The 72,089-nt window shown below is 39.4% G+C and overlaps 2 protein-coding genes across 4 annotated transcripts in view; both read left to right on the top strand.

The window, feature by feature from the left end:
• Positions 1–191, top strand: part of LOC128697837 (broad-complex core protein isoforms 1/2/3/4/5) — a 49,457-nt gene extending 49,266 nt beyond the window's left edge. For all 3 annotated transcript variants that reach the window (XM_070099601.1, XM_070099602.1, XM_070099600.1), the window contains exon 5: positions 1–191. This exon is cut by the window's left edge. The gene's annotated coding sequence lies outside the window, so the exon portion shown is untranslated.
• Positions 192–38,356: 38,165 nt separating this feature from the next.
• On the top strand, positions 38,357–69,989 carry LOC128697917 (mitochondrial ribonuclease P catalytic subunit-like). Its single transcript, XM_070099599.1, has 10 exons — positions 38,357–38,416; positions 40,006–40,572; positions 40,891–41,097; positions 42,728–42,933; positions 44,889–44,961; positions 47,964–48,146; positions 48,814–49,013; positions 64,249–64,317; positions 64,554–64,674; positions 67,823–69,989. Exons 2-10 carry the CDS (start codon positions 40,006–40,008, stop codon positions 68,279–68,281), a joined length of 2,085 nt encoding a protein of 694 aa, XP_069955700.1. The 5' UTR covers positions 38,357–38,416; the 3' UTR covers positions 68,282–69,989.
• Positions 69,990–72,089: the final 2,100 nt, after the last annotated feature.

Raw genomic sequence — 72,089 nt, 5'->3', positions numbered from 1 at the left:
TGTATAAGCCTTAGTAAAGAAATGTACAGTAGTTTGATAATGTGTGTATAATTGAAAAGTATTTTGGAATATTTTTGTATTGTCAGGAAGACAACTAAGGCTAAGAGAATATTTATATTATGATAAATAAAGAACCTACTACTGTTTGTGAGCAAAAATTGCCACAGTACAGTGCAGTTTGCAGCATGAAAGAGGGTTTCATTGCAGAACCTGATGTAAAGGGTAAAGATTTTGTAACCATTTGCAGCGTGCCTTGTGGCTTTGTGTGGATAAAATGTAAAAAATGTAAAGACAAGCTACAATGTGGCTCCCAGGGCTAGAAAATGTGAATTATGGAATTTTTAGAAATTTCTAGAAATATGTCCTTGGCAGGTTGTAGGAAAGGGGGAGACATGATAACTATTGGTCATCTCCTACCAAGGCAGGGTGACCCAAAGAAGAAAACACAATCACAGGATGCCATACAATAGATGAAGATTTTTTAAGCACCATCAATAGGGATAATTAAAGACCCCCAGTTGTTAACTGAGTAAATAGTAAGAGCCATGAGGATGCTAGGAAAATCTTCTTGAAGCAAGTAATAAGAACAGTGGAATTGAATCTAAGAAGAGATAGTTTGCACCCCAGCCACTGGAAAGAAGAAAAATACGATAAATATCAAAGACTATACAAGTACAGTGGACCCCCGGTTAACGAACTTTTTTCATTCCAGTAGTATGTTCAGGTGCCAGTACTGACCGAATTTTTTCCCATAAGGAATATTGTGAAGTAGATTAGTCCATTTCAGACCCCCAAACATACACGTACAAACGCACTTACATAAATACACTTACATAATTGGTCGCATTTGGAGGTGATCGTTAAGCGGGGGTCCACTGTACTTGCTCTTCTATAGCTTCAAAAACACGAACTACTTAATTTTCTAAGCCAAGCTCTTCCATACACATTGACTTTAGAGTTTTTCTACTAATTCCTTCATTGCTTTATTCCTCAAATCATTTCCTAGGTCACTATGTGGTGGTCTTTTTTTTTTTTATTAATAGCGTCGAGAACTTAACTCTTGTATGCCACCGGTTGCATCAGTAATCATTGAGTGGAGACACTTTCCTGTTTCTTCATCCAGCAACACTCCGGTGATTCTTTGCTCTCTTCTAACTTACAATTGTCCTTCTGTATCTGCTCCTTGTAGCATATCAGAAAATTTTATTCATTTTATGAGCACTATATGTATATTTGTTTAAAATACTGGCTGTCTCCCATGGAGATAGGGTGACCCAAAAAAAAAAAAAAATACTTTCACAATCGTTCACACTACTAGTGTCTTGCCAGAGGCACACAAATATGACAGTTTAGATGTCCCTCCAAACTTCAAATATCCCCACTCCTCTTTCAGAGTGCAGGCACTGTACCTCCAGGACTCGAGTCCTAAAATTGAACCAGTTACCTTACACTTTGTTGTATGTACTTCCTTTACTTTTCCACCCCCATTATTTTCTCTGAGTTTTCTGTAACTTATTTTCCTTTCATTTGTTTTTAGAATCTTAATTATTAACATTTAGATTGAAAATTATCTAAGAGATCTGAACTTTTGAAGATCACTCTTGATTATACCTGCAGCCTCAACACTTCCAAATGAATGTTGTTTACATGATCTTCCTCTTCAAGGGGGGCTCCTTGGCGTGGTGAAGAGGCTCTTGGTCTGAGGAATTAGACCTGTCGGTCTACTTCCTCAGACCGAACCTAATTACCCCCCAATCCCCCGTTCCCTATCCCATCCTCCCCTTTTTCCTTTCCTCCTCCTCCTCCCCACCCCTCCCTTTTGCCCTTCCTTTTTGGCCTTTGGTTTTTTTTTTTTTCTTTTCCACAGGCACGCTAGTTCCTAGGTAGGGGAAAGGGTACCGGGGTCCATCCCATTCCGTTGAGGTTCTTGGCAGTGGCGTAGTTTGCCGTGGAATCTGGATTGCCTGGGGATGCCCTGATCCCTCTCTGGTATCCCGGAGGGTGGCTTTGGGTGTCTCTCGGGCGACGGGTGTATCTCTGGAAGCCACCTTTCGGATTCCGGGGGTGGTGGCTGAAGGAGGTATGCTTTGTGGTGGATTTCCGGCCGCCCTCTCTTTTGTCCACCGAGGTAGCTCGGCAGATGTGAGGTTGCTATCCCGGATTGCCGGTGTACTGGCATGATGGGTAGGGTATGGCACGGGTTCCATGCTGCATCTGCGCTACTTGCAGTGCTGAGGTCCTCTTCGGCGCGGAGGGAAATTTCTGGCCCTTTCATTCCTCCTAGGAACTATCCCTCCCCAGTCCCCCCTTTTTTTATTCTTTTTTTTATTTTATTTTCTTTTTTTTTCTTAAAAGCAAAAAGAAAGAAGTAACCTAACCATGGCAGCCCTAGTCCATGAACCTGCTACCCCCGGGCCCCTTCTTGATACTGCACCCCGTTCTGACCCCGCCTCGTCTTTGGACCACTCTTCGGACACTCCTCATGCCTCTGTACCTCTTGCCGGTGCTGTTTCCTCACCCGCTTCAGGTACTGAGGCCTCGACTGACTCCTTCGATTTATCTGACCTTCGCTCTCCTCTGACTATGCTTCCGGCCTCTCCCTCTACGGTGCGGCAATTTTCGAATCGCCGGCCCGTTCCACGTCGGACCAACTCTGGTCCCACGCCTAAACGACAACGACAATTACCTGCTGATGATACTTCTCCACCTTCTCGTTCTTCTCAGAAAAGATCGACACGTCCTTCACTACCTTTCCACGCTCAGTTTCAGACTGCACAATGGACTAAATTCTTCACTTTACGACCGACTTCCTCTACTGCCTATCTTTCTGACCACAGTATTGGCAAGGCACTCCTATGCCATGTTGGTAAAGATATTTCTTTTCATGTTCTTAAGAGCGGTACGCACATCGTCACCGTACAGAATGCTACCCAGGCTCATGAGCTTTCTCGTCTTTCCCATATCGATACTGTTCCTGTAACTATTGAAAAGCATCATTCCCTCAATTCTTGTAGTGGTACCATCATTCTGCCCCATACCATAGTTCAACAAAATTTCCAGACATGTGGCACTGACATTCTTGAACAGCTGGAACTCCAAGATCTTCCAATCCTCAAGGTAGACACTTACGTTCTTCCTGCCCGTGGGCGGAGACGATACCCTAGCAATGTGGCTCGTTTAACTTTTGACAGCCGTGAACTCCCATCCTCAGTTTATGTAGCAGGACATCGGTTACAAGTTCGAAAGGTGAGCCCTACATCGCAACAGTGTAGAAATTGCTGGCGATTTGGCCATCCAGCGAAATGTTGTAGATATATCGCCGAATGCCCAGTCTGTGGTGCTGATGACCATTCTAATACGTCTTGCAATCAACCTCCCTCTTGCCTTAATTGTCATGAGACTCACCCTTTGTACTCTCGCCGTTGTCAAGTCTACTTAAACGAGCGGGAAATCCGTTACCTCAAAGAGGCAGAAGGTCTCCCTTATGCCATGGCAGTTTCTCATCTCCGCCTCCAAGGGAGACTACCTCGTGTTTCTTATTCCCGTGTTTCAAAACGTCCCCCCACTTCTGGTATCCCATCTTCTGCACCCACCTCTGTGGTTACCTCTCCCATAGTCACTCCTGTAGCTAATTCTTTTGCTGTCCTCGGCTCAGACGTCCCTACTTCAACGTCTCAGTCTGATCTTGCTTCTTCGTGTTCTCTCTCACAAGCCTCAGTAGCGACAAGATCTTGTATGACACCTCCTCCCAATCGTCCCTCTACTTCTCAAAAGTCAAAAAAAAGGTCCGTTAACACCTCCTACCTATCTTCCACCTCCTCATTTTCCCTTCCCTGTCTCTGTACCTGGTTCTCCCCCTCTCACTGGCTCTGTTACAAGTGTAGAGGTTCACCCTCCTCCTTGTACTGTACCTTCCTCCCCTGTTCCCTCCCAAGTTTCTTCCTCTTCTGCCACCTCCCAGGTTTCTGCCTCTTCTGTCCCCTTCCACGCTTCTCCAGTTCCCTCCACCCTTCCGTCCCCCCCTACCTTGGTACAGTCCATTACAGTTCCAATCTTTACTCATTCTCCCCCTACCATTTCCAATATTGTCCCCCATACAACGTCTCTGAATTCTGAAACACTTGAAGCAATCTCTGAATATATTGCAGAGACCAAACCATCAATGGACACTGATCCACCCTCCGCTCCTTCTCTCTCCTCTACTCCATCTGCGCAACTCCTTTCTTCACAGCGCACCGTTCCTTCGCTGCTTGAACGTTTTCCACTGCCTCCGCATGTGGACTTTTCTAACCCCTCTAGTCCGTAGGAACCCTTACCTGCGGATTTCAGGTATCTTTATCATTGCCAATCATGGCCTATTTACAGTGGAATATACGCGGCCTCAGGGGTAATCGGGGTGAGCTTCAGATGTTACTCTCCCAGTTTTCCCCTGTTGGTGTTTGCTTACAGGAACCAAAATTACACTCTGCTGTTATCTCTCCCATCTCAGGCTATAATTTATTGTATTCTTCAGATCCTTTTCCTGATGGGACCTTCAATGAAAGTGCCCTTCTTCTACGCACTGATATTCCGTACCATCAGCTATTTGTTCGTACTTCGCTGCATTACACAGCAGCCCGTATCCACTTGCATAGGTGGTATACGCTCTGTTCTTTATATCTCTCTCCTCCTTGGGCATTATCTATTCCGGATATTGCCTTTCTTGTTTCGTCATTACCACCACCGATTCTGTTACTTGGTGATTTTAATGCCCACCATTTCCTCTGGGGGGGGGGGGTCTCACTGTGATTCCCGTGGCATTCAGTTAGAGGCTTTTCTTGCCACCCACCCCCTCCATGTTTTAAATACAGGTACTCACACCCATTTTGATCCTCGGACTCACACTCTCTCTTGCATTGATCTCTCAGTCTGCTCTTCCTCCGCCGCATTAGACTTCACTTGGTCTGTTCTTCCGGACTTACATGACAGTGATCATTTCCCAATCATTCTTACTTCCCCTTCATATTCACCACCTCTTCGCATCCCACGCTGGCAATTTGATCAGGCAAATTGGAACCTTTACTCACACCTAACTGTTTTTAGAGAGGTTCCTTCTTTGTCCTCCATTGATGAGCTTTTACACCTCTTCTCGTCCTCCGTTTTAACCGCAGCTTCTCATTCTATACCCCAAACTTCGGGCAGGCATTCTCAGAAATGCGTGCCTTGGTGGTCTCCTGCTTGTGCTCGTGCAGTACGTTTGAAACGCGCTGCATGGGGCAGGTACCGGTACAATAGAACCACCGAGAGACTTCTTGATTTTAAGCAGAAGCGTGCGATCGCTCGCCGTGTCATCCATGACGCTAAACGCACTTGCTGGCGAGATTATGTCTCCACCATCACCTCTGCTTCCTCTATGAGTGCAGTCTGGAAAAAAGTACGAAAATGAGTGGTAAATATTCTCCTGACCCGGCTCCTGTTCTGCGGGTTGCCGGTGTTGATATAGCAAACCCACTAGATGTTGCCAATGAAATTGGCAATCATCTGGTCTGTATTTCTCAGGGACTTTATCTATGCCCCTCATTTCTTTCCTCAAAGTCTGCCAGAGAGTTAGCACCCTTGGACTTTTCTTCTCTCAGAGAAGAACAGTATAATGTGCCTTTTACACTTCAAGAACTGGAGGCAACACTCTCAGCTTGCCGATCATCGGCAGCTGGGCCCGACGACATTCATATTCGTATGCTACAACATTTACATCAGTCAGCCCTTGCAGTCCTATTACGCCTTTACAATCTTATTTGGTCACAAGGAGTTCTTCCACAGCTGTGGAAATCCGCCATTGTTCTCCCTTTCCGCAAACCAGGCACTACGGGACATGAAACCTCCCACTATCGTCCCATTGCTCTTACCAGTGCAGTTTGCAAAGTGATGGAACGCCTAGTAAATAGACGTTTAGTGTGGTATTTAGAGACACACAACAGTCTCTCCACTCGTCAATGTGGCTTTCGTAAGGGACGTTCTACCATAGACCCCTTACTACGCTTGGATACGTATGTTCGTAATGCCTTTGCGAATAACCACTCAGTTATTGCCATATTTTTTGACCTTGAGAAGGCATATGACACAACTTGGAGGTATAATATTTTAGCCCAAGCCCACTCCTTAGGCCTTCGAGGCAATCTACCATCCTTCCTTAAGAACTTTTTAACTAACAGGCATTTCCGTGTTCGGGTTAATAATGTGCTCTCCCCAGACTTTATCCAAGCTGAAGGTGTCCCCCAGGGATGTGTTCTGAGCACAACACTTTTTCTCCTTGCTATTAATGATTTGGCCTCTAGTCTTCCATCAAATATTTGGTCATCACTCTGTGTTGATGACTTCGCTATTGCCTGTGCAGGCGCTGACTGTCACCTTATTACAGTTTCTCTCCAGCATGCAGTCGACCGTGTTTCCAATTGGGCCACCACACGTGGGTTTAAATTTTCCAGCACTAAAACCCACCAAATTACTTTCACTAGACGCTCTGTCATCTCCGATCATCCTTTGTACCTCTATGGCTCCCGTATCCCTGAACGTGATACAGTCAAGTTTCTGGGCCTACTCTTTGATCGTAGGTTATCCTGGAAACCTCACATTACCTCTCTGAAGGCAACTTGTCACAGCCGGCTGAACCTTTTTAAAACCCTTGCTCATCTTTCATGGGGAGCTGATCGTCGAACCCTCCTTCGCCTACATTCCACCCTTATCTTATCGAAACTTGATTATGGTGACCAGATCTATTCAGCGGCATCTCCTGCTACTCTCTCTATCCTTAACCCCATTCATCACCAAGGATTACATTTATGCCTTGGTGCTTTTCGCTCTTCCCCTGTCGAGAGCCTCTATGCAGAAGCGAACGTTCCATCCTTATCCGATCGCCATGATGCCCATTGCCTTCGCTACTATGTACGCTCTCATGATCTCCGCAATCCTTCCATTTATAGAATGGTCACTGATATTAGTAGACATTCTTTATTTGTTCGTTGCCCCTGTTTACTCCGTCCCTTCTCTCTTCGCCTTCATTCGCTCTTGTCTTCTCTTCAATTACCACCTTTCTATGTACATGTAGCATCTCACTTTTCCCTACCCCCCTGGGAAGTTCCAGCTGTTCGAGTCTGTTCTTTCTCTCTCCCTTGCTCGAAAGCCCAACTGTCTACGGTCGCTTCCCGCTCTCTTTTTCTTGCCCACTTTCACTCTCATTCTCATGCCATTGCTGTGTACACAGATGGCTCTAAGTCTTCTGACGGCGTGGGATTCGCAGCAGTGTTTCCGGACAGCGTCGTACAAGGGCATTTACTATCTTCGGCTAGTATTTTTACTGCTGAATTGTATGCCATCCTTACAGCACTTATCCGTATTGCATCTATGCCTGTGTCATCATTTGTGGTTGTCTCAGACTCCCTTAGTGCTTTACAGGCTATACAGAAATTTGATACACCTCACCCCTTAGTCCTCCGTATCCAACTTTGGCTACGCCGTATCTTTACCAAGCATAAAGATATTGTTTTTTGTTGGGTCCCTGGTCATGTTGACGTACAGGGCAATGAACAGGCAGACACTGCTGCGCGGTCAGCAGTACATGACCTACCAGTTTCATGTAGAGGTATTCCATTTACGGACTATTTTGCTGCAATATCTTCCCAACTTCACACCCGTTGGCAACAACGTTGGTCTACTATGCTCGGCAACAAACTTCAATCTATTAAACCGAGTGTAGGTTACTGGCCGTCTTCTTATCACCAGTGTCGAGGTTGGGAGACTACTCTCTCCCGTCTTCGCATTGGCCATACTCGTCTTACTCATGGATATCTCATGGAGAGGCGCCCTGCTCCTCTCTGTGAGAATTGCCAAGTTCCATCATCAGTCAGCCACATTCTGTTGGACTGCCCACTTTATCAACGAGCACGCAGAATTTACCTCCGTCGTCGTCTTCGCTCTGCTGCTCTCTCTCTACCTTCCCTTCTCGCTGATGGACCCACCTTTCATCCAGACTCTCTCATTGACTTTTTGACAACAACCGACTTACTTCACAAATTCTGATACCTTCAGCCCTTTCTACTTCAATCTCTTGCTACCCTCTACCCCCGTACTATCCCCTGCCCCGCTGTTTTCTGTAACCTACTGATCATCCCTCCTCCCTTCTGCCATCCAATACCCTCGCTTCCTTCTCTACCCTGCAGCGCTGTATAGCCCTTGTGGCTTAGCGCTTCTTTTTGATTATAATAATAATTACATGATCTTTTAAGAGAAGATAATGCGTCTAAGGAAGTTTTTTATTTTTTTAACATTAAAATCGGGAATTTTCTTTGAGTTTTGATAATCAACTGATCAGAATAATAATAATACAAGTGGCTGCATGCACAAATGGTACAATACATAGTATATATGTACTACACATATACCACTAATATGTCTTGAAAGCAACCAGGATAGAATTATTTTCATATGCTTTGGTAGTACAAATTTACATTACTGAGGCAAAATTTCAGCTGTATATATAAAAAATCGCTTGGAATTTTGAAAGGTCTTGCCTGTAAGTATTCTAAAGAGTACTTGGAATTATGAGGATACACAGAATATGTGAATGAAAAGGCTTAATTTAAGTTGTGGTGAAATATCCATACCCTGTATTTAAACACAGCAAAGTATGTAAAGTACACAAGTCACACAATACTAACTATTCGAGAATTACCTACAAAGTGGAAATCACAAATCATATATGGAGAGTTTCCTGCCAGTCCCTTAGGATTCTCATGTCACCAGCCTCTCGCACAACCATTTTGTGCCAACAAAATTCCTCGCTGAAGGGATATCAGACACTGAAAACCAAGAAGCCATACAATTCTTATCAATGAAATGACTATTTTAAAAAAAACACAAACATCTAGGTCCCTCCATAGAGAAAGTAGGTAGGCAGTGGCACCCATCCTTGCTAGAGCAGACTAATATCCATCCCTCAGATGAAAATATTAACAGCTGATGGGCTAAACATTATTTCTTGATTTAAAATATTCTGTATACTGATTCAAGGAAAACCTACCCTAATCTCAGTATGATAAGGATCCTTTAGGATGCTTGTATACAGGTAGCACTAGAAATAAAAAACCTACAGGTTTACAACTTCCCAATGAATAATGATTACAATTGAAATAGAGGAGGAAAGGGTGGTTTATGTGCAAGTGTTTCATGAAAGTAGCATTTTGAACAGGAAGGTCCTTAAGGGTGATCTAGCTCTTTGGATTAATTTAGATCCTACCAGTTAGCAGTATGTTTGGAGAAAACACAAAATAAAGTCTTCCTTGGCATTAATATGCTTGGTATAGAGAGAGAGAGAACTTGAAATATAGTCTCTGCATGTCGGTGCGCTGTAATATAATGGGTCCATGTCGTAAGTGCTTTCTATAAAGAATAATGCTTGAAGGTGATGATAAAGTATGATAATCATGAGGGATAAACAGTAAGATCATTGTAGAGAGAAGTGACATAATCTTGAAGTCATTTCACACAACTTGAATATGGAATCACTAACAAATTATTCCTCATTGTCTCACACACACACACACACACACACACACACGTGCGCACACACACACACACACACACACACACGTGCACACACACACACACACACACATATACACACACACACACACACACACACACACACACACACACACACACACACACACACACACACACACACACACACATACAGTCACACACACACACACACACAGTCACACACACACACACATACACACACACCTACAACAGGCCTAGTGTCTAATTGACATGTGCCTAGGACAAAATGGTAACTAACTGTACCAGGCACTTCTTTCAAAATAACTTTAAGTGAAAATTGCCAAGTAGCTTCAGAAATTGACTTTTGCATCAAATTATCTCAGCTTTCCAGCAGAAAGCTAACAGATTTCCTCAATGTATCTTCTTTTAACTTCTACAATAAATATTTCTTATACATCCTTCAAGTGAGGCACCTTGATGCTGATTAAGGGCTCTTGATCCAAGGAGCTGGACTGATCCTCCCCTTCCTTGGATTGAACCTGAATGCCTCTTATTCTCCAGGTGCTATGTAACTTATACAGGCTTAGTACTTCCCCTTGATTATATTAAAATAGTTACTATGGTCAACTTGTTTTTGTACAAGTTCCTGCTATATTAATTGCATCTTTCCCTGTACAATATATTGCAATATATGATCATCTTCAATATTTTAGTTACATTTTACATCAGTGAAATGAAGAACATAGCTTAATTTACTTTTTTTTAACACAGCCATCTCCCACTGAGGTAGGGTGACCTGAAAAAGAAGAAACTTTCACCATCATTCATGCAGTCATTCTTCCTAGAAACATGCTGGCATTACAGCTCAGATGACCCTCTGAACTGCAGCATTTCCAACCTTTCCTTCAGTGTGTGGTCACTGTGCTTCCAACTCCAGGACTTGAAGTCCAGCTACCCAGTTTTCCCTTAATCTTCTCCATACATGTTACTTTGCGCTTTCTCCAGTAACATGTAAAATCAGTATAGCTTAGCATTTATATTATAAGCAGAACAAGTCATTCTTGACTACAGTACACATCAATAATATTTAGAATGATTTGGTTTCATCTTTTGTATAATAAAATGCAGAATTAAAACCAGTAGTGTGGCAATGAACAACCCAGATCATTTCCTTAATAAATCCCTGTCATTAAAACTGCATTTAATAAAGAATAAAAAGGCACAGTATTGTGCCTAGAACAATATGCAAATTACTGGCAGATTTAATAAATTGTTAAAGTATTGCCCTAACTACTGGGTTATAGCTGCAATTTACTGACGAGAGAACTGTACTTTAATATTCACTGACAATACTGTATTTTAATATCTAAAGCACTAAGATTCACACAGGGTCAGCGTATAGATGTAAATATTATCTAATCTCAAAATTAGGGATTAAACTAAACTTAGTATATATATACTGAGAGATATACACAAGTATACACCTCTGTAAATATGCTTTGATGTCAGTATGTACACATATACTGTGTATCTTAATGTACATTATATACACTATAAGAGATACCTCTTGGTGTATTTATCTTGCAATAAATAATGATTGGAGACTAATATAAGAAAGTTTTAAAGAGGCTATGTTACAAGTGACATATATTTCTTCTTGTGATAGTGTGCTTCATTATATCAAAAGTTATAACAAAAATCTTAATTGGGGCCACTATTACAAAGCATTTCTACAGTTATTTTGAAAGATGAACAGTTTACGAGGTAAAAGGACACACATGCAACTAATGCAGCATTTTATTGTGGCAACGTTTCGTTCTCCAGGAGCTTTGTCAAGCCATTAAAACTATACAGGGACACAGAGGGTATATATAGGTATTAGAGTTAAGTGCAAAGCATAATATAATCATTGCAGTTGGTAGTAGTAGTAGTAATAAAATGTTGCGTTAGTTCACATGTCCTTTTGCCTAACATATTGTCAGTGATTCTACCAACATTATTACAATTTACAATTACTACTACTACATGGGATTCAAGTTAATGAAGGTTCTTGAAGGTGTGGGAAACCTGCCTTACAAATTTTTATTTATTTATTTTGTGTGTTTGCAAACAGTACATTGAGATTTTATATTTACAATAGTGGGTTGCAATGCAAAGAGAGCCTCTATTATGCCTAGGCATTATGGGCCAACTTAATATTATTGGCTTACAGACTACTTAACACTAAGGATTATATCATAGTTGTACAGTAGGATAGTAATTATTTCATAGTTGTACAGTAGATTATTAATTATAAATGAATAAAAATTTGTATAAGACAAAAGATATATTCATATACAGTGGAACCTCAAATATCGAACTTTCTTCGGTCCAGAAGGCTGTTCGAGTGCCTTTACCGAATGAATTTATTCCCATCAGGAATAATGTAAATTAGATTAGTCCATTTCAGACCCTCAAAAATACACTTATCAAATCACTTACAAAAATACACTTACATAATTGGTTGTGTTGGGAGCAGTTCGATTTTTGAGGTTCCACTGTATTCGAAAATGCTTTTTGTGAAAACAATGATTCAATTATATTCCTGTCAACAGTGGATAAAAGGTTCAAAGTGATTGTTGAAGTTATGATGTGGGAGAACATAAGTGAGTATGTGTGTACTGAGTATTTAGCATTTAGTCTAGGGTGATTAAGTGGCTTTTGAGAAGAGTCTTAAATTGATTTTCAGATTGGGTTACTTTAATATCTTCTGGTAATGAATTCCATATTTTGGGGCCCTTTATGTGCATAGAGTTTTTACACAGTGTGATATGGACACGAGGTATATCAAAAAGAGATCTGTGTCTTGTGTTGTGGTCATGTGTCCTGTTTAGGTTGGCGAGGAGAAGTTTGAGTGGAGGGTTTATATTTGCGTGTATTGTTCTGTGTATGTAGTAGGCACATGAATAAGTATGGATGTTCTTAATGGTGAGCAGATTCAGACATGAAAATTGGTGGAGTATGCTGGCAGGAGTGGGAATTTGTTATCATTCTTACTGCTGAATTTTGCTGGGTTATTAGAGGTTTTAGGTGATTGGATGTTGTTGATCCCCATGCACAAATTCCATATGTAAGATAAGTGAATGGTACAGTGCCAGGAGAGCTGATTGTGGAACGTAGTACCTTATCTTTGATAGTATGCCTACAGTCTTGGAGATTTTCTTGATTTGTTGTATGTGTGTCTGGAACTTAAGGCTGCTGTCAAGGTGGATACCTAGGAATTTTCCCTCTGTGAGTCTTGTGACTGATGATCCGTTTAGTGTTATGTTAATTGGATCATTTGCAGCTTTGTTTCCAAACTGAATGAAATAGGTTTTATCAGTGTTCAGGGTAAGTTTGTTAGTCATCATCCAGGCAGATATTTTCTGTAATTTAGCATTGACTATGTTTGGGTGGGAAAAGACATATGTAGTGTCATCTGCAAATAATATGGGTTTGAGTAGCTGTGATGCAGTCGGTAGATCTTTGATGTAGATGAGAAAGAGGAGTGGTCCAAGGACACTTCCTTGTGGGACTCCTACTGTGATTGGTTGGGTGGAAGAGTTTGCATCATTTGCATACACATATTGAGTTCTATTACTAAGGTATGATTTTAGGTAGTTGAGGGAGTGGCCTCTGATACCATAGTGCGTTAATTTGGAGTACAGCAGTTCATGGTCGACTGTATTGAAAGCTTTACGTAAATCAGTGAAAATGCCCAGCGGGATTTCTTTCTTTTCAAGTGCGATATATATTAGTTCTAGCATGTGTATGATAGCATCATTTGTGCTTTTATTATTCCTGAATCCAAACTGACAAGGGTTTAATATGTTGTGTGAGACAAGGTGGGAATAGATCCATCTATGAATTAATTTTTCAAAGATTTTAGAGAGCAGTGGTAAGTTAGATATTGGTCTATAGTTATTCAAGTCAGCTTGGACACCTCCTTTGTGGATCGGAGTGACCCTCGCTATTTTGAGGATTGTTGAGAAGGTAGATGATTCAATGGATTTGTTAAAGAGGGTTGCAATAATTGGTGACAATAGCTTTTTTTTGTACATAAAAGCAGACAAGTTGTTTATGTCTCCTGCCTTGTTTTTAAGGGTGTTTATGATGAGCGTAACTTCTATGGGGTTGGTTGGAGCTAGGAATAGCGTATTTGGGTAGGTACCTATGAGGTAGTCTGATGGATGGGTATTTGCGCTTGGTATTTTGTTCGCTTGATTTTTTCCTATGGTGGAGAAGAAAACATTGAATCTGTTTGCTGTTTCAGTAGGTGTGAGTAGGGGTTCATCTGATTTTGTTAGTTTGAGTGTTTTGTTTTTGGATAACTTTTTAGTTTCAAGAATTTCAGATAGAGTTTTCCAGGTTTTTTTCATATAACCTTTGATGTTATGTAATCTATTTTCATAATACAATTTTTTAGACCTTCTTATCAGGCTGGTAAGTGCTGACAAGTAATGTTTAGACTGTTCTCTAGTTATTTGACCCATTCTATACTGTTTTTCATATTTGTGCTTTGTGTTAATGGATTTGAGGATGCTTGGTGTTAGCCAGGGATTATTCAGTCTCTTTGCTGTGATCTGTTTAGTTTTTTGGGGGCAATGTTTGTTATAGAGGCTCTGGGCTTTTTTTAGAAAATTATTTATACATTCATTCATATCTGTATATGTTTCGAGCTCATTTTGCCAATCGATGTTATTCATAGTTGCTATAAAGTTGTTAACTGCTGCCTCGTTATGTAGTCTGAAGGTTACTTTAGTAATGTCTTGTGGCAGTTTGCCCAGATTAGTTATGAGAAAGGTTGGGTAGTGGTCTGTAGTGTTGTCTGTGATTATGCCTGATTTTAAAGGGGATATGGTGTTTGTCCAGATGTGGTCTATTAAGGAGATGCTTGTCTCGGTGATTCTTGTAGGTTTAGATATTGCTGGTAGCAACAGGCAGTTGCTCATTGTGTTTGTGAATTCGGTTACTTGTGGGTCCTGGTTGTGTAGTATGTTTATGTTGAAATCTCCTGTTAGTAGTAGGTGGTCTTTATTCATGTGTGCATCAGTAATCATGTTTCCTAGTTTTTTCACTAAAGTGGTAAATGTTTGACTGTGGTACTCTGTAGATGTTTATAACTGTGAGGGGTTTTTGCAGGTCTTTTGATTTAAATTTGGCTATGATATATTCTCCATTTGAGGTTTGGGGTTCAAACAAGTGGTGCAGTGGAGTGATACACAACTGCTCTTCTTTGGGTTTATCGAGGATGAAGCCTTGCCATCTTGCACCATACCCTACATATATCTGTTTAGCCAGATGTCTACATCATTACTGAGGCTATACCCCATAGGAAAGCAAGGGGCTTTTGAACTGGAGGTCAGTGTCAGTGACCGTAACATTCATAAGCTGTGACACTGTAATGGCTATACACCACACTGACAGCGTACACAACTGGAAAGACTTGGCACCTCTATAAGGATTGCCAGGTGGCTTTACTAGTTAACACACTGATAGATTTTCCTGTCTATCAGAGAGCATGCTCTGCATACTTGCTATGACATCTTTGCTGAGTGTCCCAGCTTGAACATACTCATTCTTTGTTGTTTCATTATGGAAGCTAATTTATTGCATCAACTTTGACCCCAGTTTTGCACCCCCTACTAACTCACATTTCCACTAACCTGTGCCCTTACAAACTGCTCCTTGCAGAGCTGCATAGCCCATTTGTTTTTAAGGCAAAACAAATGTTACAGATGTGGCATGCTTAGTGTAGCAAAGTTTATTTCAGGTTGAGAGTGGGAGTTTAATTAAAACACTTCTGGAAAGACAGCTAGAAAAGGAGTGAGGATGAATGTTTTTCCTTCTTTGGCTCACACTATCTTTGTGGGAGGTAGCCAGTATGTTTGAATACACAGATGATGATGATGATGATGATGATTAATAATAACAACTCCCAATTACTAATGTCTTATCTGCTGAAGCCTGAAATTTTAAAGATAAAGATAAAACCTAATACCATATACATTCTTAACACCTGTTGACAAAATTATGCTATATGTGCTTATAACACTCCCAAACCAAATTGTTAAAATTTACTGTATATCATCACCAAGAATGAGTGAAGGTGAATGTGTCTCATTTTGTTATCCTGCTCTGGAGGGAAATGATTGATATTGGTCCCCCCTCAAAAAAGTATTTTCTCTTTATTTCTAGTGTTTCTCAGCCTGTTTGGGTCATCCTCAGTTATTAATCCTCCGGGGTTAATAATTCCATAAAAATCTCTCATAATTTCTAATGTACCCAGTTTTCAATTTCAGGACTTGGAAGATGGAGATGAGGAGAACATAACAACAGGCTCTCCCGGCAAGTTTCGTGGAGGGCGGAAAGCTTGTTGCTTTTGTGGCAAGACTTTTTGCGACAATTACACTCTGCGTCGGCACATGGTAACGCATCTGTCCCGAGAACGGCAGTTTGAGTGCCCAATGTGCAGCGCTGCGTACTCTCGAAAAGATCACCTCATGGCTCACATACGAAGAAAGCATCCTATAGCAGACGATGTGGAAAAATTTGATTTCAATACAGGGCAAGCGAGCTAAGTCACTGCATTGTTAAAATCCCTAAAGTTCTTTCATAAATGTGTGAGTAAAGACAAAACTGCTTGAGAATAATGATGGTTATCTCAGTTCTCATTTGTATTCACAAATAATCTACAATTTGGAAATTAAACCAGACGATGTTTCGATCTGTCTTGGACCGTCATCAAGTTGCAACATTATAATTGTAAAGGAGAGACTGAAACATCATCTGAAGTTTTATTTTCAATTTGTGGACTTGTTGTGAATTTTCCACCCATGTTACTGTGACTTTTATTCTCTCATGTTTATGAATTTACTTCCTTTGCCATTCCAAGCTGTTCAGGAGCACACCACTGTGGTAATGCACAGTGGGTCATAGTCATTATATTGCTACACCATTCTTATATGTATATTTGGTGATTTGTTGAAGTATTTTTACTACGATGATTCCAGTTTTGTTGTAATGTTAATTATGAAGTAGTTTACTGTAGACATGGTTTTTTTTAAAAGCCAAATTTTAAGATTAATATATCAACAATGCTGTTATATAGGAGGATTCTGTGTGAATATATTCTTAAAGAATTCTGTCTTTGAGTCCATGCAATGTGATAGTGAATATGAACATTGCAGGCTATGTTTCATCCTAAGGATGATGGCCTCTTATGACCATTGTGAGATGTGTCACACTGTGGTAGCGTAACACATACACTGTATTTTTTTTTTTTTTCATATAAATAATTTGACTTTTTTCAAGCTGGATACCTAATGCAAGATTTGGGTTCTATGTTGACAAGACTGCAACATAGCCCATTGCACAAAATGAATTCCTCATGGGAGGAGTAGTGTTGTAGCAGCTGCTGTGTTGCAAGGTCAAATTGCAGGAAAACCCATTGTGATAGCTTGCTTGGGATGCATAAACCCTGTGCTCCAGATTCCACTTCTTCAACTTGAATGTTTACCATAATCCTGAGCCTGAAGCACAAACTTTAGAAGGTGGTTTGGTCAAGTAAATCCTGTACTTAAAATTGGGGTCTCATCCAGAAATAACTTATTTCTGTCCCATTAATTACTGCAAAAACTCATTTCTGTCCCATTAATCATCACAAAAACTCATATCTGTCACATTAATTACCACAAAATACCCCTGCCTTGTAGGAAATGGGAATTGTGTTTAAAAATGAAATACAAAGAATTACAGTTGAATCCCATTAACCAAATTTAGTTTAAGCTGAAAGTTCAGTAGCGGCTGAACACTAAAATGGTTAAGCTTGATTTTTTCTCTTTAACTTAACACACACAAAATGTTAAAATATTTTTTCTTTAAGACAAATGCGGAGTTCCATATTTTATTAAAACAAGGTATACAAGGATTGGTAAGTACTGAAAATATTTCTCTATGGTGGGTCCCCTTAGATTTGTGCACCACCCTCAGCTGTGAGAAGTTCAAGTTAAAAAGATTCGACTGTAGGAGTAAATCAGTGAGATTAGAAATAGCACTAGCAACATTAAACTTGAAGATTGAGACACTTACACAACATTTGGGAATCTTGCACGAGTGTCTCAGTCTTTGACTTGTCAGTTTTCAAAACTATTTATCGCAATGTTAAACTTACTGTAAAGCATGATATTGCTGTAAATGAACATAAAAACATCACCTTTGCAACTAATGTATTTTACTGTTTTATTAATTTTGAAATTATTGCAAACACCTAAAGTAGCTGGAATGCAAGTAAGATAGATACATGAAAATTTTCACCCAAAAAAATTACTGGAGGGACTGTTTCTAAGTCTACATATTGAAATTACTTTACAAGAGCAGGACGCATAGTAAACAGTGCAAAATGCCCTCATTGAAAAAATATAGGTGCAGTTTATACAATAAAAGATAACCCATATCTTTATAACACCTTTCCTTCATATACGAAGTATAAGGGGAATTACAAACACACACTTAAATATTTTCAAGAGGGAGCTTTACAAATTCCTTCAGGCCATTCCTGATTAGCCAGCCTGTGTTAGGTAAAAGAACACAAGTGTAACTAATGTGACATTTTATTGTGGCAACGTTTCACTCACCAGGAGCTTTGTGAAGCCATACTGGCTTCACAAAGCCATAATAAAATGTTGCAATAGTTACACTTGTGTCCTTTTACCTGACATATTGCCAGTAATTCTGCCAACATTATTACAACCTGTGTTGCGTATATCAACCACATGCAGCTAGCACAAATAAACTGATAGCCTGTGTTGCCTCAGCCACATGCAGCTGTAGCTGCTTGTTTAAAACTAAGAAAACAATAAAAATTCCAGTACTTGTAATTGAATGGTTTTATGTATGTATACAGTGACTTCCCCCCCCCCCCCCCACCAAGGCAGGGTGGCCCAAAAAAGAAAGAATCACTTTCACCATCATTCAACTCTTTCACCATCATTCACATATAATCACTGTCTTTTCAGAGGCATCCAGATATGACAGTTAAGATGTCACTCCAAACAGCCACTATCCCAAACCCCTCCATTATGTTTATATTAAGTAAAATATTGTTTCAGCTATTATCTTTAAATTAAGTGATTTGCTTGTGGAATTTTTGTGGTATTTTGTGGTAAATAGTGTGATTCACTCATTTTGCATGCCAGCATTTTCTCTGGTTAATATATAAAAGTGTAATCTTTATATAAATACCCACTTTAGTAGTTTACTTCTCCATCCATGACCTGAGAAGTCAGATGTTAGGTAAAATAACTAAAAATATTTTTTCACCAGAGTATACATTGACAACACAGACTTGGCGTAAGCACATAAATTATTGTTGTATTACATTTTCAAATTTCCTTCAGCCTTGTTTCATTGTTTGCATTCCTTGTTTTTGTCTTCTTGTCATCCTTTTAGATGACATGCCTGAATTTAGCATTTATTTTTCCTCTCCACCTGTAGATGGTTCTGTGGGCCAGTATCTTCCCAGGCCTCTACATTGACTCATTTACTGTATAAGTTTACATCCAGTACTGCTCCAGACTCACTAGCAGGCATGTGGGTAATTCAGAACAGTGTGTTTACTTGCATTAATCGGTACAGTCAATCTGTAATCGGTACATTTGTTTGTATATTAAATTTGTGGAATATGACCATTGCATCAACACAATAGCTTACAGATTCCCTGGTAGAAAATATTATTGCAATTTTGATCTGGATTGCCTCAGGAAGCTCATGGTGTATATGTACTTGTGCATGCTAGTCAAGGTATATTTCCAGTCATGTTTTCAAATGTCTGTGCCTTTAATGACCTTAGAATTGTGATACATGACCCTTGCATTGCGGTATATACACAGCTTGGCGACACCTGAGCTTCTAATGACAGTTTGCTGACCGTCTTCATTGCCTTGCATAGGCCTAGTGTGCCAAGGGCTTAAGTACCTGGGGGAGGGGCAAATATCTTAAGCCTGATCATAATTCTATTTTTTACTATGAAATTTACATGGACTTAAATTGAACCTTCAAAAAAATAAGATTCCCATTGCACTACAGGCTTTTTTTGTGACAGTGTTTTGCTTTGTGTAAAGCTCTGCACTGAGGGGATTGTTGCCCTAATAAAAATTTGCTGTGCAAAGCATGTCTTGTCTTCACTACTGTTGGCTATATGCCACTGGGATCCTGAACCTTCAAACTTGACTCTTTTTGAAAAGTATTTTTCACTTTTGAAACTTACTGCACTGTTGATGCCATAAAAAGGTGCTTATTTTAAAGTTAATGGGGAGAATTGTAAATTATCTACAGTTAATATATATGTATGAGTGGATGGCTGCACATAGGTTTGATCAGACCGATTCCAGATGTCAAAATCTTTAATGTTGTATGATTTTTCATCACAGTATCTCTCATTTTTTCATTCTTATGGTATGATCTGTTGATACCCTCAGTGGAAATAAAAATTGTCTGGTTTTATTTAACAGTTTGAAGCTTCTAAACTGTACATACAAACTGGGCACTATTAAACAGGTGTTAAACATTGAGATGTGTATGTTAATTTCATCTATATCTTGATTCTTGTTTAATGTTGCTATCATAATTTTGATAACACAAATGTTTATCTTTACTTCTTAAATGCCTACAATTAGAGATGAAAGTAGGTAGCATTTTGGTCCATTGTGGACCATTATTAAAACACACTTGCCTTGACAGTAGTCCAGGACAGACCAAAATGTCATCCACTTTCTTATCTAATTTGTTGATTTCTTATAAGTTGTTTCAGTCATGGACAGTATTGTGTCTTTTATTTTTTCCATTGTTTCTTCTTAATGTTTGAACTGATCATTATTTGTTGTGTCTGCTTGCTTCCTTTTTTAGTGGAAAAATGCTCAAAAACTGTCATTGACTTAAAATTAAACATCAGGTTCAGATGGTGTTCTTGGGGTAATTTGAATAAGCAGTAGAACTTGAGGTAGTGATACACAACTGTTTTGTCAAACACTAAGCTGCCCTAGAGCAGTGTGAGCCAACAGCTATGAGAATCACTTTCTTTATCAATCTTTCTCTGAATTTAGAATGATCTCTCCACTAATAAAATATGAACTCATCTCTTTTTTTTATAACAACCGGAATGAATACCGAGTTTGAACTTCAGTCGCAAAAAGAAGATGGTGAGAGTCAGTGCAGTTGGGCCACACTACCCTCCTAAGCTCAAAAAAATATTTTCCTATGTGATTTGTATACTGATGATAGTTTGCTGTATAAAAAAATAGGGATAGACATCTATCAAAATAATCCAAAGAGCATCTTTGCTTTATTTATGCTTTTTGCTGGTTTGGAAGGGTTGATGCATCTTGTTTGAATGATAATGATGTCCATATAATCACTCATTTAAGAAGACAAAATGCCATAGATCTTATATACACGCTACAGTTTTTACCATAATTATAAAATTCACCTGAGGAAATTCAAAATTATGTTAGAATTTTAGATGGCACAGTGATGCATCAAATATTTCAGTATTGATGCCACTTGGATGGAAGTATTTTCTCATTTTCTAATATATAAAGTAAATCTCCTTGGGTGAACTGTTTTATATAGCATATTTGCACCTTAATGTTTTTGTCTGATGCCAATATCACACTTATTATAAAAACATTGCATGTGTGAATGTGAAAGAGGCAAGTGTTACAATGTGAATAAGGCAGGATTGAAAGAGGAGTGCAAGGTTATATAAGAAAGCAGTATTAAATCCATTTGTTTTACTGCATAACATAAAACATGTCCATAGTCAATGACATGAATGTGTATTAACTTTAATCATTTACTTACATGATTTGTACAAGTTTTTGGTCCAGAATCTGCTGTTGTCTGGAGAGCTCACCAAGGCTTACTTTAAAAAGACATTAAATTTTAGTAAGATATTTAACCTACTAGTGTGTTACACCTTGAAGGCAACATGAAGAGCCACTTTTCAATACAATGCCATTAAAATACCTTCTTAGGTTCCTCTTAGGTAAAGTTGAAGCCATGTGATTTCATTTTGAAGGTTTTTCAGTCTTTACCTTATGTTATCACTTACCAGGCTCTTTGTGTTAGCATTATGGCACTGACACACTCAATATCTCAGACCACCTTAACCCACTTTTCAGTTCACATATAGAATGTCAGTATGTTGTTGCTGTTATTATTATTTTTTTTTTAACAAACTGGCCGTATCCCACTGAAGCAGGGTCACCTGAAAAAAGAAGAACTGAAAAGTCTATTATTGTTCTTATTATTCATGGATAAGCTGCCCTTCCCATTTGCAGATTAAACCTGATTACCATGTCTTCCATTTCCCTGGCATCATATGGCTTACTAATATAGCTCTTTGCCTCCTGAGTACAGTATAATAATTTAAGTGTTGAACTCATGAAGGTCATTGAGCACCTGAGTAATGGGAGGTAATTAGGTTTGATCTACTGAAGGGAGGGTAGTTCCCACCAGCATCAAGGCATCCACTCCCTACCAAGAAGGGGAAAATTTCACATTCTTAATCTTCACTTTCCAGGTTTATAAAGAAGACAACAACTAGAATAATTTCTTGGGTTAGCTGGGACTGTAGATATGCTGTGTGTTGGTGTACAACACTCATATCCAGAAGCAGCCAGTATGGTAGAGTACAATTTAGTTCTGACTTTGTTCAGGAAGCCATATTTGTGACAGATAGGAAGATAACTGCCTCAGGGAGCATTTTGCAACATTTAAGTGTCTTGGGAAACATGTTTCTAAGCAAATTTCTGTATCTGTATCTCTTAGCATACTTTGAAAGCTCTTCATTCTCATGGAATATTTGGAAATCTGAATATTGCATGTCTAGCAGTGCTAAAAATTGTAGGGGTTTGGAAATTTGAGTATGCTGCCTCAGTATTTGCCAGTGTCAGGTGTAGCAGGTGGCTCATCAGCACTATCCTCCTCATCAAAGTGTCTCATACATGGCTCATCAACACACTAACTATCCTCTTCATAAGTCTCATGTTCAGTATAGACCCACTCTATACTCAAACTACCTCTCCAGTCCTCTAACCCCTACTGAAGGCATCTCCACTTTCAGTGCACTGCTTTATGACCCATGAACTATTACGATAAGAACCATAAATTCTCTCCTTTGTCATTTCTCTTCCCAGGCAACTCAACACTTTTCATTCCTTTACTTTTCAGTAATATACACTCCTATTTCCTTTTTTCCCAAAATTTATCTCGTACACTTTCCTACCACATATAATGCACAGTACGTTTTTTATTTTATTTTACCACATTTATAATATTTACTCTTAGTTCTCATCTATTCTCTCCCACAATGACAAGTTATGCTTACCAAAAACTAACAGTTGATTAGTTCATAATTTAAATAATACCCTACTGGTTCAAATAAATTTAAGAGTGATTTCTGTTGATGTCAATAAGGAATGAAGTGTTATGGTAATCTCCCATCATGGCTTGTAATCTCTTATCCTGTCACTTGTTTAGGTTAGACAGAATGGTTGTTAAATTACCTTTTATTTACATGTAATCAAAGTGTATCCAGTGTGAGTGTTAGTGATATTTTTGTTGTGTTATCAGCTCTCTCCATGATAGTTTCTGCTTGTTGCTTTATCATGTATAAATTTAATTGGAATACCCTGCTTTTGTTGGTGACTAAGCAGAATTTGTCTATTGCAATAACAAAATGAAAAATATAGAATCATAAATTTTCTAAAAAGAATTTATAAGTAAAAGAACTTCTATATATGTTTAATTTTAGACAAGTGGGAAATATGTAAATATTTTTGGTCTCAAATATTAGCACTTCTTGTAGATCTTCCGAATACCCCATTTATAAATAAATATATAAATAAATATATATTTTTTTTGACACGCTGGCCGTCTCCCACCGAGGCAGGGTGACCCAAAAAAAGAAACACTTTCACCATCATTCACACATAATCACTGTCTTTGCGGAGGCGCATAGACACGACAGTTCAGATGTCATTCCAAGCAGTTAATATCCTAAACCCTTCCTTTAAAGTGCAAGCATTATACTTCCCACCTCCAGGACTCAAGTCTGGCAAACCAGTTTCCCCAAATCCCTCCACAAAATATTACCTTGCTCACAATCCAACAGCTTAAGCCCCAAAAACCAATGTCTCCACTTATTTCTGTCTAACACGCTCAAACATGCCTGCTGTATGTCCAGGTCCTTTGCACACCAGCCATCTTCCACTGAGGTAGGGTGACCCAAAAATAAAGAAACTCTGTCTCCATCATTCACTCTGTCACTGTCTTACTAGAGGTGTGCCAGTACTACATTTCAGATGACCCTCCAAACTACAACTATCCCCACCCCTCCTTCAGAGTGCAGGCACTGTACCTTCCACCTCCAGGACTCAAGTCCAGCTAACTGGCTTCCCTGAATCCTTTCACTAAATGTCACCTTGCTCACATCCCCAACAATTCATCAAGTCTCAAAAACCATTTACCTCCACTCACTCATATCTAACACACACACACATGCCTGCTGAATGTCCAAGCACCTCCCTTCCTGATAATAAATAACTACATAACTAACCAGTCTTATATACTAATTACTATATAGATCCTGAGAATATTGGGTGACATGCATTGTTATTCCTATATCTTGATGACCCTTTACAGTTATCAATGATAATATACCACTTTTTAGTAATATGAACTATTACAAAAGTTAATTTTAGGTTATCACATAATATTCAGATGTAGTCAGTGGTATGGAATACCTTCTCTGGAACTACTACTATGTCATGAATGCTGCACCCAGAGTCACTGAATCACTTAGTTGTAGTTGAAAATTATTAAAAAATCCATAAATTGTTTTATGAAATATAATAGTTTTATCAGCCCTAAAGTAGTTTAGTGTAAAAATTAAATTTTCTTGATAAATTATTTTGGCCTGTGGCTATTACTAGATTTTTGTCTAATCCTTTTGTGTGATGCAAAATGTCAGGGAATATTAATATTATATGCACATAACATAAATCAAAAGCTTGGTATTCTTAATCAGCACTGAATGACCCTTTTGGGCATAGCACTTTTTTGTGAATATAATATTATTATTAATACATATGGAAGTTCAAATAATATTTTGTATATTGTCTCTAATATTATTAGAATGCATAGTTTGGTATGCAGACATTAAAGCATAAAGGAGAAATTATTGTGGAGAGAGCAAGATGCAAAGTGTTAGCTAAGATCGGGCTGATTCGTGCCTCACAGCCCGACAGTGGTGATGTCTCGGGGCAGATCCACCGGGGGACCAACATCTCTGTGCCTACTAATGCAACCGATATTGTCATTGTCATTTAGTCTCTCTATATGTTTATGGTTACCTATTACCAGATGAATAAGTGACCATTGGAGAATGTGATACTTTGTCTTAAGAGGTGTGGGAGTTTCCCTATCTCCTAATAATATGTTAATTTTTCCACTAAAATCTACCTTGTCCATAATTACTGTCCCATTTACAAGTGCAATAGTAATTATTGACAAGGTAGATTACCATGGAAAAATGAACATATTATTAAAAGACAGGGGATCTTAGGTGCCCCTTAATTCAATGTTGTTCATACAGGATATAAAGTACACACTAATAAATGGAGATTTAGTACTGTAATTTATTTATCATTTTTTGAAATGTTTCAGATGTATTACCAATGTTAGTGATACTATTATGGTCATAACTGCACTACAAGAATATTTTTTTCTTATAAAACCTTTAACCTTGTTTGAGAAAATTTATGGAAATTGTATAACTTTGAGACATATATGTACTAAAGGTAGTCTTATTTTATTTTTCTAATTTGTGTATTAAACCTTGTGTGAAAAACTTATGGAAAGACCCAGTGTTTACTTCACTACTGGCAATGGCTGATTCGGTCTCTGACCTTTTTTTTTTTCCGTGGTCCTCCCTTGGTCATGTACTCAGTGGTGTATATTTCATTTGACATATTTATAAATTGTACAGAAGGTATATTAATGTGTTACCTTGTATTTATGAGTTGTACAGATGTGTATTTCATTCATCCTAAGGAAGGGTGTCTCAAATTACCTATATGTTTTCCTGTTATCAAATACAGTATATGAGTGTGGCCTGTTCCAAATTTCAGTACCACATGTTCTTTTGTACTGTCTAGGCTCCACTCTGTAGTTTAAGCTTTCTATGTAATAAAAGTTTCAGCAGAGGAAGATTAATTTCAAATTGGTTATTATTCTCCTTTTTTAAATAGACCTCTTCGAAGGTTGGTTTGACTCTGATGAATGGCTTGAGCCAAGAAATTTGAACTCTCCTCCTTCAGATCAAACCTGAATGCCCCCTCATCCTTCTGATCCTTATAGGTTTAGCTCTTGCCCATGAATGTAATATTGTAGGTTTAATCATCCCTCTATATGATGACTTATGTCACTGGCCCCATTGTGAGGGCACAACACTTGTTATATTTGGGAAGCGAAAAACAAGTAAGTCGCAGCTTCTTGGGGATGGGATATAATCAAGCTCGATTGTGTGAAGGACTCTTGAAACATAAATTGCAGGGTCAATGACACATGTTCACCACCAAGTGGAAATATTTTAATCACCCCTCAAGGAAGGTTCCTTGATGCTGGTGAGGGGCTCTTGATCTAGGGAATTGGATCTGTTCTCCAGTTCCCCGAATTAAACCTGAATACCATCCACGTCCCCCCTCAGGCGCTGTATAACCTTATGGGTTTAGCGCTTCCCCCTTGATTATTATAATAATTTAATCCCATATATAGGCATTTATGGATTTAGAAAAGGCATATGATAAGAGTGGATAGGGGAGCAATGTGGCAGACGTTGCAAGTATATGGAATAGGTTATAAGTTACTAAGTGCTGTAAAGAGTTTTTATGAGGATAGTGAGGTTCAGGTTAGGGTGTGTAGAAGAGAGGGAGAATACTTCCCAGTAATGGTGGGTCTTAGACAGGAATGTGTAATGTCACCATGGTTGTTTAATATATTTATAGATGGGGTTGTAAAAGAAGTAAATGCTAGGGTGTTGGGGAGAGGGGGTGGGATTAAATTATGGGGAATCAAATACAAAATGGGAATTGACACAGTTTACTTTTTGCTGATGATACTGTGCTTATGGGAGATTCTAAAGAAAAGTTGCAAAGGTTGGTGAACGAGTTTGGGAGTGTGTGTAAAGGTAGAAAGTTGAAAGTGAACATAGAAAAGAGTAAGGTGATGAGGGTATCAAATGATTTAGATAAAGAAAAATTGGATATCAAATTAGAGAGGAGGAGTATGGAAGAAGTGAATGTTTTCAGATATTTGGGAGTTGACATGTCAGCGGATGGATGTATGAAGGATGAGGTTAACCATAGAACTGATGAAGGAAAAAAGGTGAGTGGTGCATTGTGGTATATGTGGAGACAAAAAACATTATCTATGGAGGCAAAGCTGTATAGCCCTTGTGGCTTAGCGCTTCTTTTTTTGATTATAATAATAATAATATGGAGGCAAAGAAGGGAATGTATGAAAGTATAGTGGTACCAAAACTCTTATAGGGGTGTGAAGCTTGGGTTGTAAATGCTGCAGCAAGGAGGCAGTGATGTCCTAAGGGCAATGTGTGGTGTAAATATTATGCAGAAAATTCGGAGTGTGGAAATTAGGAGAAGGTGTGGAGTTAATAAAAGTATTAGTCAGGGGGCTGAAGAGGGGTTGTTGAGGTGGTTTGGTCATTTAGAGAGAATGGATCAAAGTAGAATGACATGGAGAGCATATAAATCTGTAGGGGAAGGAAGGTGAGGTAGGGGTTGTCCTTGAAAAGGTTGGAGGGAGGGGGTAAAGGAGGTTTAGTGGGCGAGGGGCTTGGACTTCCAGTAAGCATGCGTGAGCGTGTTAGATAGGAATAAATAGAGACGAATCGTATTTGTGACCTGACGAGCTTTTGGAGTGTGAGCAGGGTAATATTTAGTGAAGGGATTCAGGGAAACCGGTTATTTTTATATAGCCGGACTTGAGTCCTGGAAATGGGAACCACAATGCCTGCACTTTAAAGGAGGGGTTTCGGATATTGGCAGTTTGGAGGGATGCATTGTGTATCTTTATACATATATGCTTCTAAACTGTTGTGTGCTGGGCACCTCTGCAAAAACAGTGACTATGTATGAGTGAAGTGAAAGTGTTGAATGATGATGAAAGTATTTTCTTTTTGTGGATTTTCTCATTTTGGATCACCCTGCCTCAGTGTGTGATGGCCAACTTTTTAAAAAAATATATGTAGACATACTTGGATTAAGTAAATTAAGTGTGTATAAACTAAGATACATATCCCTCCACATGTACATGCACCTATGCACTGTTCTTCTCAGTGCACATACATCAAGAGAGCTATACTCAGCTGAATATATGGAAACTGGTGGTGGTATTAGCTGCAATTAGGGACTTTGATACATAAGTTTTATGAGAAAGTAAACTGCTCTAGGTATGGTGCTAATTTGCAGTTTGCATTCTACAGTCCCTAAGAAAACAAGACCCCTCAAGGGAGGTTCCCTGATGCCATTGGTGGGCTCTTGTTCTTAAAAATTGAAGCTACCCTATTGCTGTTGACCAAATCTGATTATTATTATCATGGGGAGCACTAAACCTGTAGGGATTATACAGCACCTTTGGGGGGAAGGTGGAAGGCATTCAGGCTTAATTCAGGGAATTGGAGCAAAGATCCAGTTCCCTAGATCAAGAGCCCCCTCACTAGCATCAAGGAACCTTCCTCTAGGGGTGACCAAATCTAATTGTTTCTCATTCCCCGCCATTATATGACCCCAGGTGTACTGCTATGTAACTTATTGTTATAAACAACTTTGGCGATATAAAAAGAGGAAAATAAAAATATTAACATTATAAAGTTTTACTAACAAACATAGACATACAAAAGTGTCATAAACATTGATCAGTGGTAGAGAATAATAGAGATAATACAATACAAGGTAGAAGTAGTGCATGGAAAAATACTTAAGAAAGACTTTACTCAGATTATTAACCCAGAATAACCCAAGAAAGCCAAAGTGTGTGGCTTATTTCCAGTGTGTGTCCCGTAGCCTGGTGGCTAAAGCTCTAGCTTCACATGGCAAGCATCGGTTCGATTCCCAATGTGTAGAAACACTGGGTGTGTTTCTTTACACCGGTTGTCTATGTTCACCCATCAGTAAAATGGATACCTGGGAGTTAGTTGACTGGTCTGGATCGCACCCTGGGACAAAACTGACCTAATTTGCCCGAAATACTCAGCATAACAGGCGGCTTTCTATATAGTGGTATGTCATTGATGCCAGCTATGGTCTGTATACCTTGTACATGTACTTGTAGTAAATAAAGATATTAATGTGGTTCTTGGCTTCTCTTCCATAGGATACCACCCACAAAGGCACTGGACAAGCACCTAAAGTCAGTTCCTGATCAGCCGGGCTGTGGCTCGTACGTTGGTTTGCGTGCAGCCAGCAGCAACAGCCTGGTTGATCAGGCGCTGATCCACCAGGAGGCCTGGTCACAGACCGGGCCGCGGGGGCGTTGACCCCCGAAACTCTCTCCAGGTAAACTCCAGGAACACCCAAATACATGTACCTACTTACTGCTAGGTGAACAGGGGCAACAGGTATAAGGAAACATGCCTAACATTTCCACCCGTGTTGGTTCCAAGACCCTTGTGGGTTGAGTGCTTCAGATGTGAGCTGAAGGTGATATTACTCGAGCAGCAAACACATTCAGGTTGTCTTCAGTCTACTGAAGAGAACCCTGTTACAGATCAAAATATACATTGCTCTTTTAACCTTGTCTTATTGCCTCCATGTGAGTGTTTGTCTCATTAGGACACACTATAGGTTTGTTCACGTTATGGTCGCAAATCTGCACACACAAATCACTCCTAAGGAAAGCAAAAGACTGGGCAGACAGTACAACATACCTCCAATGAAAAGTAGGTGTACCATGAATACAATAAGAGAAAACATTGTCTGGAGCCCAAGACTGCTCAACAGCCTCTCATCAGGCATAAGGGGAATTACCAATAGACCCCTGATTGCCTTGAAGAGGGAGCTGGACAGATACTCTATCAACTGGGCTGTGGTTAGTATGATGGAGTGTGTGGTCATCAGTAACAGCCTGGTTGATCAGGCCCTGATCCACCACGAGGCCTGATCAAGAACTGGGCCACAAGTGTTGACCCCCGGAACACCCTCTAGATAGACTGACAGGGAGGTGCCTGTTCAGCTTCCTCTTGAAGGCAGCTAGGGGTCTATTGGTAACAATGGTGATTCTAGGTCTTTCAACTGCAGTATTTTATATAAGATAAGATTTCGTTCGGATTTTTAAACCCGGAGGGTTAGCCACCCAGGATAACCCAAGAAAGTCAGTGCGTCATCGAGGACTGTCTAACTTATTTCCATTGGGGTCCTTAATCTTGTCCCCCAGGATGCGACCCACACCAGTCAACTAACATCCAGGTACCTATTTGCTGCTAGGTGAACAGGACAACAGGTGTAAGGAAACGTGTCGAAATGTTTCCACCCTCCGGGAATCGAACCCGGGCCCTCCGTGTGTGAAGCGGGAGCTTTAACCACCAGGCCACCGGGCCTGGGAGTGAAAATACACTGCCCTTTCAGATTTGGGGACACTGATACTTTCAGTACGTATTTCTTCTCTCGAGGTGAATTACAGCAGTATACTGGGAGTCTTGGTGTTCCTTTGTTAATCAATCTGAGTTTATCGCCTAGAGAAGGTTTATCTTGCTCGATCTGAGGCAAGGAAGTACTGTGCCGTCTCTTGGACTTCGAGGATCGTACTTACAGTATTTCTGTGGTTGGGATGGCCATCTCTTCAACCACTCCACCTTTGTAACTAGTTCAGGTATCATAACTTTGGGGTCCAGTCCCTGGACCCATTATGTACCTTTGTAATCTTTTGACTACCGCCCACAGGATGGGTATGGGGTGCATAATAAAGATATTAAACTAAACATCCACTCCTATCTTACTGGTCAGGCTAGTTTAACTTTTCCAGCGAGTGGTCTAAGTTTATTTAGGTACAGGTACACATAAGTACACTTATCAGGTATACTACTCCGTTTACTATATCTGAGTTGCTAGGTGTCACTTCTGCCCAGCAGAGATAACTTTTTTCTGAAACTGTCCCTATCAGTGTATATACACGTGTACCTATCAGTTTACCTGGAGAGAGTTCCGGGGGTCAACGCCCCCGCGGCCCAGTCTGTGACCAGGCCTCCTGGTGGATCAGAGCCTGATCAACCAGGCTGTTACTGCTGGCTGCACGCAAACCAACGTACGAGCCACAGCCCGGCTGGTCAGGAGCCGACTTTAGGTGCTTGTCCAGTGCCAGCTTGAAGACTGCCAGGGGTCTATTGGTAATCCCCCTTATGTATACTGTGCATATATATACATATATATATACAGAGGCATGTGTACCTGAGTGTTTATAAACTGAGAGATTTGATTCTATTAGTGTATATTCACCTAGAGGTCTGCACCTATAAAGTATATACACTTCAAGAGCTTATTTTAACCCTTCTAAGAATCTACGCATTCTCTGTCAGTGTACTTAAGCGTTTCTTTTTTATAATAATAATAATAATAATCTGTCAGTGTACTGATGAATTGCAGTCTTATTGCTCCTCGTGTAATTATTATTATAATCAAGGGGGAGGCGCTAAACCCGGAGGATTATACAGCGCCTGGGGGGGGGGGGTGGAAGGCATTCAGGCTTAATTCGGGGAACTGGAGCACAGATCCAATTCCCTAAATCAAGAGCCCCTCACCAACATCAAGGAACCTTCCTTGAGGGGACTCCTCGTGTAAGCTATACATCCTAAGCTTAATCATTAAAATTAGTTATATTAAATTCATGCTACAGGCAAAGTTCACCTGACATATTCCAGTTACTGGGTTTCTGGCCATGCACTGGCCTGGACATGGCCTGAAAGGAACAGATATTGCAATTCTTATATTTTCATCCAGAACAGGAACAGGGGAGACTACAGGGGTTACCATGGTGGCTGGTGCCTGGGTTGGCCTCAGGGAAGAGGTAGGTCCGGGGAAAATAACAGGGCCTTCGGAAAAGGCTGGTGGTCGTCGTAGGGGAAAGCCCCTCCCTGGGAGAATATCCTGCCTTGGGGAAAAAGCCCGCCCTGGGGGAAAGACAAGCCCCGAAGCAGATTGTGGGACAGGCTGGGACACAGATTGTGGGACGGGCTGGGACACAGATTGTGGGACAGGCTGGGACACAAACTGTGGGATAGGCTGGGAAACACTTAGTGAGAGAGGCCCTGCAACAGGTTGAGAGACACTCGGTGACGCAGGCCCTGGGACAGGTTGGAAGATTCTTTGTACGACAGACTCTGGGGCAGGCTGTGAGTTAGGCTGTGAGACACTCAGTGAAGCAGGCTGTGAGACACTCAGTGAGGCAGGCTGTGAGTTAGGCTGAGAGAGACTCAGTGAAGTAGGCTGTGAGACACTCAGCGAGGCAGGCTGTGAGTTAGGCTGAGAGAGACTCAGTGAAGCAGGCTGTGAGACACTCAGCGAGGCAGGCTGTGAGTTAGGCTGAGAGAGACTCAGTGAAGCAGGCTGTGAGACACTCAGTGGAAGGCTTGATGAGCCATCAGCCTGAAGGGTAGTTTGTGCAACTGATCTAGTTTGAGCTTCAGGGACAAGCGATATTATGTCGTCCTCTCCTGAGTCTGCCAGACGTTTGGGTCTTACATGGAGACTAAACTGTGCTGTAGGACCCAGACCTCCTCTTCCTCCAGGAAAATGGTTTTCAGTTTTGCCTTCAACTGATGCAGCAATACTCATCCCAGCCAGCAACATCACCACTGCTGTCGTAACCACCACATGCTTCATGATTTTCTGAAACAAATATTTGTTTATATAAACCTTTAAACACATAGTTTATGACAAAATGTGCTTTTAGGCATGACAGTTTGATTACTCCATACCCATCGTGTGGGCAGCAGTCAAAGGACTACAAAGGCACGTAATGGGTCAATGGACTGGGCCCATGAGCTATACACATTCACTTGCATCACAATAAAAATCACACAGGGTGGGATACAGATTTAGTGTACTCACCTTAATTAAGACGCCACTATAACTATGTCTTCGCTAAATGGGCCAGTAGGCCTACTGCAGTGCTCCTCCTCTCTTATGTTAAATAGGGTTTTAAGTACAAGCAGAGGACAGCTGTGTGGTGGAGAGAGTCCAGTAAGTGAAGCTACTCAGTGTGAGCTCTAGATAACAACTGAAGTTTGTTGAATATAAGAACATGTTCAACCTTTTCTCGTTCAAGGTAAACAGCGCCATTCTGTCCCACATATTTTTTGACAGCTCTGATTTTACGTTATTTAGTGTAGTGACAAAGATGATAGCGAGAAAAAGCTTATATTTTTCCCAGTAATTCAGAGCTGACAGATATTCGTCGTGATAATCCAATACTGGGAGTGAGTGGATCAGAGCATGTCAGAGTTACAGGAGCAATAAATTAGAAAAGTTTCCCAGTAGGAAGAGGAAGAGAAAATGTCACAACACAGTGGCTGATAAACCACAAACCTACAGAGACAAGAACTTAAAACTTCAGGTCGTTGTGAGCCATTTCTAAATTGGTAGTTAATTACTAGAGGAAATGTACATGGTATTACTAGTTGATGTTCTAGTGTATTACAGTGAAATTTGGTATGTATTCTAGTGGTCTTTGGATCGAATATCTGTGTATACATGTATAATTATGTAAAAAAGTCAATGTATAATTATATATTTATACGTGATCGTGGCCTGGTAGGCAGTGCTCTAGCCTCACACACTGAGTGGTCGTGGTTCGATTCCCGGCCGGGTAGAAACACTGGGTTGTTCTGGTGTAAGCTGTATTACCTGGAGTTTACCTGGAGAGAGTTCCGGGGGTCAACGCCCCCGCGGCCTGGTCTGAGACCAGGCCTCCTGGTGGATCAGAGCCTGATCAACCAGGCTGTTGCTGCTGGCTGCACGCAAACCAACATACGAGCCACAGCCCGGCTGATCCGGAACTGACTTTAGGTGCTTGTCCAGTGCCAGCTTGAAGACTGCCAGGGGTCTGTTGGTAATCCCCCTTATGTGTGCTGGGAGGCAGTTGAACAGTCTCGGGCCCCTGACACTTATTGTATGGTCTCTTAACGTGCTAGTGACACCCCTGCTTTTCATTGGGGGGATGGTGCATCGTCTGCCAAGTCTTTTGCTTTCGTAATGAGTGATTTTCGTGTGCAAGTTCGGTACTAGTCCCTCTAGGATTTTCCAGGTGTATATAATCATGTATCTCTCCCTCCTGCATTCCAGGGAATACAGGTTTAGGAACCTCAAACGCTCCCAATAATTGAGGTGTTTTATCTCCGTTATGCGCGCCGTGAAAGTTCTCTGTACATTTTCTAGGTCGGCAATTTCACCTGCCTTGAAAGGTGCTGTTAGTGTGCAGCAATATTCCAGCCTAGATAGAACAAGTGACCTGAAGAGTGTCATCATGGGCTTGGCCTCCCTAGTTTTGAAGGTTCTCATTATCCATCCTGTCATTTTTCTAGCAGATGCGATTGATACAATGTTATGGTCCTTGAAGGTGAGATCCTCCGACATGATCACTCCCAGGTCTTTGACGTTGGTGTTTCGTTCTATTTTGTGGCCAGAATTTGTTTTGTACTCTGATGAAGATTTAATTTCCTCATGTTTACCATATCTGAGTAATTGAAATTTCTCATCGTTGAACTTCATATTGTTTTCTGCAGCCCACTGAAAGATTTGGTTGATGTCTGCCTGTATGCTTTCAAAGAGGGAGTAGATTACAATCTTGGCTTGTCAGGTAGTAGTTTGAGAACAATAATACGAAAAGAACTTCAACTGAATTTTATGGACTTAAGGCTCAGGGAGATTGACACCAGTGAGTCCATCTATCATCACTCTATCATGCAGGAGGAGCCACATGTCTATGGTGCATCCAACAAAATAAGCAGACTCTTGGATGTCACTACTGCCCGGCTCCGGCTGGGTTACAAGTATCTTTGGCAGGTTAAATCACCACCACCAGATGTAGACCAAACGAAATGTAAACTTTGCCAGATGGACTATTGTCACACCCTGCGTCATTATGTACTGGAGTGTGATAAAATTAAATTTAGAAACAACTCACTCAGAAATGTTCAAGAAATGGCAAAGTATTTTATCCACAGTGGTATATTGCAGACCATTCTGGAGAAATACCCTGACTTTGCTAGCTGTAAATAAAGCATTACCACATGTGTGCATGTGTGTACTCACCTAGTTGTACTCACCTAGTTGAGGTTGCGGGGGTCGAGTCCGAGCTCCTGGCCCCGCCTCTTCACTGATCGCTACTAGGTCACTCTCCCTGAGCCGTGAGCTTTATCATACCTCTGCTTAAAGCTATGTATGGATCCTGCCTCCACTACATCGCTTCCCAAACTATTCCACTTACTGACTACTCTGTGGCTGAAGAAATACTTCCTAACATCCCTGTGATTCATCTGTGTCTTCAGCTTCCAACTGTGTCCCCTTGTTACTGTGTCCAATCTCTGGAACATCCTGTCTTTGTCCACCTTGTCAATTCCTCTCAGTATTTTGTATGTCGTTATCATGTCCCCCCTATCTCTCCTGTCCTCCAGTGTCGTCAGGTTGATTTCCCTTAACCTCTCCTCGTAGGACATACCTCTTAGCTCTGGGACTAGTCTTGTTGCAAACCTTTGCACTTTCTCTAGTTTCTTCACGTGCTTGGCCAGGTGTGGGTTCCAAACTGGTGCCGCATACTCCAATATGGGCCTAACGTACACGGTGTACAGGGTCCTGAATGATTCCTTATTAAGATGTCGGAATGCTGTTCTGAGGTTTGCTAGGCGCCCATATGCTGCAGCAGTTATTTGGTTGATGTGCGCTTCAGGAGATGTGCCTGGTGTTATACTCACCCCAAGATCTTTTTCCTTGAGTGAGGTTTGTAGTCTCTGACCCCCTAGACTGTACTCCGTCTGCGGCCTTCTTTGCCCTTCCCCAATCTTCATGACTTTGCACTTTGTGGGACTGAACTCCAGGAGCCAATTGCTGGACCAGGTCTGCAGCCTGTCCAGATCCCTTTGTAGTTCTGCCTGGTCTTCGATCGAGTGAATTCTTCTCATCAACTTCACGTCATCTGCAAACAGGGACACCCCAGAGTTTATTCCTTCCGTCATGTCGTTCACAAATACCAGAAACAGCACTGGTCCTAGGACTGACCCCTGCGGGACCCCGCTGGTCACAGGTGCCCACTCTGACACACCGTGTGTGTGTGTGTGTGTGTGTGTGTGTGTGTGTGTGTGTGTGTGTGTGTGTGTGTGTTTGTGTTTGTGTGTGTGTGTGTGTGTGTGTGTGTGTGTGTGTGTGTGTGTGTGTGTGTGTGTGTGTGTGTGTGCATTCACCTAGTTGAGATTGCAGGGGTCGAGTCCAAGCTCCTGTGTGTTTACCTGGAGAGAATTCCGGGGGTCAACGCCCCCGCGGCCCGGTCTGTGACCAGGCCTCCTGGTGGATCAGAGCCTGATCAACCAGGCTGTTGCTGCTGGCTGCACGCAAACCAACGTACGAGCCACAGCCCGGCTGATCAGGAACTGACTTTAGGTGCTTGTCCAGTGCTTGTGTGTGTGCGTGTGTGTGTGTGTGTGTGTGTGTGTGTGTGTGTGTGTGTGTGTGTGTTTGTGTGTGTGTTTGTGTGTGTATGTGTATGAGTGTGTGTGTGTATGAGTGGGTGTGTGTGTGTAAGATAAGATAAGATTTCGTTCGGATTTTTAAACCCGGAGGGTTAGCCACCCAGGATAACCCAAGAAAGTCAGTGCGTCATCGAGGACTGTCTAACTTATTTCCATTGGGGTCCTTAATCTTGTCCCCCAGGATGCGACCCACACCAGTCGACTAACACCCAGGTACCTATTTGCTGCTAGGTGAACAGGACAACAGGTGTAAGGAAACGTGTCGAATGTTTCCACCCGCCGGGAATCGAACCCGGGCCCTCCGTGTGTGAAGCGGGAGCTTTAGCCACCAGGCCACCGGGCCCCTCACCTATTTGTACTCACCTATTTGTGGTTGCAGGGGTCGAGTCTTAGCTCCTGGCCCCGCCTCTTCACCGGTTGCTCTTCACCGGTATGAGTGTGTGTGCGTGTGTGTGTATGAGTTTGTGTATGTGTGTGTGTGTGTGTGTGTGTGTGTGTGTGTGTGTGTGTGTGTGTGTGTGTGTGTGTGTGTGTTTATGTGTGTGTGTGTGTGTGTGTGTGTGTGTGTGTGTGTGTGTGTGTGTGTGTGTTTATGTGTGTGTTTATGTGTGTGTGTGTGTGAATTTGTATATGTGTGTGTGTGTGTGTGTGTGTGTGTGTGTTGTGACCGGGTGTGGAAGTGTGAATTGCTCATTACACTATAATTTGTTCATGATTGTAGCCATGTATAAACGTAAGTAACCATTCTTACAGTATTCATTACCTTTGTAACTTGTGAGTTCATTACCTTGTACCTAGTTCAGCCATCCAAACTTTGGGGCCCAGTCCCTGGATCCATTACGTACCTCTGTAATCTGTAAATACCTTTGTAACTTGTCATGATTGTGACCAGACCTACCTGGAGTTCATTACCTTTGTAATTTGTGAGTTCATTACCTTTGTAAATTGTGAATTCATTACCTCTGTAACTTGCTCAGCTATCAAAACTTTGGAGTCCAGTCCCTGGACCAATTATGTACCTCTGTAATATTTTGACTACCGCCCACAGGATGGGTATGGGGTGCATAATAAACATATTAAACTAATTAAACTAAAAGTTCTGGTTGTTCATATTTTTCTTCTAGTTGTTGCTAGTTTTGCTCTGGTTCATATTTTTGTTCAAGTTGTTCATACTTGTTAACTAATGTAGTAGTTCAGAGGTTTGTTGATTGAGTAATTTGATAATTATTAAATATAATTATATATTGGTTTACCAATATAATGGTTTAATATTTAATACACTGGTTTAATGGCTTATTTATGCAGATGTTCAATGATGCAGCATTTTTATTCCTTATTGATGTAGTGATTCTTGAGTCCACCATTACTAGTGTTCCATGTATATATATATTTATTTGTTTCCTACTCAGCAGCAGACAGTAAGTTTATTCAGGTATACACAAATACAGTTACATACATTATCATACATAGCATATACCTGGAGGGTATACTCCAGGGTTTACCTGGAGGGTATACTCCAGGGTACACCTGGAGGGTATACTCCATGGTATACCTGGAGAGTATACTCCAGGTTTTACCTGGAGGGTATACTTCAGGGTTTATTGGAGGGTATACTCCAAGTAATGAGTAGACGGGAAGCGGCCAGAAGTGGCTACCGTAACCTCGTCTCAAACATTTTTTTTTATTCAGAATCTCTCTAAATATGTCAAGCTGAGAGGTTGACATATTTAAAGAAATTCTAACTGTGCTGGATATGGCCAGTAACTGGATGGGTGAACACTATGAAAGCCTTGGGGAACTTCCTGCTGACCCCCAGACTGGTATATTGAAACTGTCTAGCTTCCTGTGTCTCTCTTTTAATAATAATAATAATAATAATGATAATAATAATATTATTATTATTATTATTATTATTATTATTATTATTATTATTATTATTATTATTATTATTATTATTATTATTATTGTAAGAGTCGGGTTCAGTACTAAGTTAAGTTTTCAGTGGCCCTTTTAGACCCAACAACAATAACAACAAGAAGCAGCTTCTTCGTATCATCTAATTTCTTATATATTATTTAATTTCCACTTTGTAATAATAGTTTCTTGTTTTATAGTCAATGGGAAGGTAATGTTTGTGCCGTGTGACTCAAAAATTCAATTCCAAGTGCAAATAAATCACTTTTATTCTCTTCATTGGTATGAAATATAAATTTCACGCTGTTTTATTGTGTAAACTCGTTGCAAAATTTTCACTTTTATGTGCGAGTCCTGAGTAAAACTTTACTTATGATAAAAAAAACTGGTGAAGGGCTCTTCGTTCAAGGAAGTGGAGCTATCCTATCTCTCCCTAGTCACCGTATGACGTACAGTTTTAGCGCTTCCCAATAATAAAATAATTGTACAGTAATAAAAATAATAATATTATTATTAATTCAACTTTGTGGTCAGTGTATTGTAACTAATTTGCACGTTTTTGCAGTCCAGTGGAACATTCACACAATGTTAGGTTATCCTAGGCAGTGTATCATTAATACAAATTTAACTTGTCTGCGAAATCACTTCCACAATTATATTAGTTACCTGGTATTATTAATTATATTAGTTACCTGATATTAATTATATTAGTTGCCCGGTATTATTAATTATATTAGTTACCTGGTATTATTAATTATATTAGCTACCTGGTATTATCAATTAGTTACCTGGTATTATTAATTATATTAGTTACCTGGTATTATTAATTATATTAGCTACCTGATATTATTAATTATAAAATCATATGTACATTTCCTTAACAAAGGAGGAACACTGCAGTAGTCCTATGGAAATGAGTCACTTTGTCTGACTATTTTTGGGGTTGTCCTAGGTAATTTACATATGATAATTGTACTTATGTGTACCTATGCCTAAATAAACTTACTTACTGGCCCATACTAGGCAGGTCTTCCTTAAACTCCAATCCTCATAAGAAAAATATTTACCCAATACTGCAGTACACTATGGCCCCCTTCAAGGCTGGTGACATTGTAGACCTGGAGGGTGTACAAAGAACTTTCACGGCACACATAAGTGCGATAAGGCACTTAAATTACTGGAAACAGTTGAAGGTCCTTGATCTGTATTCCCTGGAATGCAGAGAGATACATGATAATATACACTTGGAAGGTCCTGGAGGGATTGGTACCAAACCTGCACACGAAAATCACTCCTTATGAAAGCAAAAGACTCGGCAAGAAATGCAACATTCCCCCGATGAAAAGCAGGGACGCCACAAGTACATTGAGAGACAACACAATAGGTGTCCGGGGCCCAAGACTATTTAACTACCTCCCTGCATACATAAGGGAGATTACCAATAGACCCCTGGGCTATTTTTAAGAAGGCACTGGATAGGCACCTAAAGTCAGTACCTGTCCAACTGGGCTGTGGTTCGTATGTCAGCTTGCGTGCGGCCAGCAGTTACAGCCTGGTTGATCAGACCCTGATCCACCACGAGGCCTGGTCTCAGACCAAGCCGCGGGGGTGTTGACCCTCGAAACCCTCTCCAGGTAAACTCCAGGTAATATTTTTCCAATCCTAACCAAGGAATAAGCTTTGATAACCCTGTTACCTCATTGTGCATTTGATTTTCTCCACAGATGTCTCTACAGCAGTGTTTACAGAATGGAAAATATGTCTGGCCAATCAGCAGACACCTTGGGGGATCATTTCACACTTGTCGTGTCATGAACTACCATTCAGCAATAAAAGAATTGAACATAAGTTTCTCAAGTAAAATAACAGTAAATGTCACAAATTTTCATGTTCGACATTTATGCAATAGTGTGGCACCAGGAGACCTGCCAGAGCTGCCCAGAAATCTGTACATACAACCAGTAGGTGACAAAGCCAACAGCATGCCTAAAGACATATTCAGGAATAAAACAGAAATGTCTAGTACTGAGTGGGAAGAGACAATTGCATTTATTCTTCAAGAGGATTCACAAGTGACTGTGCATTGTTGTGATGCTGTGGTGATTAAGAAGTGCTTGCAACATTGTAACTATTCTCTTGCAAACTCCTACTTGGACCACATAGCAAGACAGGGACGAGAACCTAACCTGGCCACACTTGGGGCGTATCTACAGCTGTGTGGTCAGGTTGTGGACCAGTGTGGAGAGGAAAAGATATTCGAGGTCTACCAGAGGATAACTAGTCAGGTTAAGGTGAGCTCTTGTCAATTTATCATATTGCACACAGCAAACAGTACCAAAAAGAGAAATTTTTTAGTGTGCCAAAACTGTTGATCGTGCAGCAGGATGAGTGTAACCTGCTGTGATTTCAGGCTAAAATATAATTTTATCACAAGTATATTGTTCATCAATGCACCATAATTTACTACATGAGTTTTTTTACAGTTTAATATAATGTGTGTATGTATATTGTAGTGTCTCATCACTCTTAGTGCTCATTGCTTGCCTTACAGTGAGGTTAAGGTAATAAGTACAATACATAAAGTTAAAGAAGCTTGATTTTATATTCAGGTACTGGACTCCACACTAAGTAAAAGTGCTATTCTGGCCTTGTCATCAACACGTGAGTGGAAAAAGGCACTAAAACATCTGCCCATAATCAGGAAGATGTCAGAGATCTGTAGAAGTACATACAGTGCCATCATTGCAAGTGCCTTCAGGAACGGGGAATACGACACTGGGTTTCACTACCTAGATGTTATGTGGCAAGAAAACAAGGTTAGTATTGGTACTTGGACTTTGCTTTCAAAATTGTTCCTCAGCTATATTTCGACTCGTTCATTTTATCATTTACAAATAATTTGGATTTGTCACTTTTCCTAATACAAAATAATATTTCTTTACCAGTCTTTTTCCCTGACTCTGTGTACCTTATTGTGGTGACCATGGTTAGTAGAAAGAATTTACTTTTCATTTGTAAAGGATGTGATTGAAACTGCAAATAATGGTCTTCAAATTTTTATTATATGTATTGTAATGAGAGTAGATTACTCAAGATAGTAGCAGATAAGTATTGATGGTAGCAAGTTATTCAAAGAGCTGAAAACTTGAAATGATAGCCATGAATTAATAATGTTAGGAAGTTTTATGTTAATTAGTACAGTACAGATATATTTACGGGAGAGGGGGAACGCTAAACCCATATTGGTCAGACAGCACCTAGGGGAATGGGAGGCAGTCAGGTACAAGCTATGGAAAGGTAAATATGTTTAATTCCTTGGATCAAGAGCCCCTCATTGGCATCAAAGTACCTTCCCTGAGGGGTATGTATGTTAAAAGCACTGAATATCCAAACAGTTCTTGTAAATCATATAGTAATTTTTTTAATTATACAACTCATCTTTATGTACCTTGTGTTATAGTATAATCAGCCAGAAAAAATAATAAATGTTATACTAATTGTCAGTGTTTTACACTTGAGAGTAATGCAGGTTGCAAGTTACCATTTTTTTTTGGGGGGGGGGGGGGAGTGCTACATATGTACATACAGTGGTACCTCAAGTTTTGAACAGCTCCCAACTCAAACAATTGTGTAAGTGTATTTTTGTAAGTGCTTTTGTAAGTATTTTTGGGGGTCTGAAATGGACTAATCTAATTTACATTATTCCTTATGGGAACAAATTCGTTCGGTATCAGCACTCGAACAGCCTTCTGGAACGAATTAAGTTCGTAACTCGAGGTATCACTGTACCTTATTTTGGAGCAAGAAATGCTGTATCAGGATTATTTGTTAGGAGGGCAAATAAATTGTAATACAATTCATAATTCTAGAAGGTGTTTAAAATATTGCTTTTGCAGTCTTCATAGGCTTTTATATCTAAAACACATATTGTGCTGACATTACCTACTGCAGTATTCTGTTTCCTAAGGTTTTTTAAATAATGTTTAATCATTTTCACTTGAATGAGAAATTTACTTAATTTTCATTTTACAAGGGAGCAACATTCAGAGCGATATTACTGATTGCAAGACTCGTATTAATCTTGCTCATTCAGCACATGAAATAATGAAGGTTGTACCAATCATACTACATGTATAGTAATTACACTATGCCAAGCTTTAACCTAGAAGTGACAGGTTTGAAGTTTGCTGCAGACAAGTAAGCCATTCCATCTTGATTTATGTTAAACTGAACTTGCATCTTAGGAGTTGATAGTTCAGAAAACTGCCAGATGACATAAGGTGCTTTATTATATCCACTATAAACCACACTACGGGTGGGAATTGAACTCACTGCTAGTGAGCCATGAGTTCAATTCCCACCTGTATGATGGTTTGTTTGCAGTTGTGTCATTACGATTTTGTGAGTCATATCCACTATTATATTCCCTTATTTCATTTGTTACAGTTACCCACGGATCAGGTGTTCTTGGAATGGGTCAAACAGTGCACTGCTCTTAAAACAACTGAAGAGAAGAAGGCAATGATGGAAACTCTGTTTCACAAACTTGCTACATATGAAATTTTTCCTACACTGCCTGTTATTCAGGAGATTGACTTAATGTATAAAGAACACTTAGCTTGGTTTAGCAGCTATGTGACGATACCCTCAAGGTGAATATAAAGCTAGTGGCTATATATTTTAGCAACAGTGCTGTATGATTTATGGATTTAGTACTTAACACTAATGTAGTAATATTGTCATAATATATACTTATTTCATGTGTTCTTTAAATATTAATGCTTTCTAAATTTTATCTCACCATACATACTGTGTATGTAAGTATATACTGTATATATCTATCCTTTGTAAACATAAACCTACTGGTAATAATAGTGTTTAATACCAATATAATATCTGTCTAGCAAGCCCTGTTAATAAATTTACTGTTTATACTTTTGTATAATATTGTCCAGGGAAAATAACCCCTAAAACCTACTTTTTTTCCAGAATCAGATTTTTTTTTTTTTTTTATAACAAGTCGGCTGTCTCCCTCCGAGGCAGGGTGACCCAAAAAGAAAGAAAATCCCCAAAAAGAAAATACTTTCATCATCATTCAACACTTTCACCTCACTCACACATAATCACTGTTTTTGCAGAGGTGCTCAGAATACAACAGTTTAGAAGTCTTCTTTTCTTTCAACACACCGGCTGTATCCCACCAAGGCAGGGTAGCCCAAAAGGAAAAACGAAAGTTTCTCCTTTTACATTTAGTAATATATACAGGAGAAGAGGTTACTAGCCCCTTGCTCCCGGCATTTTAGTCGCCTCTTACAACACACATGGCTTAGGGAGGAAGAATTCTGTTCCACTTCCCCATGGAGATAAGAGGAAATAAACAGGAACAAGAACTAGAAAGAAAACAGAAGAAAACCCAGAGGGGTGTGTATATATATGTTTGTACATGTATGTGTAGTAGAACTGTAAGTAGAAGTAGCAAGACGTACCTGAAATCTTGCATGTGTATGAGACAGAATAAAAAGACACCAGCAATCCTACCATCATGTAAAACAATTACAGGCTTTCGTTTCACACTCACTTGGCAGGACGGTAGTACCTCCCTGGGTGGTTGCTGTCTACCAACCTACTACCTATAAGTTTAGAAGTTTTTTTTTTTTTTTTTTTTTTTTAACAAGTCGGCCATCTCCCACCGAGGCAGGGTGACCCAAAAAGAAAGAAAATCCCCAAAAAGAAAATACTTTCATCATCATTCAATAATTTCACCTCACTCACACATAATCACTGTTTTTGCAGAGGTGCTCAGAATACAACAGTTTAGAAGTATATACGTATAAAGATACACAACATATCCCTCCAAACTGCTAATGTCCTGAACCCCTCCTTTAGAGTGCAGGCATTGTATTTCCCATTTCCAGGACTTAAGTCCGGCTATATAAAAATAACCAGTTTCCCTTTATATAAGAACATGAGAATGAAGGAACACTGCAACAGGCCTACTGACCCATGCGGAGCAGGTCCATGTCCCCCCCCTCGGATTAGTCCAATGACCCACCCAGTCTGGTCACCTCCACTCAAGGAAGGAGCACGGCGCCAGACCCAGCAGCACAAGCTAGTCGGGTCCAACTCACACCCACCCACACCCACTCATGTATTTATCTAACCTATTTTTAAAACTACACAACGTTTTAGCCTCAATAACCGTACTTGGGAGTTTGTTCCACTCATCCACGACTCTATTACCAAACCAGTGCTTTCCTATATCCTTCCTGGGACTATACATGCTCTCTACCAATCCCTAGGTACCTTCTCCTCTTTCATACATTTATTAAACAAAAATACCAACCACTCCAACACTATGTCTCCACCTGCTTTTAACATTCTGTCATGATCCCGTCAGTTCCAGCTGCTTTACCCCCTTTCATTCTACGTAATGCCTCATGCACCTCCCCCACACTCACATCCTGCTCTTCATCACTCCTAAAAGATGGTATACCTCCCTGGCCAGTGCATGAAATTACCGCCTCCCTTTCTTCGTCGACATTTAAAAGTTCCTCAAAATATTCTCGCCATAAACAAAATACATTCTCCAGTTTGATTTGTGTTTCAGTGGTAAATGTCCAGCATGTGGAGGTCAGCTGAAGAGTCCTGAACTTGATGAAGAGGAATTTAAACAATTACAGGTAAACAAAACAACAATAATGATTATTTATTCACTTAATCATAATCTACTATGAATGGATTTTTTTTCTTCTCAGAAGTGTGGCTTATCAAGTACAGTAATGTAAGTTTTTTTTTTTTTTTTCAATTAAAATATCCTGTGCAGTTTATAAATCTATGGCTGGCTCTCCAGTGTGGTCTGTGATTAAGATTGATGTATCTCGAGGATACCTGGGTGATTAAGATTGATGTATCTCGAGGATACTTGGTTAACCCACTTCGTTCCTCCTTCCCTCTCAACTTCCTGTGGCAGCAGCCTTGTTGTGGTGTGGTGGCTTACACTCCTTCAGTGAGCCAGCAGGCAATATTAGCTAGTACTCTGGCTGCTGGTAAGGCGCCAGAGTACTAGGTAACATATATAGAGTTGTCACCTCCACCGACCAAAAGGGTCATCCTTGTGGCTATCCTGTGATGAAAGGTGTAGTGTCAGGGTTGAGGAAGAGAGGAAGACAGACAGCAAAATATCAGCAAAATTGAAAGTACACTACTGTGCTGTAACTCAAAGTAATTTTCACCTTTGAAAATTGATAGTTGTAGATAGTAGGTTAGTAGACAGCAACTGCCCAGGGAGGTATTACCCTCCTGCCAAGTGAGTGTAAAATGGAAGCCTGTAATTGTTTTACATGATGGTAAGATTTCTGGTGTCTTTTTTTCTGTCTCTTAAACATGCAGGATTTTGGGTACATCTTGCTACTACTTCTTACACTTAGGTCACACTACACATGCATGTGCAAGCATATATATATATATATATGTATACATATGCTCCTCTGGGGTTTCTACTATTTTCTTAGTAGTTCTTGTTCTTGTTTATTTCCTCTTATCTCAATGGGAAAATGGAACAGAATTTTCCTCCATAAGCCATGCGTGTCATAAGAGGCGATTAACGTTCCAGGAGCAAGGGGCTAATAACCCCTTCTCCTGTATACATTACTAAAGTTAAAAAGAGAAACTTTTGTTTTTCTTTTTAGGCCTCCCTGCCTTGGTGGGATATGGCCAGTTTGTTGAAAGGAAGGAAAGAACTTATTGCAACCTGCTAATATTTTCACTGTTAAGTAGTATTCTCTATTTTCCCTATTGCTACAATGTCTACCTTATTTCTTGCTGTCTTTTGTGATTTTTCACAGTGTACTGCAATGATCCAGTCTTTCGATTCTTTGTGGTTCGAATACAGTGCTAGTTTCTTCACATCTTTAGTAAACACAGCAACATTTCCAGCTAGGTTCCTAGTCCTTTTGTTCTTTTGGAGAATGAACTTGCAGAGGTTTGAAACCATTTAATTTCCTTTAGCTAATCATTTCAGACTATTATGTACTTAATTTTCACCCAATACTGTGGCTGTTCAGTATATTTGTAGATGGGGTTGTAAGAGAAGTGAATGCGAAGGTCTTGGCAAGAGGTGTGGAGTTAAAAGATAAAGAATCAAACACAAAGTGGGAGTTGTCACAGTTGCTCTTTGCTGATGACACTGTGCTTTTGGGAGATTCTGAAGAGAAGTTACAGAAGTTGGTGGATGAATTTAGTAGGGTATGTAAAAGAAGAAAACTAAAAATGAATATAGGAAAGAGTAAGGTGATGAGGATAACAAAAAGATTAGGTGATGAAAGATTGGATATCAGATTGGAGGGAGAGAATATGGAGGAGGTGAATGTATTCAGATATTTAGGAGTGGACTTGTCAGCAGATGGGTCTATGAAGGATGAGGTGAATCATAGAATTGATGAGGGGAAAAGGGTGAGTGGTGCACTTAGGAGTCTGTGGAGACAAAGAACTTTGTCCATGGAAGCAAAGAGGGGAATGCATGTGAGTTTAGTTATACCAACACTCCTATATGGGTGTGAAGCATGGGTGATGAATGTTGCAACGAGGAGAAGGTTGGAGGCAGTGGAGATGTCATGTCTGAGGGCAATGTGTGGTGTGAATACAATGCAGAGAATTCGTAGCTTGGAAATTAGAAGAAGGTGTGGGATTACCAAAACTATTATCCAGAGGGCTTAGGAGGGGTTGTTGAGGTGGTTTGGACATGTAGAGAGAATGAAACAAAACAGAATGACTTCGAGAGTGTATAAATCTGTAGTGGAGGGAAGGCGGGGTAGGGGTCGACCTAGGAAAGGTTGGAGGGAGGGGATAAAGGAGGTTTTGTATGCGAGGGGCTTGGACTTCCAGCAAGCATGCGTGAGCGTATTTGATTGGAGTGAATGGAGGCAAATGGTTTTTAGTACTTGACGTGCTATTGGAGTGTGAACAAAGTAACATTTATGAAGGGATTCAGGAAAACTGGCAGGCTGGACTCGAGTCCTGGAGATGGGAAGTACAGTGTCTGCACTCTGAAGGAGGGGTGTTAATGTTGCAGTTTTATAACTGTAGTGTAAGCACCCCTCTGGCAAGACAGTGATGGAGTGAATGATGATGATAGTTTTTCTTTTTCAGGCCACCCTGCCTTGGTGAGAATTGGCCAATGTGTTAATAAAATAAAAATAACATTCAAGATCACATTATCAGTAATCCACGATGACAAACCACAAAGCTGTTATCTATACAACTACATCTGGGCTTATAGCTGTCTTTTTTTTTTTTTTTTTTTTTTTTTTTTAAGCATGTTGTCTTTATTTTCAGCCCCTCTCTTCCTACCCTATCATGTTTATTGTAATCCCTCATCTCTGATGCTGTCTTTGGTACATGTATTTTATCGGACTGATGTATTACAAGTACCTTATCTTTGTTCACTACATTCATCTTATTTTTTCCTTACCCCCTAATTGCTTGATGTATCCTACACCTACTTCTCTTTTCCTGTGTATTTTCTTCTTCCACTTTGCATAGATGACCCTCTTCAGTTTTGTGCTGCTTATGAATACAGGTAGTACATTAGTCTTATTATTTCCACCTATCTTATTGCTCTAAATTGTTATATTTAGGGTAGTGCCATAATCTAATAACTGTACTTCTTTCTCTTTTCACACAGAAAGAGTTTATGCCCCGAGTCCTACATGGATCAGACATTTTTCTTTCAACTAGCCCCAAAGAATGGAAGATCTTTCAAGAGTTTGTAGACAAACACAAACCTTTCACAACTGTAGTCGATGGTCTTAATGCATCATATTCATCTGGTTTGATTAATAGCACACCTGGCAAACGTGTTAATTTTGTAAGTATATGCATGTAAGTATATGTACGTATATATGCGTGCATCAGCGTGTTAGATAGGAGTGAATGGAGACGAATGTGAGCAGGGTAATATTTAGTGAAGGGATTCGGGGAAACCGGTTATTTTCATATAGTCGGACTTGAGTCCTGGAAATGGGAAGTACAATGCCTGCACTTTAAAGAAGGGGTTTGGGATATTGGCGGTTTGGAGGGATATGTTGTGTATCTTTATACGTATATGCTTCTAAACTGTTGTGTTCTGAGCGCCTCTGCGAAAACAGTGATAATGTGTGAGTGTGGTGAAAGTGTTGAATGATGATGAAAGTATTTTCTTTTTGGGGATTTTCTTTCTTTTTTGGGTCACCCTGCCTCAGTGGGAGACGGCCGATTTGTTGAAAAAAAAAATGTTCTATAATAAAGATTTTAGAAAAAAATATGAGGATTAAATGGATATATGCAGCAGATAAGTGAACAGTTCACACTGCACTGTGATAATAATTGTATTGAGGAAAAAATCAGTAAATGTATAAGATGCATTGTAATTTTATGTTTGCATATTTATTGCGGAATATTTTTTTTTAAAGTTGTATAGTATGATAACTGGAAAAAAAGTAAAACACTAATTGACAGGTCTAGTAGAATACAGAACACATTGTTTTCTTATACAGCTGAGAGATTTGATTGTGAAACTTGAGAGAAATGTTGAGGGTCGTATATTAGTTATTGGACGAAATCACATGAATGCCTGGATGCCTAGAGATCCACCTACCTGGGGAACATTACGGGGATCAACACCCCCATGGCCCCGTCCACGACCAGGTTTATTCAAGAACGAAAAAAATGTGATTTTATACACCCTCAATAATTTGTGAGTATTCTAACATATTGTTTTATAAGATTCATTTATTTTTCTTTAGAGCAATGATTTCTCATACTGTGTTTTAACCTGCACTCTTGACCTGCACTCCTGACCTGCACTCCTGACCTACACTCCTGACCTGCACTCCTGACCTGCACTCCTGACCTACACTCCTGACCTACACTCCTGACCTACACTCCTGACCTACACTCCTGAGAAAGCAGTGATTCTTAAATGATAAACTTTGTGCAAAAGCTACATTAGTGAATGTTGTTAGGTAAGACACATATGCAACAGTTAGGTATCTTTATTATGAAACGTATTTTATACCATTTTAATGTTCACATTAGTGAATGTTAGGTAAATGGACACAGATGCAACTAATGTGACATTTTATTGTGGCAATGTTTTGCTTTCCAGGTCTTTGTCATACTGTTACAAACATCACAAGGACACAGAGTTTTTTTTTTTTTCCAAAAAACCGGCTGTATCCCACCAAGGCAGGGTGGCCCAAAAAGAAAAACGAAAGTTTTTCTTTAAAAAGAAAAATGAAAGTTTTTCTTTTTAAATTTAGTAATTTGTACAGGAGAAGGGGTTACTGGCCCCTTGCTCCCGGCATTTTAGTCGCCTCTTATGACACGTATGGCTTACGGAGGAAGAATTCTGTTCCACTTCTCCATGGAGATAAGAGGAAATAAACAAGAACAAGCACTAGAAAGAAAATAGAAGAAAACCCAGAGGGGTGTATATATATATATGCTTGTACACATGTATGTGTAGTGTGACCTAAGTGTAAGAAGAAGTAGCAAGACGTACCTGAAATCTTGCATGACACAGAGGGTATATACGTATATACAGTGGTCCCCCGCTTTTCGTAGTTCCCGGCAATCATAAATTCGCCAATCATAGGGGTATTTTCGTATAAACATGGACTCGCTTTTCATAGGTTGACTTGCGAGTCGTAGTTCATCCGGGATGCGTACCCACTGCGTGAGCCGGGGCGGCAGCCAGTCTGGCATTGTTTACAAGTGAGCGAAGGTCCCCTCACGTGCTCCAGCAAAATATTTCATAATATTCCATTTATTTTAGTGCTTGCAAGTACTAAATAAGGTACCATGGCTCCAAAGAAAGCTCCTAGTGCCAAGCCTGTGGTAAAGAAGGTGAGAAATACGATTGAATTTAAGAAAACCATCATTGAACAATATGAAAGTGGTACAAGTGTGGCCGAACTGTCCAGGATGTATAAGAAACCCTACACAACCTTATGTTCCATAGTGGCCAAGAAAAATGAAATAAAGGATGCTGTTGTTGCAAAGGGAGTAACTATGCTGACAAAAATGAGATCACCAGTACTGGAAGAGGTTGAGAAGTTATTATTGGTGTGGATAAATGAGAAACAATTAGCAGGAGATACTCTTATGACTTCGATTATTTGTGAAAAGGCTAGGCAGTTGCATGAAGATTTGGTAAAGAAATTGCCTGCAAATAGTGGTGAAGTGAGTGAATTTAAGGCCAGCAAAGGCTGGTTTGAGAGATTTAAGAACCATACTGGGATACACAGTGTGGTAAGGCATGGTGAGGCTGCCAGTTCAGACCACAAGGCGGCTGAAAAATATGTGCATGAATTCCAGGAGTACATAGAGGCTGAAGGACTGAAACCTGAACAAGTGTTCAATTGTGACAAAACAGGCCTCTTTTGGAAGAAAATGCCAAAGAGGACCTTCATTACACAAGAGGAAAAGGCAATGCCAGGACACAAGCCTATGAAAGACAGGCTGACGCTAATGTTCTGTGCTAATGCTAGTGGGGATTTAAAAGTGAAGCCATTACTAGTGTACCATTCTGAAAATCCCAGAGTGTTCAGGAAAAACAATGTTATGAAGAGTAAATTGTGTTTTGGAAATCTAATAGTAAGGCATGGGTCACGAGGGAAATTTTCGTCGAGTGGTTCAATGAAGTGTTTGGCCCTAGTGTAAAGGAGTATCTCCTGGAAAAGAAATTGGATCTCAAGTGCCTGCTAGTAATGGACAATGCACCTGCTCATCCTCCAAACTTGGATGACCTAATTTTCGAGGAGTTTGGGTTCATCACAGTAAAGTTCTTGCCTCCGAATACCACTCCTCTCCTCCAACCCATGGACCAGCAGGTTATTGCAAACTTCCAAAAACTCTACACAAAAGCAGTGTTTCACAGGTGCTTGACTGTGACCACAGACACTCACTTGACCCTAAAGGAATTTTGGAGAGAACACTTCAGCATCCTCCACTGCATAACCCTTATAGGTATGGCTTGGGAGGGAGTGACTACCAGGACTTTGAACTCTGCCTGGAGAAAATTGTGGCCAGATTGTGTCGACAAGAGGGATTTTGAAGAATTTGGGACTGACCCTAATGAGCCTATGTCTGTTGTAAAATCAATTGTGGCACTGGGGAGTTCCATGGAGTTGGATGTGAGTTTGGAGGATGTGGAAGAATTGGTGGAAGACCACAATGAAGAGCTCACCACTGAGAAGCTGCAAGAGCTTCAGCAGGAAGAGCAACACATCGCAGCTCAGAATCTTGCTGCAGAGGAGGAGGAAGAGAGATGGAAGAAGGTGCCTTCTTCAGAAATTAGAGATTTTTACTATGTGGGGTAAGATGGAAAGCTTTATGGAGAAACATCACCCTAACAAGGTTGTTGCAAGCCAGGTTGGCAACATGTACAGTGACAAAGTCTTGGGCCATTTTAGGGAAGTGTTAAAGAGACGCCAGAAACAGAGCTCTCTCCACAGTTATTTTGTGAGACAGGACTCCAGTGACTCTCAAGGTGGTCCTAATGGCATTAAGAAACAGAGAAGAGAAGCAACCCCAGAAAAGCAAATGGTACCTGAGGTGTTGATGGAAGGGGATTCCCCTTCCAAACTATAAACAATCCACTCTCTCTCCTCCTCCAGTCTCCCATACACTAAGAAGAATCTCCAATAAAGGTAAGTGTTATGCTGTTAATGTTTCATTCATCATTTCCCATTGCATTGTTTATGTACTACATGTATATTTCATGTTAAATTTTTTTTTGTTTTAATACTTCTGGGTGTCAGGAACGGATTAATTGTATTTACATTATTTCTTATGGGGAAAATTGATTCGTAAATCGTAAATTTCGTTTATAGTAACGGCTCCAGGAACGGATTAATTACGAAAAACCACGGCCGACTTGTTGAAAAAAAAAAAAAAAATATATATATATATATATATATATATATATATATATATATATATATATATATATATATATATATATATATATATATATAGATAGATAGTTCCTTGATAATGTGAGTAGTCACGAAAGCGCTTGGAATTTCTCTATTCTTTCAGAGTGGTTGTTTTGCATATATATATATATATATATATATATATATATATATATATATATATATATATATATATATATATATATATATATATAAATATATATATATATATATATATATATATATATATATATATATATATATATATATATAACTATATATATATATATATATATATATATATATATATATATATATATATATATATATATATATATATATACTATATATATAATATATATATATATATATATATATATATATATATATATATATATATATATATATATATATATATATATATATATATATGTCACCATGGTTGTTTAATATATCTATAGATGGGGTTGTAAGAGAAGTAAATGCGAGGGTCTTGACAAGAGGCGTGGAGTTAAAAGATAAGGAATCACACATAAAGTGGGAGTTGTCACAGTTGCTCTTTGCTGATGACACTGTGCTCTTGGGAGATTCTGAAGAGAAGTTGCAGAGATTGGTGGATGAATTTGGTAGGGTGTGCAAAAGAAGAAAATTAAAAGTGAATACAGGAAAGAGTAAGGTTATGAGGATAACAAAAATATTAGGTGATGAAAGATTGGATATCAGATTGGAGGGAGAGAGTATGGAGGAGGTGAATGTATTCAGATATTTGGGAGTGGACGTGTCGGCGGATGGGTCTATGAAGGATGAGGTGAATCATAGAATTGATGAGGGGAAAAGGGTGAGTGGTGCACTTAGGAGTCTGTGGAGACAAAGAACTTTGCCCTTGGAGGCAAAGAGGGGAATGTATGAGAGTATAGTTTTACCAACACTCTTATATGGGTGTGAAGCATGGGTGATGAATGTTGCAGCGAGGAGAAGGCTGGAGGCAGTGGAGATGTCATGTCTGAGGGCAATGTGTGGTGTGAATATAATGCAGAGAATTCATAGTTTGGAAGTTAGGAGGAGGTGCGGGATTACCAAAACTGTTGTCCAGAGGGCTGAGGAAGGGTTGTTGAGGTGGTTCGGACATGTAGAGAGAATGGAGCGAAACAGAATGACTTCAAGAGTGTATCAGTCTGTAGTGGAAGGAAGGCGGGGTAGGGGTCGGCCTAGGAAAGGTTGGAGGGAGGGGGTAAAGGAGGTTTTGTGTGCGAGGGGCTTGGACTTCCAGCAGGCGTGCGTGAGCGTGTTTGATAGGAGTGAATGGAGACGAATGGTTTTTAATACTTGACGTGCTGTTGGAGTGTGAGCAAAGTAACATTTATGAAGGGGTTCAGGGAAACCGGCAGGCCGGACTTGAGTCCTGGAGATGGGAAGTACAGTGCCTGCACTCTGAAGGGGGGGTGTTAATGTTGCAGTTTAAAAACTGTAGTGTAAAGCACCCTTCTGGCAAGACAGTGATGGAGTGAATGATGGTGAAAGTTTTTCTTTTTCGGGCCACCCTGCCCTGGTGGGAATCGGCCAGTGTGATAATAAAAAAATAAAAATTATATATATATATATATATATATTTTTTTTTTTTTTTTTTTTTTTCAACAAGTCGGCCGTCTCCCACCGAGGCAGGGTGACCCAAAAAAGAAAGAAAATCCCCAAAAAGAAAATACTTTCATCATCATTCAACACTTTCACCACACTCGCACATTATCACTGTTTTTGCAGAGGTGCTCAGAATACAACAGTCTAGAAGCATAAACATATAAAGATACACAACATATCCCTCCAAACTGCCAATATCCCAAACCCCTCCTTTAAAGTGCAGGCATTGTACTTCCCATTTCCAGGACTCAAGTCCGACTATATGAAAATAACCGGTTTCCCTGAATCCCTTCACTAAATATTACCCTGCTCACACTCCAACAGATCGTCAGGTCCCAAGTACCATTCGTCTCCATTCACTCCTATCTAACACGCTCACGCACGCTTGCTGGAAGTCCAAGCCCCTTACCCACAAAACCTCCTTTACCCCCTCTCTCCAACCCTTTCGAGGACGACCCCTACCCCGCCTTCCTTCCCCTATAGATTTATATGCTTTCCATGTCATTCTACTGTGATCCATTCTCTCTAAATGACCAAACCACCTCAACAACCCCTCTTCTGCCCTCTGACTAATACTTTTATTAACTCCACACCTTCTCCTAATTTCCACACTCCGAATTTTCTGCATAATATTTACACCACACATTGCCCTTAAACAGGACATCTCCGCTGCCTCCAACCGTCTCCTCGCTGCTGCATTTACCACCCAAGCTTCACACCCATATAAGAGTGTTGGTACTACTATACTTTCATACATTCCCTTCTTTGCCTCCATAGATAACGTTTTTTGACTCCACATATACCTCAACGCACCACTCACCTTTTTTCCCTCATCAATTCTATGATTAACCTCATCCTTCATAAATCCATCCGCCGACACGTCAACTCCCAAGTATCTGAAAACATTCACTTCTTCCATACTCCTCCTCCCCAATTTGATATCCAATTTTTCTTTATCTAAATCATTTGACACCCTCATCACCTTACTCTTTTCTATGTTCACTTTCAACTTTCTACCTTTACACACATTCCCAAACTCATCCACTAACCTTTGCAATTTTTCTTTAGAATCTCCCATAAGCACAGTATCATCAGCAAAAAGTAACTGTGTCAATTCCCATTTTGAATTTGATTCCCCATAATTTAATCCCACCCCTCTCCCAAACACCCTAGCATTTACTTCCTTTACAACCCCATCTATAAATATATTAAACAACCATGGTGACATTACACATCCCTGTCTAAGACCTACTTTTACCGGGAAGTAGTCTCCCTCTCTTCTACACACCCTAACCTGAGCCTCACTATCCTCATAAAAACTCTTTACAGCATTTAATAACTTACCACCTATTCCATATACTTGCAACATCTGCCACATTGCTCCTCTATCCACTCTATCATATGCCTTTTCTAAATCCATAAATGCAATAAAAACTTCCCTATCTTTATCTAAATACTGTTCACATATATGCTTCAATGTAAACACCTGATCTACACATCCCCTACCCACTCTAAAACCTCCTTGCTCATCCGCAATCCTACATTCTGTCTTACCTCTAATTCTTTCAATTATAACCCTACCGTACACTTTTCCTGGTATACTCAGTAAGCTTATTCCTCTATAATTTTTACAGTCTCTTTTGTCCCCTTTCCCTTTATATAAAGGGACTATACATGCTCTCTGCCAATCCCTAGGTACCTTCCCCTCTTTCATACATTTATTAAACAAAAGTACCAACCACTCCAACACTATATCCCCCCCTGCTTTTAACATTTCTGTCATGATCCCATCAGTTCCAGCTGCTTTACCCCCTTTCATTTTACGTAATGCCTCACGTACCTCCCCCACACTTACATTCTGCTCTTCTTCACTCCTAAAAGATGGTATACCTCCCTGACCAGTGCATGAAATTACTGCCTCTGTTTCTTCCTTAACATTTAAAAGTTCCTCAAAATATTCTCGCCATCTACCCAATACCTCCATCTCCCCATCTACTAACTCCCCTACTCTGTTTTTAACTGACAAATCCATATTTTCCCTAGGCTTTCTTAACTTGTTTAACTCACTCCAAAATTTTTTCTTATTTTCATTAAAATTTCTTGACAGTGCCTCTCCCACTCTATCATCTGCTCTCCTTTTGCACTCTCTCACCACTCTCTTTACCTTTCTTTTACTCTCCATATACTCTGCTCTTCTTATAACACTTCTGCTTTGTAAAAACCTCTCATAAGCTACCTTTTTCTCTTTTATCACACCCTTTACTTCATCATTCCACCAATCACTCCTCTTTCCTCCTGCCCCCACCCTCCTATAACCACAAACTTCTGCCCCACATTCTAATACTGCATTTTTAAAACTATTCCAACCCTCTTCAACCCCCCCACTACTCATCTTTGCACTAGCCCACCTTTCTGCCAATAGTCGCTTATATCTCACCCGAACTTCCTCCTCCCTTAGTTTATACACTTTCACTTCCCTCTTACTTGTTGTTGCCACCTTCCTCTTTTCCCATCTACCTCTTACTCTAACTGTAGCTACAACTAAATAATGATCCGATATATCAGTTGCCCCTCTATAAACATGTACATCCTGGAGCCTACCCATCAACCTTTTATCCACCAATACATAATCTAATAAACTACTTTCATTACGTGCTACATCATACCTTGTATATTTATTTATCCTCTTTTTCATAAAATATGTATTACTTATTACCAAATTTCTTTCTACACATAGCTCAATTAAAGGCTCCCCATTTACATTTACCCCTGGCACCCCAAATTTACCTACTACTCCCTCCATAACATTTTTACCCACTTTAGCATTAAAATCCCCAACCACCATTACTCTCACACTTGATTCAAAACTCCCCACGCATTCACTCAACATTTCCCAAAATCTCTCTCTCTCCTCTACACTTCTCTCTTCTCCAGGTGCATACACGCTTATTATAACCCACTTTTCACATCCAATCTTTATTTTACTCCACATAATCCTTGAATTAATACATTTATAGTCCCTCTTTTCCTGCCATAGCTTATCCTTCAACATTATTGCTACTCCTTCTTTAGCTCTAACTCTATTTGAAACCCCTGACCTAATCCCATTTATTCCTCTCCACTGAAACTCTCCCACCCCCTTCAGCTTTGTTTCACTTAAAGCCAGGACATCCAGCTTCTTCTCATTCATAACATCCACAATCATCTCTTTCTTATCATCTGCACAACATCCACGCACATTCAGACTTCCCACTTTGACAATTTTCTTCTTCTTATTCTTTTTAGTAATCTTTACAGGAAAAGGGGTTACTAGCCCATTGTTCCCGGCATTTTAGTTGACTTTTACAACACGCATGGCTTACGGAGGAAAGATTCTTATTCCACTTCCCCATGGATATAAAAGGAAAATTAATAAGACCAAGAACTATTAAGATAAAATCAAAGAAAACTCAGATGAGTGTGTATAAATAAATGTGTACATGTATGTGTAGTGTGACCTAAGTGTAAGTAGAAATAGCAAGACATATATATATATATATATATATATATATACATATACATATATATACATATATATATATATATATATATATATATATATATATATATATATATATATATATATTTTTTTTTTTTTTTTTTTTTTCTCTCAACAAGTTGGCTGTCTCCCACCAAGGCAGGGTTACTCAAAAAAGAAAGAAAATCCCCAAAAAGAAAATGCTTTCATCATCATTCAACACTTTCACCACACTCACACATAATCACTGATTTTGCAGAGGTGCTTAGAATACAACAGTTTAGAAGCATATACGTATAAAGATACACAACATATCCCTCCAAACTGCCAATATCAGGTCCCAAGTACCATTCGTCTCCATTCACTCCTATCTAACACGCTCACGCACGCTTGCTGGAAGTCCAAGCCCCTTGCCCACAAAACCTCCTTTACCCCCTCTCTCCAACCCTTTCGAGGACGACCCCTACCTCGCCTTCCTTCCCCTATAGATTTATATGCTTTCCATGTCATTCTACTTTGATCCATTCTCTCTAAATGACCAAACCACCTCAACAACCCCTCTTCTGCCCTCTGACTAATACTTTTATTAACTCCACACCTTTTCCTAATTTCCACACTCCGAATTTTCTGCATATTTACACCACACATTGCCCTTAGACAGGACATCTCCACTGCCTCCAAACGTCTCCTCGCTGCTGCATTTACCACCCAAGCTTCACACCCATATAAGAGTGTTGGTACTACTATACTTTCATACATTCCCTTCTTTGCCTCCATAGATAATGTTTTTTGACTCCACATATACCTCAATGCACCACTCACCTTTTTTCCCTCATCAATTCTATGATTAACCTCATCCTTCATAAATCCATCCGCCGACACATCAACTCCCAAGTATCTGAAAACATTTACTTCTTCCATACTCCTCCTCCCCAATTTGATATCCAATTTTTCTTTATCTAAATCATTTGATACCCTCATCACCTTACTCTTTTCTATGTTCACTTTCAACCTTTACACACATTCCCAAACTCATCCACTAACCTTTGCAATTTTTCTTTAGAATCTCCCATAAGCACAGTATCATCAGCAAAAAGTAACTGTGTTAATTCCCATTTTGAATTTGATTCCCCATAATTTAATCCCACCCCTCTCCCGAACACCTTAGCATTTACAGTGGACCCCCGGTTAACGATATTTTTTCATTCCAGAAGAATGTTCAGGTGCCAGTACTGACCGAATTTGTTCCCATAAGGAATACTGTGAAGTAGATTAGTCCATTTCAGACCCCCAAACATACACGTACAAACGCACTTACATAAATACACTTACATAATTGGTCGCATTGGGAGGTGATCGTTAAGCTGGGGTCCACTGTACTTCTTTTACAACCCCATCTATAAATATATTAAACAACCATGGTGACAGTACACATCCCTGTCTAAGACCTACTTTTACCGGGAAATAGTCTCCCTCTCTTCTACACACCCTAACCTGAGCCTCACTATCCTCATAAAAACTCTTTACAGCATTTAATAACTTACCACCTATTCCATATACTTGCAACATCTGCCACATTGCTCCCCTATCCACTCTATCATATGCCTTTTCTAAATCCATAAATGCAATAAAAACTTCCCTACCTTTATCTAAATACTGTTCATATATATGCTTCAATGTAAACACTTGATCTACACATCCCCTACCCACTCTGAAACCTCCTTGCTCATCCGCAATCCTAAATTCTGTCTTACCTCTAATTCTTTCAATTATAATCCTACCGTACACTTTTCCTGGTATACTCAATAAACTTATTCCTCTATAATTTTTACAATCTCTTTTGCCCCCTTTCCCTTTATATAAAGGGACTATACATGCTCTCCGCCAATCCCTAGGTACCTTCCCCTCTTTCATACATTTATTAAACAAAAGTACCAACCACTCCAGCACTATATCCCCCCCTGCTTTTAACATTTCTGTCATGATCCCATCAGTTCCAGCTGCTTTACCCCCTTTCATTCTACGTAATGCCTCACGTACCTCCCCCACACTTACATTCTGCTCTTCTTCACTCCTAAAAGATGGTATACCTCCCTGACCAGTGCATGAAATTACCGCCTCCCTTTCTTCCTCAACATTTAAAAGTTCCTCAAAATATTCTCGCCATCTACCTAATACCTCCCTCTCCCCATCTACTAACTCCCCTACTCTGTTTTTAACTGACAAATCCATACTTTCCCTAGGCTTTCTTAACTTGTTTAACTCACTCCAAAATTTTTTCTTATTTTCATTAAAATTTCTTGACAGTGCCTCTCCCACTCTATCATCTGCTCTCCTTTTGCACTCTCTCACCACTCTCTTCACCTTTCTTTTACTGTCCATATACTCTGCTTTTCTTATAACACTTCTGCTTTGTAAAAACCTCTCATAAGCTAACTTTTTCTCTTTTATCACACCCTTTACTTCATCATTCCACCAATCACTCCTCTTTCCACCTGCCCCCACCCTCCTATAACCTCATATAACCTATTTATTTATTTTCTAGGTAGTAGGTTGGTAGACAGCAACCGCCCAGGGAGGTACTACCGTCCTGCCAGATGAGTGTAAAATGAAAGCCTGTAATTGTTTTACATGATGGTAGGATTGCTGGTGTCCTTTTTTCTGTCTCATAAACATGCAAGATTTCAGGTATGTCTTGCTACTTCTACTTACATTTAGGTCACACTACACATACATGTTATTTATTATTATTATCACACTGGCCGATTCCCACCAAGGCAGGGTGGCCCGAAAAAGAAAAACTTTCACCATCATTCACTCCATCACTGTCTTGCCAGAAGGGTGCTTTACACTACAGTTTTTAAACTGCAACATTAACACCCCTCCTTCAGAGTGCAGGCACTGTACTTCCCATCTCCAGGACTCAAGTCCGGCCTGCCGGTTTCCCTGAATCCCTTCATAAATGTTACTTTGCTCACACTCCAACAGCACGTCAAGTATTAAAAACCATTTGTCTCCATTCACTCCTATCAAACACGCTCACGCATGCCTGCTGGAAGTCCAAGCCCCTCGCACACAAAACCTCCTTTACCCCCTCCCTCCAACCCTTCCTAGGCCGACCCCTACCCCGCCTTCCTTCCACTACAGACTGATACACTCTTGAAGTCATTCTGTTTCGCTCCATTCTCTCTACATGTCCGAACCACCTCAACAACCCTTCCTCAGCCCTCTGGACAACAGTTTTGGTAATCCCGCACCTCCTCCTAACTTCCAAACTACGAATTCTCTGCATTATATTCACACCACACATTGCCCTCAGACATGACATCTCCACTGCCTCCAGCCTTCTCCTCGCTACAACATTCATCACCCACGCTTCACACCCATATAAGAGCGTTGGTAAAACTATACTCTCATACATTCCCCTCTTTGCCTCCAAGGACAAAGTTCTTTGTCTCCACAGACTCCTAAGTGCACCACTCACTCTTTTTCCCTCATCAATTCTATGATTCACCTCATCTTTCATAGACCCATCCGCTGACACGTCCACTCCCAAATATCTGAATACGTTCACCTCCTCCATACTCTCTCCCTCCAATCTGATATTCAATCTTTCATCACCTAATCTTTTTGTTATCCTCATAACCTTACTCTTTCCTGTATTCACATACATGTGTGTATATATATATATATATATATATATATATATATATATATATATATATATATATATATATATATATATATATATATATATATATATATATATATATATATATATATATTATATATATATATATATATATATATATATATATATATATATATATATTATATACACCTGGAAAATCCTAGAGGGACTAGTACCGAACTTGCACACGAAAATCACTCACTACGAAAGCAAAAGACTTGGCAGACGATGCACCATCCCCCCAATGAAAAGCAGGGGTGTCACTAGCACGTTAAGAGACCATACAATAAGTGTCAGGGGCCCGAGACTGTTCAACTGCCTCCCAGCACACATAAGGGGGATTACCAACAGACCCCTGGCAGTCTTCAAGCTGGCACTGGACAAGCACCTAAAGTCAGTTCCTGATCAGCCGGGCTGTGGCTCGTACGTTGGTTTGCGTGCAGCCAGCAGCAACAGCCTGGTTGATCAGGCGCTGATCCACCAGGAGGCCTGGACACAGACCGGGCCGCGGGGGCGTTGACCCCCGAAACTCTCTCCAGGTAAACTCCAGGTTATATATATATTATATATATATATATATATATACAGTGGACCCCCGGTTAACGATTACCTCCGAATGTGACCAATTATGTTAGTGTATTTATGTAAGTGCGTTTGTACGTGTATGTTTGGGGGTCTGAAATGGACTAATCTACTTCACAATATTCCTTATGGGAATAAATTCGGTCAGTACTGGCACCTGAACATACTTCTGGAGTGAAAAAATATCGTTAACCGGGGGTCCACTGTGTGTATATATATATAATATATATTTATACATATGTATAATATATATATATATACATATATATATTATATATATTATATATATACATATATATAATATATATATATTTTATTTTTATTTTATTATCACACTGGCCGATTCCCACCAAGGCAGGGTGGCCCGAAAAAGAAAAACTTTCACCATCATTCACTCCATCATTGTCTTGCCAGAAGGGTGCTTTACACTACAGTTTTTAAACTGCAACATTAACACCCCTCCTTCAGAGTGCAGGCACTGTACTTCCCATCTCCAGGACTCAAGTCCGGCCTGCCGGTTTCCCTGAACCCCTTCATAAATGTTACTTTGCTCACACTCCAACAGCACGTCAAGTATTATATATTTATTCTAGGTAGTAGGTTGGTAGACAGCAACCGCCCAGGGAGGTACTACCGTCCTGCCAAATGAGTGTAAAACGAAATCCTGTAATTGTTTTACATGATGGTAGGATTGCTGGTGTCTTTTTTTCTGTCTCGGGAACATGCAAGATTTCAGGTACGTCTTGCTACTTCTACTTACATTTAGGTCACACTACACATACATGTACAAGCATATATATACACACCCCTCTGTGTTTTCTGCTCTTTTCTTTCTAGTTCTTGTTCTTGTTTATTTCCTCTTATCTCCATGGGGAAATGGAACAGAATTCTTCCTCCATAATCCATGCGTATTGTAAGAAGCGACTAAAATGCCGGGAGCAAGGGATTAGTAACCTCTTCTCCTGTATATATTACTAAATGTAAAAGGAGAAACTTTCGTTTTTCCTTTTGGGCCACCTCGCCTTGGTGGGATACGGCTGGTGTGTTGAAAGAAAGAAAGATATATATATATATAGGTACCACATGAGGTGAAAGATAGGGGGTGGTTTTAGTAGTAGTCATTGTAGTAGTGGTAGTAGTAGTTACAGTTGTAGTAGTAACACAAGTGGAGGTAACTCTAGTTTGCTGTATGATGGCAGGGCTTATTGTTTTGAGTAGAAATCTGGCTAAGACCTTCAAAATGACAAAGCTACTTTTATTTTGTTTAATGGTGTAAGAGATGGTGATTAAAAATGACTCCAGGCACTTATGCCTGGAGGAGTTTGCTTATTTGATCACTAGGCAGTCATCACTGTATCTCAAGATGGTTGGAGGAGTTTCTGTGCTGCACACATGCATTGTTCAAGTTATTCATTGAGACATGTTTGAAGGGTAGGTGCTGTTTCACTGACGTACACCTTGTCACAGCCTCCACCTGCACTGACTGGTTCGAGGTTCTTCACTCTGGTCCGGGCCAGGTCTTTGATGGATGTACTGGTTGCGATGGCAACTTGAATGTTACTTGTACAAGTACTTTGGAGACATTCAAGGCAACTTGGTGAATGTTGCGACCTTTCATTGGTTTTCTGTATTTGCCAGGCTATTGTTATATATAGATAACACTTCCTGCTTAGGTTAAATTAGGTTAACATAAATTAACCAGAATTATCCTGATCTGTTCAAATTAAAAAAAAAAACCTGACCAGCAAATATGTCAGTTCTTCGTATCATTGACTGAGTAAACATTGAGAAGTCACTGAGAGGCCAGAGTTTCAGAAAACCATAGGTGTATTCTTTTTACTAACATTGCTACCTGTATGTTATGATTGCTTTTAAACTTGCACACTTTCTTAGATGGCATATTTTTGTTATATGTATATAGCAAGATAGTAATGGAATGAGTGATGATGAAAGTGTTTCTTCTTTTTTGGGTCGCCCTGCCTCGGTGGGAAACAGCCAATGTGTTAATAAAAAAAATAATTATAGTCAAGAATTGAATGTGAGTACCTCCCATTTTCCCAGGCTCTATATGACCCCTAAGGGTTTAGCACCCCCATGAATTAAATAATTACTGTATATTTGATATTTATATTCAATCTGTGTACATAAATTTACATTAAGTTCAGATTTTTTTAACATTTTTGATGTGGTGGTAGAGAGGCAAGTTTTAGAATCTTTTGATAGATGGTTCCATATTTTTGGGCCTGTTATTTGCATTTATTTTCTACTCAGGTTAAGTCATGAGGGGTTCTTGGATCAAATATGAATGCCTCCCATTCACCTAGTCACTGTATAACCCTTATTAGCTATAATAATATAATATGCAGTCTGTTGCAGCTCTTCAAAATGAGTAAGTATTAGGTAATACCATGTATGTACATCACATAATTTAAAGTATAGTGTATTAATTCTTCATCTGTAACTGTGTGACCTTTATGGGTTTAATGCCTTCCATGAGTACAATAATAATCTTCATTTGTATTCTTTTTTTTTATTTTGCTTCAGTAGACATTTGATTTACTAAATGTTATTCCATATTTGTTACTAGGACCAAAGATGACGGATTCTTCATATATGCTGCCCTCCAATCTGGATATGGAACTAAAGTTGTAACTAAGTATGTATGATATGTAGTCTTGAGAAGTAAACTATAATTCCAGGACTGTAACACTGTATTACCATTCTCAGTCAATCAAATTAATATTTTCTTGATGTTCATTTCATGTAAACACATTACTGTACATATTGAGATACAAATAGTACTTAAGCAATATCAGAAGTTAAAATAATATTTATTCCTGAAGAAAATATAAGATATTTCCATGAAGACTACTTATTAAATCATTTATTCAGTGACTTGCTACGAGACCATCTGTTTCGTCTGGGACAGACAACACTGAGAGAGACTTTCCGACGTTGGCAGAGAATTCACCAGATAATGATCATTCCATCACTTTCTGGTGCCCATGTATTGGTATGCACTGTCCAGTATTGCACTTTCTTCTTTTCATCATATATAGAGAAAAGTCTAGCTTGGTTAATGGGGAATATTATACAACTGTGGTATAGTGCAGTACCTGGATTGTAGGTAAAAGACACACATGCAGTTGTCAAGATATTAAGGAAATGTTTCGCCACAAGTGGCTTCTTCACTCCACTTGTAGTGAAGCATTTAAAAAATGTCTTTATCAGTGCATACATGTCTTTTGCCTACAACTTGTTGGTAATGCCATACCACTTTCACCAATACTTAAATTGTTTGGTAAATCAGTTAGGTTTTCAATAGTAATTTAAGCATAATGCACTCTTATCCCCTGAGTATATTGCAAGGTTCATCATAACTCTGTTCATAACATTAATTTGCAATAGTCAAACATGTTGGTGTGGGTAAAATGGGACTATGTTGGCCATGGACAAACACTTCTTAGTTTTGCTCCTAGATGCACTTATAATCTTAAAAATAGGATTCAGAAATATAGGATAAATTATAACTGATATCTAAATTTTCAAGATCATTTTTGTCCTTGGATGGAGGCTGTGGAGCTACAGTAGCAGCACTTGGTCCCTCAGAGTTAGGAACATCAACTGCAACTGTCCTGCACTCTCAGTCCTCACCCTCCACCCTCTCCTCCTGTACACTCCCACACTTTCACCTCTCTCACTTAAATTTTCTCTTTGACCTCTCACATTTCAACTTCATCACTTTTGCCTCACATGCTTCAACTTCCTCACTCTCACTGTCCACCAGGGCTTGACTTTAGTGTTGCTAAGTTTTTGCTTATGCTCTTTAGAGGGAAGAAATACCAAGCTCCATTTGTAACTTCAAAACCATCTCAGCTGTCGTATCTGCACACCTCTACAAAGACAGTGATAGTGTGAATGATAGTGAAAGCGTTTCTTTTTTTGGGTCACCCTGCCTTGGTGGGAGACAGCCAGTATGTTTAAAAAAAAATTGTGGCCTATGCTATAAATAACATTAAATATACATACTGTAACATGTGGATAAATGATATAAAATATACGTACCGATAATGAAACAATGAACTGCTAATTTATTCACTTCAGACAAAAGAATGATGGCAGCCACTGTACAACAGTCTTCTTTTTATTAAAAAAATTCATATACTCACTGCTGTTTGTAAATAACATTGGGGATGGGAATGAACTGTTACATTTTAAAAGCTGTGAATAAATTGTTTAGTATTTTTTATTGTTAATGGGAAGTGCTAAACTTGTAGAGGTGATACAGTGGGAGGTAGTAAGGTTTGATTTAGGGAAAGGTACGGTAGCTCCAATTCCATTGATAAAGAGCCCTTCACCAACATGAAGGCACCCTTTCTGAAGGGTGTGTTTACAAAGTTCATTGAAATAGTATCATTATGAGCAAATCCAGTGTGCCTTCCATTAGGGTTCTCAAGGACCCCAGTGGAAATAAGTCACTTTGTCTCACTTTTTTGTGTTATCCTAAATAATTTACACATATATGATAATTGTACTTATGTGTACCTGTACCTAAATAAAGTTACAGTGGAACTCCGGTTTTCGTACGGTCCGCATATCGTACAATTCGGATTTAGAACACTTTTTTGGGCGAAATTTTGGTCCGGATTTTGTACCTCCATCTGGAAATCATATGTATCAGACACATCTGCCTGGGCCACTCATACATTCATGACTCACTCTTGGGCACATTAAATGTCTTATTTTACATTAATATAGACATTTTCATTAATACATCTATGATATTGTCTTGAAAATTATATAAGAGACACATTACATAGCATATAAACATGCTTTTGTTACTCGTTCACTAAGAGTGCCCCTCTAGTCTTAACGCTATAGTAATCATGCTAATATGTAATAATAATCACTTTTGGGCACATCAAAATTATGTAAGAAACATGTTACATAGCATATAAACATGCAATGTTTATATGCTATGGAGGGGTGGTAGTCAGTGGAAGAAAAACATTACGTTTTCTCCTGTCCAGCTTCAGAGAAAATGTGTATGAATCTGCGTTGGCCCAGTAACCACTCTTAATACATAAGGCTTTTGTTTACAGTTCTTGGCATGCATTATTCATTACTTCTCCCTTTGTTTATGATGGCATAAAGGTAGTTGTTAGAAATTATTAAACTTAGTGAGCATGGTATGTCGATGGTAATAATGTAGCTCTGGGCCTTAGTGTAGGTATTTGGCAGGTGTAGCCCAGGCTACACCTAACAGCTACGTACACTGACTTCCTACAAATAAATACTACTCACCTCTCACCCTGCATTAAAACTACAAATATTTTAAGGTAAGTAATGAATGTACTGTGTATGTATTTTACTTTTTATTGTGTTTCTTAATGCCTAGTTCTATTACTAACTTAATTTATTTTTTGTTAATATTTTTGTGTGTCTGGAACGGATTAATTGTATTTACATTATTTCTTATGGGAAATATTTATTTGATTTTCGTACGTTTCAAATATAGAACGACTTTCTGGAACGGATTAAGTACGAAAACCGGAGTTCCACTGTACTTACTCATACAAGTGCTGAAATATGTTGGAGAGAGAGGATACAACTTTATTTCATATTAGATACACTTTTAAACATCAAACATTTCTCAACAGCACTGGCAGTCCTCTCACTCTGAGCATGAGCCAAGTCAGTAAAATTTGTGTGAAGACAAGGACAAGTTTCAGAAGAAACTTTTCTTGGGACAACATTTTGCTGTGTACAGCTTAATACAGCTCTTCAAACAAGATACTATTTTAATTAAATCTTCTTCTGCAGAATGCCATTTCATGCAGCAAACTTTGTAGTGATACAAATGTCAAAAAATATCCTCTAGTTCCCTGTGATGTACTAACACACACCTTGAAGAAAAGGTTTATTATTAGCAGCATCTCACAGAACTTTCAACACCTCAATTCTGTTTTATCACCTTCCTCATCATGATACCTTACCTAGTATCTTACTTGTGATTCCAAACTCCACACCTGCATTTACCAAAAATATTCTACATTACTTCTGCTCTTTCCTGAATTTTTTGTATTAATGATTTTTTTTTTTTGACTGTAGGATGACAGATTTTTCTTTGCAGTTTATTAACATTTGCTTATTGCACTCAGTTTCCTGCAGTCTTTAACACCAGTGCCCAGTGTGGAGTAAATGGTGGCTGGCACATCCCATATGATGACAAAACCCCTCGTCACTCGTACCAGCTGCCTACCACTTGGATTTGCCTACAACCAACACCTACAAGGCAGAATATACAATTCTCTCAAGTCAAAAATGCACGTAAAAATGAGGTTAAAGACAGTGTTGCTCAATATATGGAAAATACACAGTCAAGGAGACAGCCTAGGAAATATAATTTTGACCAGAGTGATAGTATGCAGCAAGAAAAAATGAGAACATCAAGAGCGACAAATTTCAAGCACTCAGGAACGTCAATATCAAAGGATCTCAAGCAGAGGCTCCTAAGAAATATTAATGGGTCTGTGTCAAGAAAAAATAATAGAAAAAATGAAATGATGGATTTGAAGACATACTCAGTTTTAGATATATTTGACAATACTGATAAGTAGAAAGTAAAATTTTGGTTTGTATAATTTTCTAAATTGGCAAATTTATTATAGAGCTGAATGTTGTAAAAATTATATGTGATCTCGGTTTTTAACACATTTGCCATTTTGCATCACTTGTTTTCTAGCAGTCTTGCCAGAGGTCAGCAGACATCACAGTTCAAGCTAGCTGTATGTACTGTATATGTATTTATTTGTCCCATGTACAAATATCATACATATATATACAGCCTCTTCTCACTTAGCGACATACTCATTTACCGACGACTCAGACCTATGACGGGCTCTGACCAGTATGCATACCTAAATAATGTATATTAGAGCTGATTTCCTCTATTCTGTTTATTACAATATACAGTACACTACTGTATAAACATTTAAAAATACATGTATACAAGAAATGTTATAACAAGTGCAAGGTGATATTAAAACAGTATCAAAGATGGTTGACACAAACCCACTACCATTATAGTATGCTCTTCACATAGGGATGAGAGGCTGTATATATATATATATATATATCTTTCTTTCTACTTTACATTTTTTTGTTCTGTTATTCATATATTTATATTGTATCCTTGAAATGTCTCATACTTTAACCCTTTGACTGTCGCGGCCGTATATATACGTCTTACGAGGTACGGTGTTTGACGTATATATACTCATAAATTCTAGCGGCTTCAAATCAAGCAGGAGAAAGCTGGTAGGCCCACATGTGAGAGAGTGGGTCTGTGAGGTCAGTGTGCACCATATAGAAAAAATCCTGGAGCACGCAGTGCATAATGAAAAAAAAAAAAACTCCGACCATTTTTTAATTAAAATGCCGACTTTGTGGTCTATTTTCGTATAGTATTTATGGTTGTATTCTCGTTTTCTTGGTCTCATTTGATAGAATGGAAAACATATTATAGAAATAGAGGTGATTTTGATTGATTTTACTATAAAAAGAACCTAGAAATGGAGCTCAAAGTAGGGGAAATGTTTGATTTTTGCCGATGTTCAAAAATAAACAAATGATGCCATTGTCCAATAAATGTCCAACTAGCCATTCTAATATGCAGTCATGAATGAGTTGATGTTATTTATACAGTATTATATATAGTATTGCAGTAGTCTGCATAATAGTAAGTCTTCTATTTTTTGTTTGAATAAAAATTCAAAATAGAAAGCAAGAGTAATATCAGAGGGGCCTGGAGACATGACTGATGAGCAAAGAAAATGTTATTTTAGAGCCAGGAATGTCTGCATTGTTCATTCTGGACCTTATTTTGAAATTGTCATATTTTTTAGTTTTCGTGAAATTGGCCAAATTGCAAATTTCTGACCACATTATTAGGTAGTTGAAATCGGTAAATGGGCAGTTTCTTGTACTCAATCGATAGAAAAAATGGAGTTCTAAAGAAATAGCTATGAGTTTGGGTGACTGGAACAACGGAATTAGCCGAAAATAGGGCTCAAAGTGGGCGAAATCGCCGATTTGTAAACAGCGCTGAGGTCGCTAACTTCGCGAGAGCATAATTCCGTCAGTTTTCCATCAAATTTAGTTTTTTTGGTGTCATTACAATCGGGAAAAGATTCTCTATCATTTCATAAGAAAAAATAATTTTTTTTTTTTTAAATTTTGCGACACCAGGAGACACCTCAGGATTGGGGGTTGCGACAGTCAAAGGGTTAATGCTAAACACTTAAGTGAAATAAATAAAAAATCTTGGTGAAAGCATTTGAGTATTCCTTAAGTAATAGGGAAACCACATGTATTTTGGAAAATATTAACAAATATAAATTGCTTAACCCGTAAACGGTCCAAGTAGATCTACGTTCACATGTGTAGTGCTACAAAAGTAGATCTATGTTTTTTTACATATTTTCAAATATAACAAAAAAAAAGTAGATCAAAGTTTTTTTACACATTTTCAAATGTAAAAAAACAAAAAGAAGATCTACTTTTTTTACATACTTTCAAATGTTGAAAAAACGTATATATACGTTTGGACCGTTTACGGGTTAAATGCTAATTTTTTTAAAACATCTATCATCTCTCCCCTGCCATTACTCACCCTAATTGTCTTCCTAGAAGGTTACAGTAAAAACACACAAACAAACAAACAAACAAACAAACAAACATGCACACACACACACACACACACACACACACACACACACACACACACACACACACACACACACACACACACACACACACACACATACACACACACACATCGGCCTGACGACACTGGAGGACAGGAGGGTCAGGGGAGACATGATAACGACATATAAAATACTGCGTGGAATAGACAAGGTGGACAAAGACAGGATGTTCCAGGGAGGGGAACACAGAAACAAGAGGCCACAATTGGAAGTTGAAGACACAAATGAGTCAGAGAGATAGTAGGAAGTATTTCTTCAGTCATAGAGTTGTAAGGCAGTGGAATAGCCTAGAAAATGACGTAGTGGAGGCAGGAACCATACACAGTTTTAAGACGAGGTTTGATAAAGCTCATGGAGCGGGGAGAGAGAGGGCCTAGTAGCAACCGGTGAAGAGGCGGGGCCAGGAGCTAGGACTCGACCCCTGCAACCACAAATAGGTGAGTACAAATAGGTGAGTACACACACACACACACACACACACACACACACACACACACACACACACTCACTGCAGAACTGTACGACCTGCATGGGTTTAGCTCTTGTTTTTAATATAACCCTGAAGAGTGCAGACATAGAGATTGAATTGTCCCACCTACCTGGAAGGTGAAGGTGTTTTACCTCTCTCCAGAAACTGGCTAACTGTCTTTTCCTGAATTAGTACATTAGTATAATGTATTTGCAGATTCCATTATTTTGGACCTATTGATGTTGATAAAGGGCTCTTGGTTCAAGGAATTTAAAGCAACCTACCCTTCCTCTGATTAACTCTGATTGCCTGCCATTTTCCCTTGCTGTACGGCCCTTGCTAGTTTAGTGCTTCCTCCACAAAGGTTAATAATAGTAACATAGCTAGTAGGATACCATGACTTGCAAGTCAGCTTATTCTTAACTATGGTTGCATACAAGCATCAAGAGGATGAACATATAGATCTTCAAGTATATTTTTAATTTTTATACAGCATTCTAGCTTATTAAATTGAAATGTTAACTAAAAATCATACTTCTACCCAGACTTGTGCAGAAGAGTAACTGATAAGATGGATAGCTGTGTGGAAGGTCCTAAACAGGTACTTGGTTTAGATAGCCCTGTTGTATGTATGGGCAGTGTGTGGAAAGATACATTCCACTACATTGGGTCAAATGTGACTGTCTCCCATTCCGTATTTCCCAGGAGCTGTACGACCTCTGTGTTTTTAGTGCTTCCCTATCAGTGTAATAATGGAGTGAGGGATGGTAAAAGTGTTTCTTCTGTTTTTGTTCACCCTACCTCAGTAGGAGACAGCTTGTGTGTTAAAAAGAAAAAAAATTGATTGTGATGTAAGCACATTTCTGGAAAGACAGTGATTGAGTGAATGATGGTGAATAAGTTTTCTTCTTTGGGTCACCCTTTCTTAGTGGATGGTGGCTGTCATGTAAAAAAAGTAATAATGAGGTAAGACAATGAGAAATAACTTACAGGGAGTACATAACTGCAGAAACTAAATTCAGAAGTGTAGATAACCACTAATTTATATAAACTTTATGTTAAAACTTATCTGGGAAAGAAATCACTCCTTGCTGACTCTTAAGTGGTGCTTCCCCATCCCCTTAGCTGTATGACCCTTAGAGTTTACCACTTATACTGATTTTAATATAATAATCTTCATCTTGATTCAAA

This window comes from Cherax quadricarinatus, chromosome 68 (genome assembly GCF_038502225.1).
Source record: "Cherax quadricarinatus isolate ZL_2023a chromosome 68, ASM3850222v1, whole genome shotgun sequence".
NCBI classification, from domain to species: domain Eukaryota; kingdom Metazoa; phylum Arthropoda; class Malacostraca; order Decapoda; family Parastacidae; genus Cherax; species Cherax quadricarinatus.
The sequence above is the reverse complement of the archived record's forward strand: the minus strand, read 5'-3'. Positions and strand labels throughout refer to the sequence as shown.

Bases quoted from the DNA above. Each gene is read 5' to 3' on its own strand.
- LOC128697917 (XM_070099599.1), top strand. From the start codon at position 40,006: ATGTCTCTACAGCAGTGTTTACAGAATGGAAAATATGTCTGGCCAATC. The intron at 40,573-40,890 runs GTGAGCTCTTGT...TTTTATATTCAG, and splicing joins GGATAACTAGTCAGGTTAAG to GTACTGGACTCCACACTAAG. The intron at 64,675-67,822 runs GTATGCACTGTC...TATTGCACTCAG, and splicing joins TTTCTGGTGCCCATGTATTG to TTTCCTGCAGTCTTTAACAC.